Source organism: Hemicordylus capensis, chromosome 4, assembly GCF_027244095.1.
Source record: "Hemicordylus capensis ecotype Gifberg chromosome 4, rHemCap1.1.pri, whole genome shotgun sequence".
Classification (NCBI taxonomy): Eukaryota; Metazoa; Chordata; class Lepidosauria; order Squamata; family Cordylidae; genus Hemicordylus; species Hemicordylus capensis.
This window is the reverse complement of record NC_069660.1, coordinates 258,657,956-258,730,044: the sequence shown is the minus strand read 5'-3', so window position 1 is coordinate 258,730,044 and position 72,089 is coordinate 258,657,956. Positions and strand designations below refer to the sequence as shown.

Below are 72,089 nucleotides of genomic sequence, written 5' to 3'. Positions count from 1 at the left end.
TTCACTGTTGTACTGCCTGGGGGAGAAGATCTTAAGATCAATTATTTATAGATAATTCCTTTTTTAAAAAAAAGCTTCTACCTTAACTTTGGATATGTTGCCAATTAGGCCTGTGCAAAGATTTGGCTTTGAAGCCAAATTATTTGCATCTCACTCTTGGCAGTGGGCAACTGTTGTGCTTATTCCATGAAGAGTGGCCCTGTGTGCACACTGGGGAGGACCGTTAATGTGGAGCTGCAGGAAGTGATGTCATGGAAGCCACTCTGGACAGCATGCAAGAAATGCTGGGCAATGTATTCCTTCCCAGCATTTCCCCCATTCTGTTCTATGGCAAAAATGCTGGAAAGGACTACATTGACCACTGTCTCTCATGCACCATCCTATGTGGCTTCCATAACATTTCTGGGTTTCCCATAGTTTTGCAGCCCTTTAACAGCCCTCCCTAGCACTGTACATAGTACAGCTCTATGCAGGGCCGGTGCCAGACTATTTTGCACCCTAGGCAAGGCTAAATACTTGCACACACACCCCAAATAAAATGTCAACTTCAATTTTCAAAAACAGATGTTTTGTAGAAAAAATGAAAAGCACAAAACTTGAAACTGCTAAATTTATTTTAAATAGCAAGAATAGATAATACATCAATTTTTGATTATCTTTCTCAAATACAAAAGAAAATATTTTGGCACACAAATCATCTTGATTGATTTGATACACTCTGCACCCCATCAGAGGTTTGTGCCCTAGGCACCTGCCTAATTGGCCTAATGGTAGCACCGGCCCTGGCTCTATGTGGAGGTAATTGCTACAAACAGCCCCCACTACTGTGGGGCCAGAAGTGAAATGCAAATAATTTGAAGCCAAATCTTTGCACAGACCCACTGCCAACGTGTCGCCTGTGGTAACTGTGGCAAACTGCTTCTGTAATTGATATGCATTCTGGCCCATTCATGCCTTTTCCATGTAATGATATGCTATGATATTTCTGCAGGTTCATACATGTATCAAGTTTGTGGAATGCTCTCCCCAGGAAAACTTGCCTTGCACATACTCTGATGTCATTTTGGTGCCAGGCAAAGACTTTTTTATTTTTTCTTTCCCCAGGCCTTTTAATTTCAGAATGGTTGTTATGGGCTGAAATGGTAGTCTTATCTGCTGGTGATTTATTTTGTATATATGTTATTGTTTTTGTTCTTACTGCTTTTTAAAAATTGCTATACTTTTTTAGTATTGAAGAACAATAGGGTTTGGGCTGGTTGCTTTTCTTTTCTTTTTTGCCAGACAAACAAAACAAAGTAGTGATAAAGTAGTGATAAATAAAAATAAATAAAGGAACACACTTGCAGATCCCAACAGAAGAATAACGCAAGGAGGCACACTGTGGTTGCAAGATGCAGAAGCACAATTTATTGGTAATGGTACTGTGAAGAATACTCACCACCAGTATGGCCACCCTTAGATCAACTCCCCCACCAACTCAGCTTACTAGAGGATTCCTCATGAAAAGGTTATAACAGAAGAGCCACTTGTTACTACCTCATCAACCTGAAGATCAGCTCCTGCTTAGAGCCTTAGTGCTGCCATTCATCTAATACCAGTTGCAGCAAATTCGGATCCACCTAGAAGGCTCCTCTGATGCACCTTGTCCATTGGAAGCCCCTACCAGCCTTACCGGCTCTGATATTCCCTTGGCGGCTGAGGCCAGAGAGACCCCAGTCAGGGAGGCCAGCTGGGCAAAGCAGCCCAATGAGCAGCCAACTGAGACACTGTGGGACCAAGGATCTGGGCTAGAGGGGGTGGGGTGAGGGCAGGGGTGAGGGAGGGAGGAGGCAGCAGCAGACAGAGGCACAGCTGAGGGGGATAAGGGTGAGAGCAGCCTGATATGGCAGGGCAGAGGTCCAATTAGCGGGGGCGTGGGATGCATATGTTGTCAGGAGGGATTTAAGGCAGGCTCAGCCAGTGATGAAGGGCAGTTGGTGGAGGCCTCCGGAGAGAGACTGCTACAGTGACCCTAAGAAGCCTGGAGGAAAACGACTCGGGTGAACCAAACTCTAGGCCCTGCCTGGGGGAGGTAAGAAGGAGAAGTAAAAAAGAGAATGGCCGTGGAGAGACCAGTGTCGTGACAACCTATTTGTCTTGATTCACTCTTTGGAAATGATCTGGTTCTTTAGATCAATCAAGTTCATAGCAAGGTATGATTGTTCTATGAATGTGTGCATAATGTGAATATAAATATGACTGTGTGCAGAGTCAACAGAATGCTAATAATTCCCTATATTTAGAATAGACTGCATTTCTCTATATTATAGTCACCAGAGAAGTATGGAAGAGAAGTCTTCAAGGAGCTGCTGAAAACACTCCGGCATCAGATCGGGCCTGGCCCAAGCCTGGCATAGCACTATGGATATACTTTCTTTCCAACAATTTACCTTTGGACTCAGTTATAACTGAGTCTCTAGTTCAGTTTACATCACATCATGAAAACTGAAGACTTCTCAGCCAAGCTCCATAAAGCTAAAATATAATTGCTGTGTTACTTTTGCTTGAACAAATCTACCCTAAATATATGTGCTGTTGTGAACTTCAGGAGCTGATCTTTTCACAGTGTCCTTGGAAGCTGGGAGACCAATTGTCCCGATTTGCGAGTGACCTTTCCCAATAAAGACATTTATTAATTTCCACAAATTGTTGTCAGCTTAAGGAGCTCTGCAGTCACCAGACAGAAATTGACAGCCTGCCAAAAGAGACGCCCGAGGACAGATTTTGATTGTAAAGCCTCAGTCCTGCTTGCCTGTGGCTGTGACTACAGTCTTATTACTTACTTGAGAGTAAGCCCCACTCAATTCAATGAGACTTACAGTACTTCTGAATAAGCATGCTTGGGGTACTTTATCTGTATAACAATGCACATAACTGGAATTTTTATTTGTATACAGATTGCACTTATAATCATAGAACTGAAGGAGGATTGATGGATTATCAAAGTCTTTTCACTAGACCTAAGATAGTGGTTTCTGAGACCTAGAATTTAGTTTTATGTTTCTTTCTAAGATAGCCAGGGCTTGAATCATTATGCTTAAGATGGCTGACATACCTTGCAGCCTCCTGAGCATGTTTAGTATACCATGGTGCTGCTGCATCTTCCTAATGGCAGTTGTGGAAGTGCACAAATGCTGAAACTGTACAAGGGAGTTGCATGGCCAATGGCCATTATTTCCAATGGCCATGTGATTGTGCAACTCCCTTGTAGAGATGTGCCCAGCGGGGCGGCAGAGTACCTCCTTGCCGCCCCGTTGATCCCCCAACCGGAAGTGACCAAAAATGCCCAGCGCATGTGCACATGCATGCCGGGCACTTCCAATCATTTCCAACTGGGGGATCAATGGGGTGGCAAGGAGGTAAGCTGCAGTCCCACCAGACTATTTTTACACAGAGTGCCAGAGGGGGAAGCATGGCCGGGGGAGTGAATCCTCCTCCATCTTTAAATCCATCCCCCCTACCTTCAAACCGGCAGAACCTCCGGTCTATCAAACCATTTCGGAGGCCCATAAAAGGGCCTCCAAACTGGTTTGTGCACATCCCTACTCCCTTGTGCAATTTCAGCATTTCTGCAAGTGCACTTTCACAAACACTATTGGGAAGACACAGCAGCACCCATGGTGTGCTAAACATATGCGGGAGGCTGTGCAGTATGTCAGCTAGTATCTTTCAGATAGGCTTACAGAAGCAAGGAATAAACGAGAGAGAGAGAGAGAGAGAGCGCACTCCACCTTTGCATCTGTAGCTGGCCACAGTCATTATAACAAATTCTTTGCCTGACATAGGACAGTTCTATCTTGTGTGTTACAATGGAAGGATATAAACCACAAGAGCTCCATTCACCCTTCAATTTGGCATTCATATGGCTTATGAGTTTTCTCTAACAAAAGCAAAAAAGATACATTTCACATCATTCCCACATGGATGTGAATAGCTGCATGCATGCAAATAGCTGTGCCTTCCCAGTGCAGGTACACAATAAACATGTAATACATATTGCAAGTACACAGGTATGTGGGACTGGTATGTGTTGGATCATCACACACAGCAATCTGCACCAGGGATTCCCATTCCTACATAGATGTACCTTCTGTGTAGGGAATTTGTCATGTGCAAAACAATCACCAGTTGCACACTCTGCTGAACATAGCTGAAGTGGAGGATCTTTCAGTATTGCTCTGAATGTGAAGATAGTCAGCTCCTCTCCTGCAGTACCTCAGCAGATAGTCTATCTCCCATCCAGGAACGGGTTTCCCAGGAAACTACTGCTTTATGTTAAAGACAGGTTGTTGTTACCGTGTTTTGCTGTACAGCTTTTACAATGTGAGCTGGTTTTTGTTTTGTTTTTGCTTTTGTTAGAGTCATTGTATAAGGTGCCTTGGGATGTTTGCATCCTGTACATTGTGTGGCATTGTGTTGGGTAGATTTTTTTTTTTAAATGAAAACCTTCTCTGTCCAAACTACTCGAGAGAAGTAGCTGTATTCGTTTCTAGCAGCAAAAACAACAGAGAGGCCTCTGTGGTACTTTAAAGACACCCAGATTTGTTATGGCATAAGCGTAGGAGCGTGTGATAAAGGGGCCCATAGTCCTTGAAAGTGTTTACCACAATAGAGCAATTTCTTCCTTTTGCCAGCTAAACAGACTTTTTCTTACAGGTTTTCCTTAGGCTGTGCATGGGAGTGGAAGGAAAGATGCATATTGTCCATGCCCAAGCCTGCTGAAAACTAGCACTCTTTGCTACCTGACAGTAGGGATGTACATGAGCTGTTTGTGCATCCTTGCAGGGTGGGGAGGGGTACCTTTAAGATGCAGGTAAGGAGCTCCTTACCTGCTTGACCCGCCCTGCCACTTTGCCCCCCCCCAGTGCTCATTTTAGAAACAGCTGTGGCGAGGCTGCAGCACCCACGCAGCATTGGCATGCACACATGGCCAGGGTGCACACATGCCAGCCATGTGTGTGCCAACGCTGTACTGGGCTTCAGGAAGTAGCCCTGCAGCTCTACCCTGCTATTTCTAAAATAAGTGCCAGCAGGGGGAAAGCAGCGGTGTGGGAGCAAGCAGGTAAGGAGCTCCTTATCTCCATCTTAAAGGCACCCCTCCCTGCCCGTCAAGCTGGCGTTCGAGCCTCTTCCGCCCTTGGACGTGCCAAACAGGCTCATGCTCATCCCTGTCTCAAATCAGGGAATATGTATTTCTAGCACAGAATCTTGTGTTCCCTCATCTGCCTTTTTCAAAGTGGGCTGGGGTTTGTAGGCTTCACTAGCCCAATATAGATGGGATGACCAGTGTACCAACAAGTGCTACATATATAAGAAGAAATAAAATGGGGTTGTACACACACACACACACACACACACACACACACACACGTTTTCTACCTTGATTTTGTCTGGCCAGCTGTAGTAATGAAAACATGTGATTCTACTCTGTTTTAAAGGCTGGTGGCCTTATCAAGGTAAAGCATCTCCATGTCAACCACTTTGTACATGCATCGTCTGTATTAGCAATCCATGATGGCAGGGAACATAGAGTGGAGAATAGCATTGCCATGCCCCCCAAAATTCCAGGTATCACCCAGATTTTAAGCATCTCACCCAGATTGCTTAGCCCACCTGGATTCGCCCGGATTCCAGTTTTCTTTTTCTTTTTTTTCTTTTATCTTTAAAGCTAAGCTCTAACCCTTGTAGAAGCAGAGTTATGGAGCAAAACATACAGTCACTATTCTGCTCAATGGCTGAACTTGGATTAAGAGAGGAAGAGCACAAGAGGCTAGCTGGGAGGGTTTCACTTTGACACGTACAGAAATCCCCTGAGGAATGTTGCCTTGTTTGTTATCAGCAGGGGAATCTCTATTGGGCAGTTGAGAGGATAGCTTGCTTTTGATGTGAATCACTACCTGCCTACCAGGTTGTGTATTGTAATGTTTAAGGACTTTCTTGGCTTTACATTCAATGTGTGCCTACTTAGAAGTAAGCACTGTTGGTTTCAATCAGATCTTCTCTCAAATAAGTCTGTACAGAATTGCAGCCTTAATGCTGTGTATTTTTTTGTTCTATTGCTGCTGTTAATATGTCAAGGCAAATGGCCAGGCAGATATCTTCCCCAACTATTGTTGGTAGATATCCAGAACAAATACAAGTCAACTAGAAAGTGCAGCCACTAATTTGCATATGTAAATTACTTGCAAGCCAATTTACATAATATGCAAATTAGGCACGGATTGGACAGCCAGAATATGGCAACCCTAGTGGAGAAGGTATTCTCCACCCCAAGCTATAGAGTCTCACAGCTGGCTGGCTGGCTGCCTAAGGAGTCAATCAACCTAGTCCCTCCCTGAATGGTTTATAGGGTGGTCATTGGACAGCCCACTTTGCAGAAACAAAAGCGAGCATGCTTATTGGCTCCTGCCTTATCAATATTAATATTTTGAAAGATCTGCTGGGGCTTTTCATTTGTTATTTGAGGTTGTTGCAACTCTTAAAGCAGCAGCAGGCTGCAGGCAAGAGCAGCAGGGAACCACAGAAGGAGGCAATAGGCACACAAAATGGAGGCAAAGACAACATGGCTGACTGAGAAATTTAAGGTAGCATCACCCACTTTGCCCATAGATAAGATTTGCCCCTGTTGCAGGGGGACACATGCGCATGCACATGCACGTTTGCACACACAAACAGACATGGAGATCTTGTAAGCCTTTGTCCCTTTGGAAAGCAAGCTACCAATATCCAGGGGCGTAACAAGGCTGGAGTGGGCCCAGAGACAAATTTTTTTAATGGGCCCCTCACACACACACACACACACACACACACACACACACACACACACACTTCACAATATATAGTCATGTGACTTGCCTCTGGGGGGCCCCTCGAGGCGTGGGGGCCCCCAGGCAGCCGTCTCCCCTTGCCTAATAGTAGTTACTCCCCTGCAATATCAAACACATATAATGTGATATATTTTCCAACTGGCTGTTGAAATGAATTGGAGTGTTTCTTCAAGGCATTTTCTTTTGCATTCCAGAAATGTTTGTGCACTTGGACCTGGGAAACCCATGTTAAACACTGCTCAGCCATGTGGCCCTTGTGTGCCCTCAAGCAAATGGCCATTCCTTAGACCAAATTCCCTAGACCAAATTCCCTGCATTCAAATCAGAATTATTATGAACCTACTTAACAGGATGTACAAAATAAATACCATAAACTGCAGAAGTGCTGTATAGACTATTATGAACAAGACCCTCTGTAAACCATGATGTGTCATCCCCTAATTTTTCCTGTTCTGGTTCCATTGATTTATAACTTCCTCCTGAGCATCAAGAATGGCAATTATATAGTTGAGCAACCATGTTCTTCAAAGACACAAAGCCTAAATATAATCCTATAGTACCTTGTAGGAGACAAAGCACATCCTCTAATACGTTTCTTTCTCTCTCTTTTTCAATGAAGTCCAGCACAATAAAGACTCACTTGACCTTTGTCCCTTCCATAGTTCATTTTAACATTGTTTGAGAAAAAGATCTCCTTTGGATTTTGCAAGGCACAGGTGCTCTGCCCTCACTACGGACATAGATCCTCCGCCATCGTGACTTTAGCACAGCCCTTTTCTCTCAAGCAGCTGCACTCAGGGGACATCTTTTGTGGGCCACCAGGAATTTCCTGTGATAGAATCTCAGAAATCGACTGGTGACTAGGAGGAGGTGACTTCACAGGGCAAAAGTTCCCCCTCTACAATAAACATTCCTACTGTTGCTGTGTAGATTTCCAACCAACCCTGAAAGCAAAAGACGACTTACAGAAGGAAAAAGAGATGTTAATAAGATACCCTCTCTTCAGAAGCTCTGTTTGCCAACTGTACCATGCACATAGGAAATTAGAGGATTTTTAGTACAGTAACAATATAATTTTAAGTGGAAAGGCAATGCGTGCAAGATTTTTTCCCCCTATATTCTCTTCTTCTGCTACATGTTCAAAGGAAACTAAGTATTTAAATATTTTGATTTTAAAAAAGAAAAAGAAATCAAATTTGTTCCTTTCAGCAGCAAGACTGACTATGCATGCACAGGGGCACCATACCTTTGCATTCCTTTTGAATAAAAACACTACCAGAGGGTGGTAATTGACAACTGCTCTCAGTTTTTTCATTGCCTATTGGAGATGGAGATGGAGCGGTTGTGTTCAGAGAGCAGCTGCCCCACAAATAAAACTTGCCAAAGGTTGAAATCCTGCCCCATAGCAAACTGTTCTTGGCATAGATGCAGGGTGAATTTGGAGCAGGCAGTCTATACTCAGAGACCTAGGCTATGTAGATTGCAGAGGTGCCATATGTAATATAAGGCAGCATATAATAGGAGGAGGAGGAGGTGCACTGCAGAAAAGAGTCCATACTGCAACAGCTCCTCGGGAGCCCTGGAGCAACTTAAAATCTTATTTAAAGTTTGTCTCTGGGAAGAGCAGATTCAGTAGCAGCAGACAAGCTTCCTAGAAAGACAGCTTGCCTACCCATACAAATTTTCCCCCTTGTAATACAGTGCCACTGAAGAATGTGTTGTTAGGGGTCTAGGTTGAACTCCCAAAGCATAATGAGTAATGGTGATGGCCAACGGTGATGGCCAGTCAGTGCACTGTATCAACTGATTATTTTCTCTGGAACAGAGAAAACCTGGAACAGAGAAAACCTGGGGTTCCCAACCTGGGGTACTCCAGATGTTACAACTCCCATCACCCCCAGCTACCAATGATTGGGAAGGAACCCCTGCCCTAGAACATGCCCCAGAATGCAATATAAAGCTGTCAGATGTGAGGGACTGGACAGCAGACCAGCTGATGTGGAAAGGATTCCCTCAAGGTAGAAAGTTTGAAAACCATGGGCATAGAGGAAAACAACACAGCTTCACATTCTCTCATTACACTCAGTCAGTGTAATGGAAAAGGAGTCTACAGCATGGGTCACATCTGAAGAAAGCCAGGTTAAAAGTGTGTTCCAACTTCCTGCCTGTCCTTTAAGGTCATCTTTGGAAGCTCTTCTCTGGGTGTTGCCATCTACAGTGGTACAACAAGTGGCTACCAGGAAGCAAGCCTAAGTAGTAGCCCTGTGCTTGTGGGATGTCCTCTCTAAGGAGACCAAGCTGGTGACCTCTGTATATATATTTAGGCACCAGGCTTTAGCCTTCTTGTTCTGTCAAGCATGTAATTTGTTGTGTATATTGGTTCCTGCTGACTCTTAACTGGCTTTACTGGCTGTTTTATTATGTTAGGATTTTTGAGTGTTTGTTTTGAATTGTATTATTGTTTTAGATTTTATTCTGATGATGAATGTTTCTCCTTTTGATTGTAAACTGCCCTAAGTAAACATCAATTTGAAAAGGTCATGTCTGATCCAGATCCATTCCTTGGTCTAAAACAGTATTAAGGAATATTATCAGTTAACTATGGGCTAACTCCACCCCAGGAATTTATTCTGAACCAGCAGAAGAGATGGCACTCTGGAAGAGAGAACTGGAATGTGTCTTGCTATTAAAGTTGATATTAAAGTTGAGATCTGTTTCATTTCCTGATCACCAAACCCCTTATTTCTAAGCACATACCCACCCACCCAAAGACTTCAGGATACAACACTGGTGAATTATCATTTCACCAACACACAGAAGAAATAAAAACAAATGGGAAAGGAGAAAAAACAGAAACCAAGAGAGAAGATTTCAATATGTACATATGTGAATGTGCTGGGTGCAGAGGGGGATTGTGTCTGCTGACTCTGCCCCCAAACTCCATGTTTAGGGTTCCCAATAAAGGGTTCTCCATGAAGAGTTCCCAACACCTCTCTCCATCTCCACTGCTATCCTGACCCAAATCGGAGCTCCCTCACAGCTGAGATCATCCCATAAGGGTCAAACTATACATGTGCCATTATGTGCAGTTTGGCTCTAATATGGCTATCTTCTAGAAATCACAGAGTCAGTGGCAATGTTTGAGGATGTGTGTTTTAGTAAAAGCCATTGTCACATCTTTCTCTACAATCTGCTCTTTTTCTCCAGGCTTGTGTGGTGGCAGCAGGCCTCAATGGTCACTCAGGTTTCTCAGTTGAGCATTGCTGTCTGTTCTGGAAGGAATGAGCATGACCTTTATTCTGTGTCTTCCAGAAAGTGGCACAATCTGCATTCTATTTCTGTGACCTGTGACATCTCAATGCCTTTGAAACCCTTACTAATTCTGTAAGTGAGCCATATTTTATACGCAGCAGGAGATTCTAAGAAGTGTGAGGCCCAGGTTATTCTGACTCATTGACAGATCAATTTGGGTGAACAGAGATTAGGACATTGTCTGCCAGCTCAGGGGTTCTTAAAATATGTGGAAAATAAATTGTGTTAATGCGGTCTCTCCTCTCCCTGCTTTCACAAAGAATTACATCAACAGCATTCGGAAATGCACAGCAGCATTCTTAGATACCTGTTTTTAATCTGTTCTCAGACGTGGCTACTGTATATGACATTGTTGCATTATCTGATACAGTAAAGCCAATGTGATGCTGGCACACATATCTGGCTCTGATTCAGAAGTACTTGCATGCAGGAGGTTCTGCCTATGTACTGTTGTTCTTACATATTCCCTTGGCACCTGAACACAGGTGTTGTTCTTACATATTCCCTTGGCACCAACAGGATGATTGGTGCTTAGCGTTCCCAGTCCTGCAGGAGCAAGAACAGCTGGTCTTCTGGGAGCAAGCATGAATTGTCACCTTTGCTAAGCAGGATCTGCCCTGTTTGCATTTGAATGGGAGACAACATGTGTGAGCAGAGCACTGTAAGATATTCCCCCTTAGGGGATAGGGCCACTCTTGGAAGAGCACCTGCATGTTTGCATGTAAAAGGCCCCAAGTTCCTTCCCTGGCATCTCCACATAGGGCTGGGAGAGACTCCTGCCTGTAACCTTGGAGAAGCCGCTACCAGTCGGTGTAGACCAGGGATTCTCAACCTTGGGTTTCCAGATGTTACTGGACTTCAGCTCCCATAATTCCAAGCCCCAATAGCCTTGGTTGGGGATTATGGGAGTTGAAGTCCAGCAACATCTGGGGACCCAAGGTTGAGAACCCATGGTTGTAGACAATATTGAGCTAGATGGACCAAGGGTCTGACTCAGTACATGGCAGCTTCCTGTGTTCCTATTGGCCTGAGGTCTCCAGGAGTCAGCATCAATTTCCAGCATGGAAATCAATCTTGGAGATTTTCATGGTTTGCTAAATTGCTACCATGAAAAGCATTGGGATGGGGGGGGCATTGAAGGGAGGAAGAATATCCAGAAATAGCTTCACTTAGAGTTGCCAGACCTCTCAGCTCTGACAGAACCAGTCACTCATTGGGAGGGACAGAGTACCTGACTCCAAGTCCCATCTCCTCCTCAATGGGAAAAGGGCTAATTAAGAATCCAGACCACCAAACTCATCATTGGTAGGGTCAACATGGGCTTCTATAGCACCAGCCACCTCTTGGGTAAATCTGTGGCCTTCCTAATCCATTGCTAGCAATCCACATGAACACCAAATATTACATATTTATATCTAAATACTTGTGTCCTCAAAATCATCTAGACATGAGGACACAGCGATGTAGGTCCATGGAATAAGATGTAGGCTCCCTGGCAGGGATGCATATTCTGCTGGTGATGTGACTGGCTGCAACCCGAGTTGGAATCAAATCTTCTCTTGTAGCAGGGAAGATCAGAAGAGGAGAAAAGTAGAGGCACAGTCATCTAGGGCTTGCCATTTACTTCCATGGAAATGTTTTAATCTCTACCATTTCTTTGCAGGTCAAACATTATGCCAGTATCTGTGGTGGGACCAACCGCTGAGTGAATTTAGGATCTGGAGTAAGTCCCACCCCTCCCTCCACCAAGCCTGAAACGTAGCCTCTTTTTACCTGTGTGCGATACTGTTACAATGGCATAGCTGCTACAGTGGAGTAACATAATGCTAGCACAATGGTATCAGCATGCTGGTGCAGGTACACTACATCTGTGGGGCAGCGGATGCATGGGTGGAAGAAGGCTGGTTTTAAACTTCCACTACTACGAATATTTATATACCGCTCTTCAACCAAAGTTCTCAAAGCAGTTTACATAGAAAATTATGTATGTATGTATGTATGTATGCATGTATGTATTTATTTGATTTATATACCACCCTTCCAAAGTGGCTCAGGGCAGTTTACAATTAAAACAAACCACTAAAACAGTAAAGAGCTAAAACAAATTAAAACAATATAACAACAATTAACAATTTAAAAACATTTTAAAACAACAATTAAACAATTACAGTGATTAAAAACCCCGAAATTGGGTTAGAATATTAAAACCAATTTAAAAACCCTGGAAAACCAGGCCAAACAAATATGTTTTAAAGGCTCTCCTGAAGGCTAATAGAGAATTCAAATTGTGGATTTCTGCAGGGAGTGCATTCCAGAGCCCCGGAGCAGCTATAGAGAAGGCCCGCCTCTGAGTCACCACCAGACGAGCTGGTGGTAACTGGAGATGAACCTCCTCAGATGACCTTAATCAGAGGCGTAACTGGGGAAAACGGTGCCCAGGGCAAGCTCTGCCCCTGAAATTGCGCCCCCCCACCCCCCCATACCTGCGCCCTGGCCAGAGTGAGCACAGCGGTGGGGGGGGGGGGTGGCAGATCGCGTGGTGGTGGCGGGCAGCGGCGGATCGTGTGCCCCTGGGATGGTTTGTGGCGGCATGGGAGTGAGCGCAGCGGTGGTGGGTGGCGGTAGATCGCATGGTGGCAGATCGTGTGCCCCTGGGATGGCTTGTGGCGGCGTGGGAGTGAGCGCGGCAGTGGCAGGTGGCGGATCGCGCGGCGGTGGCGGGCGGCTACGGCGGCGGGAGTGAGTGCGGCGGTGGCGGCGGATCGCGCGGCGGTGGCGGGCGGCGGCAGATCGTGTGCCCCTGGGATGGCTTGTGGCGGTGGATCACGCGGCGGCAGTGGGCGGCAGCAGGAGTGAGAGCGGTGGTGGCAGGCGGCGGCGGATCGCCGAGTGCAGAGCGATGCCGAGGCCTGCCATCTGGCCCGGCGTCACTGACGCTGGTCCAGACGGCAGGCCTCGGCGTCGCTCTGCACTCGGCGATCCACCGCCACCCGCCACCACCACGCTCACTCCTGCCGCCACCGCTGCGCGATCCGCCGCCGCCCGCCACCGCCATGCTCACTCCCACACCGCCACAAGCCATGGGGCACACGATCCGCCACCGCCCGCCACCGCCGTGTGATCCAGGGGGGATCGGGGGGGTCATGGCACTTTTTGGCACCCCCCCCACATGAACCACCAAAGTGGCGCCCAGGGCACATGCCCTGCCTGCCCCCCTATAGTTATGCGCCTGACCTTAATGTGCGGTGGGGATCATGCAGAAGAAGGCGCTCTCTAAGGTAACCCGGGCCTAAGCCATTCAGGGCTTTAAAGGTAATAACCAGAACTTTGTATTTTGCCCGGAAACATATCGGCAGCCAGTGCAATTGTTTCAAAATATCATAATATGGTCTCTCTGGGTTACCCCAGAGACCAATCTGGCTGCCGCATTCTGAACTAATTGAAGTTTCCAAACTATGTACAAAGGCAGCCTCACATAGAGCACATTGCAATAGTCAAGTCGGGAAATTACCAGCTGGTGCACCACTGTTTGGGTGCACCAGAACAAATAATACATAAATAAGATGGCGCCTTGTCCCGAAAGGGCTCACAATCTAAAATGAAACAAAGTTGAACATCAGCCACTGGAGGAATGCTTTGCTGGGGCTGGATAGGGCCAGTTGCTGTCCCCCTGCTAAATAAAAAGAATCGCCACTTTGATGCCTCTTTGCTCAGTTAGCAGGGGTTAAACTCACCTTCTCCTCAGTTGAGAGACTGATTGTTGAGATCACGTTCCCAGACGAGCACCTCCAGAGACCAGGACAACGTCTCTGGATATCCCACAATGCACCATATGACATGTGTGATGCATTGGGAGTTCCCCCAGGAGATGGGTGCTCTAGGTGCCTGTCTCTGTGTGCGGCTGGGCTGGAAGAAGCCAGAGCTTGCACATGAGCAGGAAGCCCCGCTTAAAGGAGCTCTTGCTCCCTTAACCTTGACTAAAAAGCCAGGCTAGGCGGTGCTGCCCTGCCATTATCAGGCCAGATATTGGCGGCTTTCACACGCAGCCTAACCCAGGCTGGGCTTCCCCAGCTGCATGTGAGAACAGCCTCTTTGTATTCTATCAGTGCAAAGGAACTTAGTAGCAACAAGTATGGACCTGCAAAAAAATGTTGCAGTATATCTGTGCACATGCGTGTGCAACCCGTGGCTGAGCATAGTGGAAAAACAAATGTTAGCAACAAAGACGGCAGCCCCTGATGTAACCTGAGTCTTACTTCATATGCAAATGTTGTAGTTTTTTCTGTTCTTTGTGGGGGGGGGGCACGAATGCTCAGTCCCAGCTTTTTTATATCCTGCTGTGACTGCCTAGAGGGAATATTCTTCAAGCTGAGTAACTGTCCACTCTTTTTGTGTCTCTCTCCTTCCCCCCTTCCTTGCCTCTGAGTTCCATTAGCTCCACCCACTTGGCTGGGTCTTAAATGCCCTCTGGATTGGCCAACATTCTGCTCCATTGCGTTCCATGGGAAATGTTTGGGCAGGGTTGACCCCCTTAGGCTTTTTCTTCTCTAGATCTTTGTGAAATTGACATATGTGCAGATCACTGTGAGGCTTCCAGTACTTTTCCTCTCACCTACTGCTTCAGTTTGTGTTTTTTTAACATTTCCAGCCATTTCAGAAATAAATATAAATATAAGATCCTCTCATCATCTAGTAGGTGTAACCTGAAGAAAGGATTGAATGGTCTTGTTTTGGTACCTCTCATTTTAGAAATAGGACACAACAGCTGAGCAGGATCCCCTTTTTACCCAGGAGAATGGTAGCCTGCTTTGGGCTTGGCAACAAAGACGTAGTAGTGAGTACACACCTTTGCTACCAGAGCTCTAGTTGAGGATTGTGATCAGTCATCCAGTTTTGAGCAGTTAGTTATCCTTACTCTCCCACAAGAACACCTTGACAGCCTGCAGAATCTAACTTTGTTGTAGCATTACTTACTAAACTGGTCTCTTGCTGATAGAGTCATATAAACCATCACAAGCAATTACGTCTAATGTCACATAAATCAGGCAAAGCATTGTTATTTGTTTCATACTTGGGCTTTGTAGATCCCTAAAGCTAGAACGGCCCTCGTCTTGATTCATTCAGTCCATTTGATTTAATGTCTACAGAATATATTTGTGCCTTGGATAGTTCAATGCCATATCAAAATTTGAACAGCCAAGTATGTCTCAGTCTGGAAATCATTTCTGTCCAGTGTCTTTGAAAAAAGGAAAAGGAAAAACACACTTAAAATAACGCCTAAATAAACAAACCCTTGTATTTTTTAAAATGAAAATAAATAAATAAATAAATAAATATAATATAATATAATATAATATAATATAATATAATATAATATAATATAATAAAACAATAAAACAAATGATAAAACAATAAAATGATAAAATAAAATAGTAAAATAGTAGAAGTAGTAATTGGAGCCCTAGGTGCAATTCCAAAACATGTTGAAGAACACCTCAACACCATAGGGACCACAGAAATCACCATCAGCCAGTTACAAAAAACAAGTAGTAATTGGTGCCCTAGGTGAAATAAATAAATAAATAAATAAATAAATAAATAAATAAATAAATAAATAAATAATAGATTCTAAAATGTTTAGAAACAACTGGTATCAGCAAAAACATTCAGATATTTATTTTTAAAAGCAATGAGCATGTGGAGTACACAATTAACAATTAATGGCAAGACACTTGGACAGGTTAGCATTAGAAGAGGTATTTTCCAAGGGGACTCACTATCCCCTCTGTTGTTTGTAATCTCCATGACTCCACTTTCACACAAACTAAACAAAACAGGCCTCGGATACCAAACATCTAAAACATCAAGTCAAATAAACCATCTGCTGTACATGGACGATCTGAAGTTGTATGGAAAGTCCCAGTCAGAAATTGAATCACTGCTAAACACTGTCCGTATATTCAGTAGCAATATAGCAGTGGAGTTTGGACTAGACAAGTGTGCTGCATTAATAATGAACAGAGGGAAAATAAGAAAAACAGAAGGAATAGAACTGCCCAATGGAAGCAACATCAAGAGAAAGAACCTTACAAATACTTGGGCATTCTCCAGGCTGATAACATTGCACATACTGAAGTTAAAAGAAAAATTGGAAGTGAATACATCAGGAGAGTTGGAAAAATCCTCAAGTCCAAACTCAATGGTGGGAACACCATACAAGCCATAAACACCTGGGCTATACCTATTATCAGATACAGTGCAGGAACAATAGACTGGACCCAGGCAGAGCTAGAGACGCTAGATCGTAAGACCAGGAAAATCATGACCATCAATCATGCTCTGCACCCCCGCAGTGATGTAGATAGGCTATACCTCCCTGGCAGCTCAGGTGGAAGAGGAATGCTGCAAGTCCATCAAACAGTAGAGGAGGAGAAAAGAGGCCTTGAAGAATGTATCAAGGACAGTGAAGAAGATGCACTTAAGATGGTCAATAACGCGAAACTATTCAACACCAATCAATCAAAGCAGGCCTACAAGAAAGAACAAGTCAAGAAAGGAGGAGAAAAATGGAAAAATAAGCCCCTGCATGGTCAATATTTGCACAATATAATAGCAATAGCACTTACATTTATATACCGCTCTATAGCTGGAAGCTCTCTAAGCGGTTTACAATGATTTAGCATATTGCCCCCCAACAATCTGGGTACTCATTTTACTGACCTCGGAAGGATGGAAGGCTGAGTCAACCTTGAGCCCCTGGTCAGGATTGAACTTGTAACCTTCTGGTTACAGGGCGGCAGTTTTACCACTGCGCCACCAGGGGCTCTGGTGGCGCAGATAATATAAGTGGAAAATCACAATATAACCACAATACCATAATATAAGTGGAAAATCAGACATCATCAAGACCTGGCAATGGCTTAAGAACGGCAACTTGAAGAAAGAAACAGAGGGTTTAATACTGGCTGCACAAGAACAGGCTCTAAGAACAAATGCAATAAGAGCAAAAGTAGAAAAGTCAACAACAAACATCAAGTGCTGCCTTTGTAAAGAAGCAGATGAAACAGTGGACCATCTAATCAGCTGTTGTAAAAATATCTCACAGACTGACTACAAACAAAGGCATGACAAGGTAGCAGGGATGATACACTGGAACATCTGCAAAAAATACAAGCTACCTGTAGCCAAACAGTGGTGGGACCATAAAATTGAAAAAGTGATAGAAAATGAAGATGCCAAAATATTATGGGACTTCCGACTACAAACATATAACTGTAGTCGAGAAGAAAGAAAAACTAGTGAAAATAATCGACATAGCAATACCAGGGGATAGCAGAATAGAAGAAAAAGACATAGAAAAAATCACCAAATACAAAGATCTACAAATTGAAATTGAAAGGCTATGGCAGAAAAAGACCAAAATCATCCCAGTGGTCATTGGCGCCCTGGGTGCAGTTCCAAAAGACCTTGAAGAGCACCTCAACACCATAGGGGCCACAGAAATCACCATCAGCCAATTACAAAAAGCAACTTTACTGGGAACAGCCTATATTCTGCAACGATATCTATAACAACAGCAACAACACTGACAATAACATTCAGCCATCCCAGGTCCTTGGGAAGGACTAGATGTCTGGATAAAACAAATCAGTCAATAACACCTGTCTGACTGTGTAAATAAATAATAATATAATACAACTTTATTTGTTAGCCACCCTATAACTAATTGTTCTCTGGGTGGCTCACAACACAACTTTAAAATATGCAATAATAACAAATAACACATTCAATCATAACAGACCAAAAGGGGGAGGTATATGATATATAGCAATTTAAACACTCTTTTAAAATCAGTTAAAAATCAGATTTGAAAATTAAACCTTTTAAAAGGCCTGAGTAAACAAAAACGTCTTTACTTGGCATCTAAAAGAACAAAGTGATGGAGTCACGCGAAACTCACTGGGGAGACTATCAGGGGTTTCGCTATAATTGAGCAAACGGGTTCAAAGAACACGGGCCCCCTCTCTCCAAGCTATGCCCCTGGGGGCTATATCATAAACAGGGTGCCACTACTGAAAAGGCCCTCTCCCTAATAACCACCCACCCTACCTCATTAGGCAGGGGGACTCCGAGGTTAATATATAAATGAACAGGTATGGATAACTATGAAATTTAGGCTGGTGATGGACATTTAAAAATTAATTTGAAAGAAACTTTGTCTACAGTTAGTGTAGATGCATAATTTTTTTTTGTCCCACAACTGCATCTGTTCAAACAAGTTTTGCATGTTTCTGAAACAAGCCAAAAACCTGCAGAACCTGTTTGCTACAGGTGAAAGTGGGATGAATGAACACATCAAAGCAGCAAAACCTCCCTCACCTCTAATAATACAAGTTTACAGTGTAGGGTTTCTTCTTGTCTCAGCCTTTCTAGCTCCACTGTAGCTCAGTGGTAGAGCATCTGTGCATGCAAAAGTCCCCAGGTTAAACTCCTGGCATGTTCAAGTAGAGCTGGGAAAAGCTCTTGCCTGAAACCTTGGAGAGCTGCTGCCAGTCAGTGTAGGCAATACTGAGTTAGCTGGACTAAGGGTCTGACTCAGTATAAGGCAGCTTCCTACATTCCTACGTTGCAGCAGAGGCATCAGTAGTAGTGGACTGATTTATTAGCATAATGTGCTATATGTAGAGAAGCCCTACGGATGGTTTGAGGGGTTGGAGAAGAGATGAGCAGGGATTGCATCCAAAATACTATAATGGTGCACTGATGTAATATTGTGTTATCATACAACAAAACGCACATGCGCACATATGCATGCACACATACTCACACAAAGGTAGCTTTGAAACTGCAGCTAGTATTGAATAGAGCTGCACATCACTTAACTGGGGAGCTAGGCATATATCTCCAGTGCTGTGGCAACAGTATTAGTTGGCAGTTTCTGAGCTGAAATCAAGATGCTTGTTTTTACCTATAAATTCCAACAATTTCCGGGCTGGGCCTAATTTAGAGCAAGGATGGGCAGAAGATAGATCAGGATCTGTTGGTTAGTTCCAGGATGATTTGCAGTGGATCAGCAAGGATTTTTGGTTCTCAGTTTTTAAATAATAGTAATTTAAAAAGGACTACCACTACCACCCTGCATACTGTAAACCCAACTGTTAGAATCCCTTTCCCAGTGTATAGTGTGCAACAGATGATTGGCAGCACCACCCTCTTAGCCACCATTTGCAACCAACTTGGGTTGGTGGACTTCAAGGATCTAGCAAAAACCCTTAGTAGATCCTGCAATCCTGAAGTTCATCCATGCCAGCTTAATGGAACATCTTTCTCCATACAAGCTCTTCCAGCCATTAAAAATGGCGGCTTGACCGGCTTACCATTCCTCTGACACAAGGTCAGATTGATGGGGCTCAGTACAGATCCTTTTTCTGGGTCAGAGATGGAAAATTTCACCCACGGTTTTCTTTTTAAAGAAGAAAAAAAGTAAAGCTTTTTACTCACCTGGGTTTGTAATGTGTATGTATTTGAAGTATCTCAACAGTCATCTAGTCTAATTTTATTTATTTATTTATTTATTTATTTAGATGAATACGTCAAATATTTATATACCACTTTTCAACAAAAAGCTCCAAAAGTGGTTTGCATAGATATAAATAAATAAAGTGGCTCCCTGTCCCCAAAGGGCTCACAATCTTAAAAAAGAAACATAAGATATACACCAGCGACAGCCACTGGAGGGATGCTGTGCTGGGGATGGATAGGGCCAGTTGCTCTCCACTGCTCAATAAAGACAATCACCACTTTGAAATGGTGCCTTTTTGCTCAGTTAGCAAGGGCCATATCATATTTATATACCATCTGATGTGTGTATCATTAGGCAGTACACATAATTTAAAATACAACACATGTAAAACAGAATAAAAAAACAATTTCACAGAATAAAACAATTAAACAGTTTAAAATTAACTAACACTAATCCAGGTGAATCCAACTTTGAGTCCCCAGATGTTGCTGGACTACAACTCCCATCAGGCCCTTTGGACATTGTGTCTAGGGATGATGGGAATTCTAGTCCAACAGCAGCTGTGGACCCAAGGTTTGGAGCCCCTGAATTAGAACATGAGAAGAACCCTTCTTAAGCCAGATCAGACCAAAGGATTAGTTCATCTAGCATCCTGTTCTGAATAGTTGCTAATCAGATGCTGGCTTATCAAGCCCCAGTCATCAAGTGTTTGCAGAACACAGCCGTATTTTCCCAGTCAAGGGCTGCCCTCTGCCTATTATGGTATCTAAAGCCATCAAAACAGATATCACTTGAACTCCTTTTTCAGAGTTAACAAACTCTGTTATCATCTGATCATTTCTTGTATGCTGCTGTGTCCTACAAGGACACTATTAAGTGCTTAGATGCCAGATGCCCCCACATTTCCACACAAGCTCTCAACCTCAGTTTAGGTACAGTACAGAGATCCTCAGCATATAGACAGGGGCGGATTAAGCTTTTTGCTACCCAAAGCCAAAAAGGCTTTTGCTGCCCTTTTACCTTAAACAAAAAAGGTTTAACTTTTTAAAAATAAGGTAAAATGAGGGGACTTTCTCCTCACCCATTCCACCCTTGCTGCTGCAGCGACTGCCCACAGAGCGAGGTGACAAAATTTGAGGAAGGGCAAAATTTGCTGCTCCTCAAATTTTGCTGCTGTAGGCAAATGCCTACTCTGCCTCTCCATTAATCCACCACTGCATATAGACAAAACAGTGATGAGCAGTTGTTCTCCAAGCAAAAATTTCTAGAAGGGGTCACATGCCATTTCATTATAAATAGGGGAACACTTCCCTTTTCCCCTTCCATCACATTGTCTGTGGTTGCCAGAGAGGCAGTCAAACTAAGCAGAGTTGATAACTAACCACAAACTAAAAACCAGCGGCTGTCATCCAGATGAACAAAGTGCTGCTGCAGCTAATGCTGCTATGAAAATAATCTATTTTTATCTATCTTCCCTTCCCTTTGAAGCCAACGGTGACTCCCAAAAAATGTCCCTGAGGGTTATGTAGCCCTCAGGGACATATTTTGGGGGTTCACCATTGGCTTCAGAGAGAATATAAATGAAAACTAGCCTTTTAGGATGCTTTTCACCCCGTGTAGCATGCACAGCATTAGCAGCAGCAGTGCTTCACTAGTTTGGCCACTCTTTTTCTTCAGTGACTGCAGGAATTTTTAGATCACCAACTCAAAGCAGAACCTCAGTGTTGAACTTCATATTCACAAATAGTTGTCTCCCAGATATGTGATTAAGATCCTATTTTTATAATGACTGGGCTTTGATGACATATTTTAGTAAAAGCTGCATGATACTTTCTCCTTGCATATGTCTAGATCTCCAAAAATAAATGTGAGGGAATACTAATGTGCCAAATCTGGACAGATACATGCTTACTTCTCACCAGAGATTCTTTTACAGTACATAAAACTGTGGTGATGACGGTGACAGAAGTGACATGCCACTGTCATACTTGATGCTACGTAAATAGTCTTGTGCAACGTATTGGGAACAGGAGGTGTTTGCCTCTCCTATAGTACTAATGAGTACTGCTGCTGTGAGCAGTCACTGGTTTAATACCAACAGATGAGATGTATCATCAGAGGAAAGACTCTCTTCGCTCATTAGATGCTTCTATGCCCAAATTAGTTGGATGTCTCTCCTAGGATAGTAAAGTAAGAAGGAAAATACATGTAGTCCAGATCAGTATTCTTCTTCATAATGCCAAACTTCATGTGGCAACAGCAATATGCTCTCATAAGCAGGTATTTCCCAATCACATGCAAAAGGATATAATCTGACGCACCAAAATGGTGCTTTGGGGCTTTGAATCTTCCACTGCCTTCCTTTCCTCCCTGCAACCTCAGTTGGACTCACTTCTGCTATTGGAGCCCACCTGGGAGAAAGGTGGATGCGGGGAAATAGCTGTGGAGATGGGATGCAGCATTTTTGTCATTAAATAGCAACTCAACCCACTATATGAAATGCAATCATGAAATTAGAATCTGCAGTTTGCTACATGATTTTTACCAGAGCTATCAACCAACTGAAGATTTTTTTTAAAAAACCAATTAGTTCAGGCATTAGAAAACCGGTGTGGTGGATAGCAAAAAGGGGAAAAAGGGGAAAGAAAGAAAGAAAAGGTGAGGAGGGGGAGATTTGAGCATGGTGGGAAAGTCCCAAGGCCTGCAGTTTGCAGTAGTCTGAAGAGGGGGTGCAGGAGATTATACACAGACTTAATTACCTAATTAATTACCAGATAGTTTATCCTTTAAAAAAACACACACAACCTTAAAAATGATGATGATATTCTGCCACCTGAAGATGGGATATTACTTTTGTGTGAGGAACATGCTCTCTAATCACTATATAATAGTACACAATCTGGCTTCTATTGACTCTTTACCTATTTCTCCACCTAAAATTAATCTCCAGCTTTACTAAATATAAATAACCATGTTCCATGACTTCTGTTCTCTGCTTTGCAAACTTCCCTTGTGTTCCAGTTGGTGCTGGAGATAGATCTAAGTAATTAATAGACTTATATAGAAAAAAGACAAAATTTAAATTATGTATATATTTTATACAATATAAAAAAAAGATGGAGAACAACAATTTTTGTTTATTTGTTGTTTATAACTCACAGTGTAAATTAAAATCTGCATCATACCTTGCAGAGGTTATTCAAATTAAATCTGTGTAGACTTCCGACACACCCTTTTAAGATTGTTAAAAACTGTAGATCTTAAGGATTTTCCACCATGCCCAAATTTAATGAACAATTCTGAGAACTTGAATGCTTGCTCACTATTTTGTTATATTAGTCCTAATAAAAGTATTCCCTGCTTTTAAGTTTTGATATAAAACTGCCACATACACAAAAACCCTACCATAAACTAAGTGTAATATCTCCCCCTAGTGGTCTGAAGAAACAAGAGTTGATCAGGCGATGTGACTATTAATTGTCTATAAAGTAAAGTAAAGTAAAGTAAAGTAAAGTGTGCTGTCCAGTCGGTGTCGACTTCTGGTACCCACAGAGCCCTGTGGTTGTCTTTGGTAGAATACAGGAGGGATTTACCATTGCCTCCTCCCACGCAGTATGGGATGATGCCTTTCAGCATCTTCCTCTATCGCTGCTGCCTGATATAGGTACCAGCGGGGATTCGAACCGGCAACCTGTGGCTTGGTAATCAAGCTATTTCCCCGCTGTGTCTATAGCTGACAGCTATTGAGATACAGGATATTAAAGATGTCTGCTGAAAGACAACAAAATAAAATTTCAGAGTGAAAGACAGGGAGTTGTACTGTACTGCTCAAACACCTAAAGACCTTTGGAGTGGAGTTGGAACATGATTGGGGGAAATGGGGTCCATTGGACTAAAAAACACAATAGCCTTGCCTCCCTGCATTATATGTATGGGGGCATTTCAGAATCCAGAAAAGGAAGGCATCTTTTGCCCTTTTTCACTCTCCAGATTCTATCCCCCTGGAGGCTGGTTGCGATAACATATATATAATTCCTTTGGGATACAACTTTGTAATTATGAGTATCTCAATTTAATATAGCTGGAGTTAATGAATGCTGTATCCATTATGGGATTCTTTGTTATTATCGTTTTATTTTATTTTATTTTTAAAAAGTTTATTATGGTCTATGACCAGCACAAGGGAAAAAACCCAATTAAAAATATATATATAAACAACAGATTTTAATTGTTATTTATATTTTTATTTTATTTCCCCCCTTGTGCTGGTCATAGACCATAATAAACTTTTAATAAAATAAAATAAAATGAATGTTTGTTATTATCTATCTGAATGTAGAACGTTGTTTGTTATATGCAATTTTTAAAAAAACAGTGGTAAATTTCAGGTAGTCAAAGGGAAGAGGGTAGCCAAGCTGTGGCAATTTGTGTGACAGACATTAGCTACGATCAGATGTCCACCTTTATTTTTCTCCATGATCACTTGATACAACTGTTCTCTCCTGCACACAGGAACATGTCTTATTTAGATGACTTCCTTGAGATTTAACAGTGGTTGTAGAGATCATGAAACAAAAGTATGTACTATCCTCTAGTAAAGGGGTAGGCGACCTTGGCTCTCCCGCTGTGGTTAAAATACAACTGCCATCATCCCCAGCCACAATAAATTGCAGGGAGTTTTAGTTCAGCAACAGTTGGAGAACCAAGGTTGCCCACCCGTGCTTTAGAAGGTATTAAGCAGCATCGATACACAAAACTAAATGGGAATGCCAGAATGTGCCCTCCAAAGACCAAAAAGGTATGCACTACTTACTAGGGAAATGAATTGATTGAAAGTTTTGTTGTTGTTTAATCAAGGAGAATCCCTCTGACATGGTCAATTCAATTCAAATAAGGTTATACATTAGAGAATTCAGTGAAGCTTCATTTGAGAGGATCCTGAAGGAGTTTCTTTTTCTACATCTAACAATTCAGTAAGCAAAAGCAGCAGCACCCATTACTCAATGAAAAGGCCATGTAATGTTTGCAGCCTCAGATTTGGGAAACCATAGGAACCATGATAGATTCACAGCAAAATGGCTCCCATTTGGCAGCTAAACTAGCCTCCCCGCGTCTGATGTCAGACACGGGGGGCGTGTCGGGGCTGCAAGATTGGTCGGCAGCCTGGGTTCTTTGAACCCGTTGGCCCAATGGTGGCTCTGCCCCTGGTCCCGAGGGCCATAATCTTAGCTTGTCAGTCCCACTGCATAGTCAGGGATAAATAGTCTGCCATTAATGGTTTCGTTGAATAATCATAATGGTCATATCAAAGCCTGTGGCTATAGCACCAATTACATAACTCTTACCTTGAGACATTTTAAAAAGCCTTCCTATGCAATTTCGCCAGAAGTCTTCATTTTGAGTTTAGCTTTTGATCTGAGCTCCTGCGCCCCACCCCCACCTTATTAGGAGCCCCTGGTGGCGCAGTGGTAAAACTGCCGCCCTGTAACCAGAAGGTTACAAGTTCGATCCTGACCAGGGGCTCAAGGTTGACTCAGCCTTCCATCCTTCCGAGGTCGGTAAAATGAGTACCCAGAATGTTGGGGGCAATATGCTAAATCATTGTAAACCGCTTAGAGAGCTCCGGCTATAAAGCGGTATATAAATGTAAGTGCTACTGATTAAAAGAGACCAAAATGCCCATATTCTTGAAAAGTATGAGGTTCTTACAAGATCAATTAAATCTCTACTAACTAAAGATCATCATGCCAAATCTAAAAAGAAAACTGGCCATACCAAAAAGTGGTTTGACCAAGATTGCATAAGGACAAAAAAGCATCTTGTCATGCTCTCAAAATATGCTATTCTCTGCCCGTCTACACATACACATTTAGAACTGTCTAAAAAGAAAAAGGAGTATAAAGCTCTTCTTAGAACTAAGAAGATGATTGCAACTCAAAAGGAATGGTTATCTCTGATAGAAGCAGCCAGGAAAAACGATTTAACACATTTTTGGAGGCTGATTTCATTATCCCAAAAGAAGGTAAACTCAGAACAGGCCTGTCCAATTGCCCCTGAATTATGGGAATCACACTTTCGGGAACTCTATAGCAACCACACATTTAAACCCCGGACTGACCTACATATAGATACTTTACCTTCCTGGCCTACGGTCTCCACCTATGAGGTGGAACAACTAATTATGCAGCTGAAGGGTGGAAAAGCACCCGGGTACGATTACATCCCTCCAGAACTATTAAAGGCTCATATAGACTGGTGGGCCCCAGCATTGGCTCTTTTGTTCACCTATATAGATCAAACTGCACAATTCCCTCAGCAGTGGGGCTCAGCCATGGTGGTCCCGATCTATAAAAGAGGCAATAGGGAGGATCCCTTTAATTACAGGCCAATTAGCCTTTTGAATATAATAAGTAAATTGTACGCCAAACATCTGTGTGTAAAACTTTGCTCTTGGATGGAGCAGGAGCATATAATCCATGATGAGCAAGCAGGTTTTAGACCGAATAGATCGGTTATGGACCATTGCTTAATTTTACAACAACTTGTGGACAAACAAGTTAGGGTCCATAAAAGACCACTGTTCGCCGCTTTCGTGGATCTTAAAATGGCCTTTGACTCAATTTCAAGGAGTTTACTATGGACTAAATTGGCTAGTACATCTATAGATCAAAGGCTTTTATTATTGCTCATCAAGCTCCATGAGAACTCCTCTTTAAGAGTACGTTTAGACACTGCCGGCAATTTCACCAATTCAATTCCAACAGAGAAAGGTGTGCGGCAAGGGTGTGTGTTGGCCCCTTATTTATTCAATCTTTACATTAACAATCTGATTAAACGGCTGCAAAATGTTGATATCCATGCACCTAAATTAGCCAACAAAAAGATCCCGATCCTGATGTACGCGGATGACGCGGTTATTTTATCTCAAACCAGGGTCGGGCTCAAAAGAGCTTTAGACGTTCTAACATCATACTGCCAAGAGGAATACTTGAAGATCAATTATAACAAATCTAAAATTATGTGCTTTAAAAATAAACCAAGGAAATTTACATGGACCTTGGATAGACATAAATTAGAACAGGTCAATCAAATAAAATATCTTGGGGTGGTTTTTCAACAAAATGCTGGGAAAGCGGCACATATGAGAATGGTAGCTGACTCAGCAAAACGCAGTGTGGTGGCAATTAACAGATTTTTCAGAACGCAGGGAGCAGGTTATATTCCTGCGGCTTTAAAACTATATTTAGCAAAGGTTATCCCTCAGCTGTTGTACGGGATCCAATTGGGACCTTATGCGAACTTTGATATGCTTGAAAGAATTCAATCCGGTTTCTTGAGAGCTATCTTTGGGACTACAAGATGCACCGCAAACGTAATACTGCGTATGGAGGCTGGCCTCATAAAGATCGAATCTCGTGCCTGGCTATTAATCATTTACTTTTGGTTGAGAGTCCACCTACGCCCGGTGGGCCTAATTCCTCAGTTTCTATCGTTAAACCCACAACCGCAGTGGTGCACTGTAGTTAGTAAAAAGCTTGCTGCTCTAGGAATAGACCCTGAACAACTGCTGGAGTTAGACTTGGGAAATGCTAAAAGAATAGTAAAACAGCGTTTGACAGATATTGAATTGCAAAATAACTGGGCCTCTTTGACAGAATTCTATAAAGGAGTGAGAACTAGATGGGATCTTTCACCAGCAAATTATTTGTCCCATATTACACTCAGCAAATTCCGGTGGGCATTTACAAGGGCAAGAACAAATTCTTTTCCCTCTGCACTATTAGCCGGGAGATACAGTGGTGTTCCCCTGGAAGAACGCTTCTGCAGATGCGGCAGTGGGGAAATAGAATCTATTGAGCATATTCTATTATCCTGTAAAATACATAGGCAATCAAGGGAGCACTTAATTCTACCTCTGGTCTGTAAACAGACAGACCGATCTGCTGAACAAATTGTTAAATTTTTACTCTCTGATGAAAATGTTTTTAATTTTAACTCTGTAGCTAAATTTTGTTATATTGCTTTTAAGATGTATAATGAGAACCTATAGAGTTTTTATAAATTGTTCTGCTATTTGTATGCATGGATTGTTTGGTCTAGGACCGTAAATAAAACTTGACTTGAATGTAAGTGCTATTGCTATTACAGTGCAAGTATTACTCCATACACAGGCAGAAATGAAATTGTTTCTCCTGTGGCAAGTTAGCAAATGCTTTTCCTGTTATGGTGTTACTTGGTTTCTGCATATGCAACAAACAGGAAAGCCAAAACATCTATTCATCCTGAAAGTGTGAATAATGCACTTAGTGTTAGACACAACATTTCAGGGCTCTCATCAAAACAATAAGAAGTCCACTCTGGGCATGTGCAAGAGCAGCATTCCAGGGAAAGCTGCTTTTAAAAGAAGCACAAGGAGCAATTGAGAACTCCCTTGTACCTTTGATCATTCTCAATTATGCTGCTTGTCTGATGAGATAAAGCTATGGGGTAGGCAAACCTCTAGACTTATTAAATTTAATTTAATCTAGTAAATAAAACAATAGCTATCTACTATTATATGATATTGAGAAGTGTCAAAGGGGGAAATGGGGGAGGTGGAAAAGACAGAATGTGCATGTATGTTTTTAAGGTGGCATGGCACTGTTGCTGCTTCCTCAAAACGTACATTGATTTTAGGATTACCTTTATAAAAGAAAATGACCGGATTTTGTGGAACGTGGCTGTTTTGGCTCTATGGTATTGATAGCATTATAATATTGGTGTCAGGATACAGCTGCCTTGTGACTAAGCTGGTGCTTGATAAAGAATGGCTATCCAATCAGTACACATCATTAGACATCTGTTTCCTGTTTTCATTCTTTCTCCATTATCCATTTGCCTGAGTTTCCCTTTCACCTGAGGTTTATTTAGAATGCAACACTAACTCAAGTATGCTGTTTTGTTCAAGAATACAGTAAGTGGTGTGCACACACACTCTCCACACATACAAACACCCTATTTAAAAGAATTGAGTGGAAATTCATATTTTGCTAGAATATACATAACATTTTTTTCTTCTACTCTTCATTAAGATGACTAGCTTCTTTTGCTGACAGTTAAGAGGATTTCCTGTTGAATGTCTCAAATTCCAGAGTACAACTGTGAATTGATTTTTTTTTTTAAAAAAAAAATCAGAAATAATGTAGCACAAATAAAGGAAAGCAATAAATGTTTTCCCTCCTCACATCCTACAAATTCAACGAGCAGGATAACAGGTATCATTTGTTCACTCAGTAATCCTCAGGATACATAACAGGATGCTACAAAATGAAACGTTTATTTATGTGCAGTTAAAATTGAGGGTTTTTAAAAATCTTTAGCAAAAGGTAGTGCTCTAAAGATTTGCCCAAATTGGCACTAAGGTTACAATAACTGCAGTGTCAAGCATACAAAAAAGTAAGTGCAATTCAAAAAGAGCACCGTGATTGATCAGGCAATTTTTTTAAAAGTATTTTTATTTAATACAATTACTTATAAAAACTTAAACTTGAGACACATCCTTCCTCCTTTCACATGCGAGGAAGCTAGAGAATGAATGCTTTTACTCATACGTGAATTTAGTTGACTGATAAATTTATTAAATCTCTGGCACTCAATCATCTAAGATTTTTTTAAATCAAGCTACAGCCCTACTAATTCAGCTATGAAGTCCAGTAAGAAGTCATAAATGTATTAAACCCAGAGGTGTCACTGAATTTTTGAGTTCAGCACCAACACAGAATGCTGATGGCTTGAAAAGCTGACTCTCAGAGGATCTGTGCTCATTTACTAACTGGTCAGCAACTGAGAACTGCAACAGTTTCTCTTATAGCAAAAAGACACTGCAGCCTCCCCCACTTTTTTCTTCTTCCCCCATTTCAGTTTTCACTTCCTGCAAGGCATGCTGGCTCTTGGGACTAGTTCTCGTAAAATCTGCAGGCTCTTGGGAAGACTGCTACCCTTTATTACACATGGTATTTACCTATAAATGCATATGATGTAATCTGGTATGATTCATCAGCTTAACTACAAGTTCTGTTGATCCTAAATACATTCAATGTTTCAGTACAAAACTTTGTCTTCTCATATTTTATGGTGGAATTATGTCACTTCTATATTTTAATATACTAATTTAAGAACTTGTATACTATGGGTTTTCTGCTAAGAAAGTAAATCACAAGTAAGCACTGTGACAAAAATAAATGGGACAAGTTAATTGTGACTAACTTAGGTCCCATTAATTTCAAAGGAGCTTAATATTCCTTATATAGCCATTAAATGTATTCATCTGTTAATATAAGTTCTGCTAATTCAGCAAACCAAAAAAGTGTCAAGTCCCAGATTCCAACGCCACACTGAAAAGCATCAGGATAAAATTTATGTTAACTGTGGGAGAGAGAAAAAGACAGAGTAGTGATTTTGTTAAGGGGGAGAAATATCTACTTAATACTTAACTTTAATTAGACACAGGTACCATAGTTCAACATGAACAAACGAGTTGTTCCAAGAACTAATTTGCCTACTTTCCTTTCATTATCCCTACAACTCAACCAAATTTGGTCCAAATCAGTTAGGCAGTTCACAAGTTAGCCCAGTTGTGCCTCAAATGTTCATGTGTTCGGCATCTTGAATTAGGATGGATGACAATCAAAAACTATACCCCTGAGACGTCCCTATGTGCCCCTACAGCTGTAGCAAATTTGGTTCCATGTTAGGCAGTCCACAGATTAGCTCACTTGCACCTCAAACATTTATGCATCTGCCATCTTGAATTGGGGTCTAATAGACAGACGGATGGACATGTGCATGCACACACACACACACACACACACACACACACACACAGAGCCAGGTGATCTCTACTTTTCTTTAAGGAAAGTAGGCTAATAAAATAGTGTAAGTTGCACTCATGTACTATTAAGTGCACCTCTTCATTAGAATACACAGGGGTGGGGTGGGGTGGGGGAGGCAAAGAGTTGATCCATTTCCAGCCATCAATTCAGAGTATTTTTTAAGGTATTATCCATGGATACAGTATAGCTGTTTGTTAGAATTAAGGATACTATTTAGTTCAGAAAAGTAAAATGATAACACATTGTACAGTCAGTATTTTATTTGTACTGTCACTTTATCTGGAAACAAAAACACGTTTTTATTTAATACACTGAGTTATTGTAAATCTTAGCAGTCATCTCCAATTTGACCATTTATGAGCTATAATATTTTAACAAGTTCTCATCAGTTGGTTTTAGAATTTTCTTTTCAGACATGTTTACTATCCAACCTGGAGCAAGGCCAAAGAAAATCTGTCTAGGGTCCTTCCGTTTGCTCAGCATTTGAAAGAGTTCATCTTTTGAAATATCTGGTAAGACATAACCATATTTTCTAGCAAGTTCCAACCTGGCTTCTGGAATCTTTGATGGATCTGCTAGATACCCACGGTTTCTAGGATCTGTATAGTAACGAACAAGATCTTCAGGAGGAAGCATCCGCTTTGGAATTGGTTTGCCTCGTAGGAAAAAAGGTACTGGCTTGCAAAGAACATCTGTGTAGACAACGGAGGACATAAAACAGAATGAGATATTCTGGGATTAGTGATCTTATCCCTGAGAAATGGGCACAGTGTGAAACTACAATGTTTATAGTGTGCACAATGTGAACAAAAGTCCCCCCCCCAGATTTTCTATTTATTCTAATAATATCCCTAATGGGATGTACAGAAAATGATTCAAAATAAACCCCCCAAAGCCGCTTAACTTATTTAGGCCCATCATGTTTGCAAATCTTTTGATCTAAATTATGATGGATTTGCACATTCAATTGGTATTTGCCAAAAGCAACTGGTCAGTGTCCTTTATTTTGTTAAAAGTAAAACTGGCCAAGCTGCACAAAATCAATAATGAAAGTCTAGGAGAGCATGAATAGTCCCCTTTTCTAAGCAGGGCCTGCCCTGGTTTGAATTTGAATGGGAGACAGCATATGTGGGCACTGTAAGATATTCCTCTTCGGGGATGTAGCTGCTCTGGGAACAGCATCTGCATGCTTGCATCTCCAAGATGGGCCTGAGAGAGACTGCTGCCTGCAACCATGGAGAAGCTGCTCACAGTCTGTGTAAGACAATACTGAACTACATGGACCAATGGTCTGATTTGGTATACAGCAGCTTCCTATGTTCCTAAGTTTAATACTAGAAAACATTTGTACCTTATGGGAGGACAAGAGGATAAAGTAATTACATAAAATAATGGCACAAATCTACAGAATTCAAAAGATTAAAAGCTCCGTTTTCTTAAAACAAATGTCTGATTGTCAATATTCCATCTCCATGCATTACACTACTATTTGTCACTAGTAAATAACTTTCTTCTTTACATATTTATATCATTATGAGGGATTTAAAACACTAAAACAAGAGGAGCATTTCTGTCATTAAAGCCCCTCCTCAAAATAGGGTCCAGTAGAGTTCATACAAGTCAGAAATGGTTTATTTGCACAGTCAAGCTGCATTAAGTGAAATGTGGATGTAAGAAGGGGAGCAACACAACCTCCAATTTCACTGACTATCACACAACATTTTTAAGAGTATTCTTGAAATCTGTTCATAGCTTTATTTCTTCCTGCTATATATATCTGTTAGTTGAGAAAGTGGTCATGTAACTGCTTGGTTGTCTTTGTGAAAAACTTTATAATCTTAATAGTGAATGCATTCATGATACAAGGAGGAATAAGTTTGGGCAGGGGGTGAGACAGGGAGCTTTCCCCAGACACTTAAATAACAGCTTTAAATGCTCATAAGAAGGCTGGGGCACAAATGTAAGTTCAAAAAGAAAATATCAATCTCCTGGATACAAAGCAGTAAAAATTCTTACCCAAACTCCTTGGGTCATAAAAAGCTGTAGTAATAACACCACCATTTTTTTCAACAGCAGCAATGGCTAGCTCAGATGCCATCTGCACTTCAATATTTAGTTTTGCTGCGAAGATATCAGCACCCTGCAAGTTCACATGAGCAGTGGTTAGATCACAAAATAAACTGATGTTTCTAGCTATTATATTTTGTAACATTAGCATTAAATGCAAGTCTATTACAAGTCCAAAACATATGGGTGCATACTGTATGAATAATATATTAGTTTACCATTCACCAAGAAGAGATATTACATTGTCCTAAAAAACAGAGATTTGAGAAGGGTCCATCTGCTTAAAGGCACATGCAGAAGCTTCTGCTAGTAAGTTCTATGGGAAACACCTATATCGAGCAGCAGAGATATAGGAAGATGCTGAAAGGCATTATACTGCGTGGGAGATGGCAATGGCAAACCCCTCCTGTATTCTATCAAAAGACAACTACAGGGCTCTGTGGTCACCAGGAGTACCAACTCGACGGCACACTTTACCTTTACTTTACAAAATTGAGCAGAAGGCTGCAGCTGAAGCCTAGTTAGATAAAGGTCAAGTTGTACCGTCGAGTCAGTGTCAATTCTTGGTGACCACAGAACCATGTGGTTTCTTTGGCAGAATACAGGAGGGATTTACCACTGCCATTTCCCACACAGTATGAGATGCCTTTCAGCAACTTCTTGTATCGCTGCTTCCTGAAAGTGTGAAATATTTTTTGTTAAGAATTGGCAGTGACCACTGATCCTGCCCTTTGCTGGTGCAAGATGGGGCCTCCATGCTTGATGAAGCAATGAAACTTTCTACTTCTAAGAGCCTTCAAAACACAGGAGAAATTCAGAGACAAACTCCTGTTCCATCTCCCACTTTAGGTGGAGCAGACACTACAAATGCACATTCAACAGAATAAAAACACATTTGTCACTGGCAAGTATGCTTGTGGACTCCTATTGAAATACTCAGCAGATACACCTTTGTAAAGTGTTTGTGTGCACCCAGTGGGACACAAGACTCTTTTCAGGATCAGATGAATGTTTACCAGTACAACGGTTCTTAGAAGTTAATCAACATCTACAAAATATCAAAGCAGTTTATGTTTAACCACACACATCAATGTTAATCACTTCAAACTGACAGAAAACAACATTTGCTGTCATAAGAAGCCGCTGTAAGATTAGGAACAGGTCTTTTTTTCTTTTTATAGTAGGCTCCTTTGCCATACAACATATTGCTTTTGAAATAACCCAGAGTATCAAAAGCAGCCTGCTACATGGCACAGAGGGCTGTTTCCAAAATGCAGGCCCAAAGCTTCATCTGGCACATGAAAAACTTAAATGCACTCTTTTAGATCATGCATTATGAAATAGTTTCTAAAATGTCTACCTACTTAATCTCTCTAGCATTCACCTTTATTACTACTATTTATTTACCACTTTTCAACAGAAGTGCTCAAAGTTATTTACACAGAAAAATATTTTTTTAGATTCCGAGTGTTACTTCAACACATGACATTCTATCCCCAATCCAACTGGATTCAAGACTTCCTCTGCCTTTCCATCCTTTCCTCTCTCCACTTCAGTCCATGTTTACAAATAATTTGAATATTTCTTATATTTTAATTCCCTTTCCTTCAGGAAAGGATTATGTAATGAAACTAATCATATCCACAGTGTACAGTGCCCTCTAGTGGAGTCAATTATTTGAATTCAGCTGAAAAATAAATTGTATTTTTCACATGGCGATGGCCCTGAAAAGAGTCAAAATTAAAGCACACACTGGCCATTAAAAAAAACACAAAACGAAACAGCTCAGAGAAAATGAATCTAAGACCTACCTCCTCCACCAACTGAACACCATAATCTCTTTTTCGTGGTTGTATTGTTATACCTCTTGCATTTACTAGCTGTGTTAGATCTATTGGTTGTGTAGGATCAACTCTACCTAAGTCAATCAAGTACTGCAGTCTTTTGAGACTGAGGGGTGGATACTGATACCGGAGGCTGGAAAAATAACGAAAGCAGGAAAAACACATTTAGATTTTCAGAACAAGTGAAGAATGTTAATGGCACAATTTTATGGAGTTCCCATACGCAAACCCCACTGCAATGAATAGGAGTTTCCCTACTGCTAGACTGTGTGAATCAAGACCATAAACTCAAGTATTCATCCCACTGAAATAACTCCTAAGTAAACAAATTTAGGACCAGGCAGCAAGGTTTATTCCCAACCAAGCAAAATACCACAACTTAGCAGTTCACAAGGCTGCTCTATATGAAAATATATCTATTTCTACTCTTCTGCAACAGTTCCAAGCAATTTTCCTGAACAGCCTAGCATAAGTAAATTACAAATCTAAAGGCCAAGGAAACGAAAATAGAAAACCAGTCATGGCATTATATTTAGGTGGCCTTCGTTATCCATAGTCCAGGTACCCATTGTTTTGTGTATCTTCAGTCAGGTAATATAGACCCAGCCTCATTATTCACAGTTTTTAAAAATAGGCAAAATCCACCTATCCACGGTTCCTGGTGGCCAAAAATAACTTCCCATGTCATTTCCAGCCACTATTTTGCATCACAGAGCCATTTTGTGGCTCTTTTAAAAAATTTCCAAGAATTTGAAAAAAAAAAATCTCAAAAATTTGGAGGATTTGCAGGGTTGTTCTTGGGTTTTTTTGGCCGGGGGGCGGGGTTCTGGAGAGCAAGGTACTTTGCTTTATTCCCTTCTCCTCTGCTTTTTTGGAACTTCTTTAAGTTCAAGCAACCTAACCCCAAAATTTCCCATAGACTCAAGGTCTTGTTATTCATGGTTTCATTATCTGTGGTTGTAGGCTGGAATGGAACCCCTGCAAACAACAAGGGCCACCTGTAAACATATAAACTACTGTGTGTCCATTGCCTAATTACACAGATATTTCATCCTATTACTTTGCCACGTTATTAAGAATATGCATGGAAAACAGTTCCATGCATTGAATCTAGATTTCTGAGAATTGCAACTTACAGTATCGTGGGGGTGTGGAGAACCAGAACACAAGTTCAAAACACTTATTGATACAAAGACATTATTTAAAATGAGCAGGCAAAGACTACAACCTCAAAGGAGTGTACACATTGTATATGCAGTAGAAGCGTCATCTTTTTCAGCACAGAAGTCTGCCCTGGATAGTTTCAAACCATGTTTGTAATTGAGAGCAAGGGAGAAGACAGTCCAGCTCCACATACACACACAATCTACTGCTTGCATGGAAACAGCCTGGCACTTGGCCATTGCCTGAATATGCAAAACATTCTCATCTTCAAGGAGCAGAGATTTTGTTCTCTAATAATAAGGCACACTCCTGGTTTTCTCCTTTTGTTGACAGTACAATCAGTGCTCCTGCATTCCATCAGTACAGAACTAAACTATACCCTTACTTCTATAATTAAAAGAGAATTCCTTGGCCTTTAGATTTGAAATTTACTTACGGCTAGGCTGTTCAGGAAAATTGCTTGGAACAGACCAACACTGCATTGTCCAGCCCCATCCTTCAATTTGTTAATGGAGAAAATGCAACTTCCATTTATTTGCGTACTTTTCTAGACAGTACAAGCTTACTTTATACTTTGGGGACACTGGATTAATCGGACTAACGAGTGTCTGAAGCACAGAAGTACTCTACTGCTAGCTTCCATTCCTGCAACAACAACAGGCTGGAAAAACAAGAAGGAAGACAAATGAATTTCCTGGATTTCAATCCAGGGCCCCGACTGAGGAAAAGCCTCCCCTCCCCCAAGACTTAAATATTTGCTTCTGTGTGTTCAGCATTTTCCTTAAGTATTCGCATACAACATGTAAAATCATAGCTGTATTTTACCTCACACAAAACCCAAAGTGTAGAATATATTGCTCTAAGCACAAACAAGAGCTTTCATTTCTGCCCATTTAAAACCACGCCACTTTGTGTCTGCATGCCTGTGCATGAAGGTTTTTGATTGCAAGTGAATACACTTCTGTGCAGTGCTGCATGCCTATGCAAAAATAATGCAAGCATATAAGCAAGTCATTATCCAGTCTGAAACTGGTATGTGGCCCATGGATTAAAAGAGAGCAACTTAATACAACCATGAGATGAATATTGTCCACAAATGCAAAATAATCATAGAAAAAAGCTTACCTGTGTCCGTCATTGTAGCTGTATTTTGGAATAACCAGATAAAATGGAGTTTGGCCTCCCTCAAAGCCTAAACGAGGGCGGGTCCCTCTTTGCCTTTGACCTTTGTGACCTCGGCCACATTTCCCACCTCCATGCAACCCACGTCGTCTCCGTTCCTAAAATAAATAGCCTTACATCAATGTGTTACATAAGGGATATTCAATTTATCCAGAGCTCCATGTCAAGGGTATTCTTGCTTCTAATATAAAATATATCAATATATTTATATATTGAGTTTAATGCTCTTTAACACACAAAGATTCACATCACTCTTGTGAGCACCAGTAAGACCATATTAAGAAACTGTTTGCCTTGCTTATATAGCACTTTCCCCATCCACATCAGGGGATTTTATCATGCAAGTTTCTTGAAGGATAGAATTACCTTCTTAAAAAAAGGGGGGGGGGGGAGAGCATTTAAGGCCACAAAACTGTCTACACTTATTTGGGAATAAGCCCTATTGAATACAGCAGGACTTGCTCCTATACAGAGATAAAGAGGATTGAGATGCACTATAATGTACTTTCACCCTAAAATTTGGGAATATGACACAAAAACTTTATCACCTGGCATAAACCACAGCAAGGTATGAGGAAACTGAGCAAGAGGGAAGATGGGAGAGAAAGAAAAGTGGGAATAAGAAGTATTTTCATGCCAAAAGCAAGTCATCTACTATAAAGAAGAGTTCCAGCTCTTGCGCGGGGGGGGGGGAGGCAAAGAGTCCTTTAGCACTTTTAACAAGTTGTTTTATTTTAAGACAGTACATGAAACATTGTTTCTGTATCATAGATGTCAGCACTCAGAATGTGGTTGTTTTATTACTACTACTACTACTACTGTTATCATCTGCTCTTATCTTAGATTTTATATTTATGCCCCCCCAGCCCATGCATACAGGCTACCTCATTTCAACTTTACTACTTTTATTTATATATACATTTCAGACATGCACAATGTTGTATTCACACATCATGAATTGAGCATTTGCCCTCCACTTCCAGTATTCCTTAAAAATATATATTTGCTATAATAACACCTCACATAAACATCCAAGCCATATATGGGAAGGGGGAAAAAGGTATATGGGATCACTGAGGGAGAAGAGGAATATAGAAGAAATCTGCATTAAGTTGCTAAGAGTATGGGAATCGAGGCAAGGGCAGTGATATTACAAAAGAAAAAACAAGACAGGTAGGGGCTTGCTAGCCAGCCATTGGTCTCACTTAGTTTTGTTTGTTGTACAGTATGCATATGCACACACCACTTCTGTCCACACATGCATCAGAAAAAGTACATTATCGTTACAATAAACTGGTTAACCTTCAAGATTTCATGCGATTCTTTGCAGCAGCACCCTGGGTACAAGGGTGTTTACCCAATATATGGTAGTCACAAATTCACTCATTAAAGCCAAGGGAGGAGCAGGGGCAGTCGCTGGCACTTTTGTTTGACATATTAACAGAACATGAATTAAAGCCAGGGAAAGTATTTGAACCCCACGGAGTTAACCGCGGCAAATAAGCCAGAATTGACAGCTTTTCTTCTGTGCCTTCAACAGCTGCGTGGCAGGCAGAAACCAAGCCATTCACGGCATCGTCAAACTAGAAAACAAGTATGAGTTGAACTCCTACCGGTTATGCAGTCTCTAAAGGCACGAAAGCCCTACAAGAACAAGAACAAAACAAAAACAAAAAAAACACCCTTGACAACCCTAAACAAGAGTGAACGGAGAGAGACTGAGCAAGGAGAGCTGAAAGGAAAAGCCCATTTCAAAGCACAGGGTTGGAGGAGGCGACATGTGGGGTGAGGCAGCTCTCCTTTCCTCAAGATTATAATGCAGAAACTGCCTAAGTTACAAGCGACTCTGCGGGACCCGCCGGCCTGAAGGAAGCAAGGCCTGCAAATCAGGATTTCCCCCGACTTACCGGGTGCCTGGCACCATCGTTCGGCCGTAGGTTGGCGAGGCTGACCCTGGGCAAGGCCCGCAGCAGCTCTAAGGCCTTGCTCCTGTCCCCAGACCCAGAGGAGGCCGCCATGAACCTCTCAGGACGAGCTGAAGGCAAGGAGGACGCGCGGGGGAAAACGGGGACTCGAACTAGCAGCACGCAGGCGCAGAGCGGCAAGCGAGCTCGAACCATAGAGAGAAATGCTAGAGTGACTCATACCCTTTGCCTTCCGTTTTTAGAGGCATCTCCATTTTACAATGTGGTTACGATCCTCCTTGGGAGTAAGTCTCATAGAATACAGTGGGACTAGTTCTGAGTGACGATGTACTGGGTTCCATTGTTAGGATACAGCCTGTTTGTATTTGAGAAATACGTCGTCTCAGATACAGGTCTCCAGGACTAGACAGTGCACAGCAGTGTGTGTATTAATGTGCAGCACCGGAGCCCAGTATCTGAGACAATGCATTTCTCTAATAAAGTACGAGTAGATGACAACTCTCAAAAGTATTCATTGGACAGTTGTTACAAACCGTTATCTATCAACCCCGTTTGGACTCTAGAGGTAATATAGGGCTGGTTGTAACCCTCACAATCTGCAGTGTGGATGTTTTATTAACAGTGTACTATATGACAGGAGTGTGATAAGCCTCCACCCTTCAAGCGACCCCCTTTCAGTCTACAATATGGGGGCAATAACTGGTCTACATTTTTAGTTGGGGCGCTTTTTGAAAAACCTTATTAAAAACCACATTTTCCACACATAATAAGGACTGAGTTTGAAAGAGGCCTTTGTTTCTATTTGGGGGAAGAGGGGTGAAGAAGGCAGGGTTACCAACGGATAATTGAGATCCCCCCCACCCCATAATTTCCCCACACTTCATATCCCCATAATATCAAGCCATTAAAATATCCAGGACTGCCGATTCCTGGAGACCGCAGGTCAGGAGAATGATGCGCTACTTCCAAATCAGACCGTTCTGGATTTCTCCATTATCTCCTGTGACGGGCAGCTGCCACTTGTGCCATTCTAAAGAGAAAACAACAACATGGCGCCAAAAGAAAACAAGAAGTCCGGTACGACGACAAGGCATAATCTCCCCCTTAGTACCGGATCCAGCCAATGGGGAAGCAGGAGAAGCTCGCGCGCTCACGGAGGCGTTGCGCCCGCGCCTGTTTCAACGGCTGTGCTCTCCCTTTCTGACGCTGGACGTGAGCGCGCGCAGGGAGAGGGGCGGGCGGATGGAGCGGAGTCGCTGAGCTTCCTCCCTGCTCTCTTGCGCTTCCCCTCCAATCCGTTTCCTGCCACGCCCGTTTCTCCACCCTCGCTCCCTCCCTCCCTCCTCCCTCCCTGTCTGTCAGCTTCTCTACTGGCTGCTGTGGGGGGAGAGTCCGGTGTATGTGCGGCAACAACATGTCCGCCCCGCTCCCTGCCATTGTCCCGGCTGCCAGAAAGGCCTCCGCCGCGGTGAGTGAGTGAGGGGAGAGAGAGCTAGCCAAGGAACGAGGGTGCCTGCCCTTCGGCCGAAGGGGATCGGGGTGGGGGTGACTTTGGCTGCGCGGCTTTGGCTGCGCGGCGCGCTTATCTGACAGTAACTCGCATTTTCCTTCGGAGTCCTCCTGGGAAGTCGCTGCGCACCCTCCTCGCTCTCCTGGGCCTGCCAGGGAAGGTCTCCTGTTCCTGTCACTGATCTGGCTCTGGAGGCCTTTGCTGCAGCGCCGGGCATGGCCTCTAAGTGGGCGGTGACGATGCCCTTGTGGTCTTGTTCCCCCTGATAGGCAAAAGTCCTGTTGCTGGGCGATTTATGTTTTCCTTTCTGGCCGGCCTTTATCTTTTCTTTAAATACTAGACGATCAGCACTGCCAGTGCCAGCCAGACAACCAAACCAAATCGCCTTGAGAAGCCAAATAAAGTCCCGCGTCTGCCTTCCTCGGTGGACCCCGCCCCCACCTGTTAGAAATATTTGGCAAAACTTAGGATAAGATCTCGCCAGTCTTTTGGTTTACAGTTGAACTGAGCAAAGCCTGTCTTCCTTTTATGCCTGGCTTGGGCTAGAAGTATCATACACTTGCAGCATAATCCTGTGCGGGTTAACTTAGAAGTTAATCCGACTGTGTTCAGTGGAATTTACTCTCAGATAATTGCAGTTTAGGTAGGACCATGTAGTTACTTGACTGATTCCTTGCTGCTCTTTCAGACGTGATCCTGTAGCGCCAACCAGGCATTCTTTTCTCCCTTATAGTGTGTGAGGAATTGCAGCCTATGTTTCACACAACAGTAGGCATATTGTGTTTCGGTGATGCAATAGACTGACCCTCTCGTTGCTACCTATTCTGTTTCTGTTGTATTTGGACCTGTACCTATAAAAAGAAAAAGAAGAAACAGTATCTCTAGCAACAGTCTGTGCATGTGATCACTGTGCTTCTGAATCACTGTCTTAAAAAGTTGGATTTTTTGTGATGATTTAAGCATAGATAAAAATGCAAGTGGACAATAGGATGGATGGATGATGATGTATGAACCTTCTCCTTAGTAAAGAGTGAATGAATAAAATGTTACAATTTCAAGCTAAATGTCCCCATCTGGAAGTCCTAAAATATGAGCTAGACCTAACTAGTAACTTCAGTTTCTAAATGTGTTTCACTCTTTTGATGCAAACTTGACTGTGGCATAGGTGGTATTTTAGAAAAAACAGAATTATGAATGAAAGTCACTGGAGTCAAGAGAAATTGTTAAAAGGACTTTCAGTAATGAGACAATGTTCCTGTTTTCTCTGTGGCAACAGAATCTACCACCTTTTTAGTTTGTCTCTTTTGTAAGTGTTTGAATGTGAACACTTGCATCAAAATAACCAAAAGTGTTATAACAGCTAAGCAAGTTATTTTAGTGTCAGACAGTTGCCATGCGGAAATGTCCCAAATAAGTGGTGTTAAGAACTTCACCTCCTTAGTTGATGAAAATATTTTTAAATGAATGAGGTTAGAAATGAGATTATGAATGTGGTTCTACTGATGATAGATAACTGAATTTTCTGACTTTAAAAAGTTGATGAGCAACACAGACTATTTATTAGGCTCGTGTTGCTTTGGGCCTTTGTAGGCTCATCACAAGAAAATGAAGGAACTAATTCATTCATTCTTTTCAATGGCATATGAAGCCAAATCATGATCAGTTTGATCCTATAGTTGTGTTTTAGCTGCAGGGATATGAACACTGGTTTGTACCAAGGCATTGAAAATAGCATCTGTCTTTATATTGCATTGGTGAAGTCATGGATGGTCCCTGCTATATAAGCACATTTCTAGGAACTAAAAGGGTATTAGGATCAAGGCTACTGGCTAATCATGGCTACTCAAGGCTACTGAGCGTGCTCCTTGCTGGGAAAGGCTCTTTGCTTCCAACCCTTGCTGTAGGATAAAACCAGAGCAAGATCTTATTAGCCAGATATATATATATATATATATATATATATATATATATATATATATATATATATATATGGATAGTGGGCAGGGGTCTACAAAGAGAGGGAGGAAAGAGCCCCTTCAGGAGACGGTGGCTGCCACTGTGTGAATTAGATGAGGAAAAGATGAACAAGGTCTGTTAACTCAGGAAGGAAGGAGGGAGAGAGGGGCAGAAAGACAGAGGGAAGAGCAGTGGAGGAGAAAGAAAAAGAAGGGAGGAGAAGAGAGAAAGAAGGAAGGGCAAGGGATGGGCCTGGGCTTGTCAGTGGCCTGAGAGGAATGAGTGGCCATGGCGGCAGCAGCGGCAGTGAGAAAGGGCCCGGTCAACCATCGCTGCTGCTTGGAGCTACAGAGGCTATTAGCGGAGGGAGGGAGGCTGTCAAGGGACAGGCCTGAACCTGTCATTGTCCTGAGGGGGAATGAGTAGCAATGGCAGTGGTGGTGGTGAGGAAGGGCCGGGTCAACTGCTGCTGCTACTCCTGCGGGCAGGAGCAGGGCTCGGGTGAGGATGGAGAGATCTCTGGGGTTAGGGGGCTGCAGCTTGGCCAATCGGCACCTGCAACGCTGCAGCCACAACCAAGAGGGGTGAAGGGAATGGAGCAATGGAATGGAGGAGTAACCAAGAGGAATGAGGGGGATGGAAGCAATGGGATGGAAGAGGAGGAGCAGGAGCACAGCTCAGGTGAGGGTGAGAGAACTCTGTGGTGAGGGGGCTGTGTGAGGGGGAGCAAGGAAGTACTAGCATGCAGATGCTCTGTGCGGGTTAAGCTAGTTCAATAATACTTTAATAACACATAAGAAAAACATTGATATACACAATATGAAATTAGAAACTAGTATGTTAAGATGTTATATGGGATCCTTTTTGAGGAAACTATTATTAGCAGATTCATGCAATGATAAGTAATTGTCCACACAACTTTCAAATTTTTGTCCAAATGCAAATATATGCAAGGCAGCTGTGCTCTTGTGTAACACAGGCATGGAAGGATGCAATAGTTGATGCAGTAATATTAGTGGCAGAGCTATGGATGGGTTGTGGTATTCCTGTGAAAACACAATTATGCCTTTCATCTGCCCCTAAGATTTTTAAGGCTAATCATGTGAGCTGCTATACAGAGGCTTGGGCTTCAATTGTATGTTTACATATAGAGTGGGAATTTGTGGGTTTTGTGGGTGGTCAAAAACAAATTATGCTGCTGAAGAGCTAGATACAGATGCAAAATGATGTTAAAATGTGTAATCTTGTAAAGAAATGCTCTAATTCATTTTCTCTTTACTTTTAGGTCATATTTCTTCATGGATTAGGAGATACTGGGTAAGATACTGTGTTCATTTGTGATCTTAGCTTTTGAAAATGAATCTTGCTAGCTGTGACATGCAAGGAAAAAAATTAGTAACTTAATTGAGGCTCTGCTGTGCTAGGTGTTGAGCAGTTCCCACCTCATCCTGAAGATGTTTTTAACAGTTAATTATATCCACATCTGAATAACTGACTGAGGGAGTTTGCTGTGGGAAGAAATCTTGGCTTGATTCTCAAAGGTTCCCAGTCAAAGTGTTTCAGATGTGTGAGCAGTCCAGGGCTTGACAAATTTTCTTTGGCTCTAGGAACCAGCTCAAAAATGTAGGAGCTGGACAAAGAACACTTGACAAAGTTACCAGACTTGGTGACGGACACTGTGGAGTGGGAGGGTAAATTATTTATCCTCTCTCTATTCCCTTTACAAGTAACATATTTAAAACAAACAGTGTTGCCTGGGACAAATAAGGATTTTATTAAATAATTCTACCTCTGAATAATCTGGTTTAGCTGCCATGGCTCCTTGGTGCCTGGGATTTCTTAAGCCCCGGAATAGTCTCATTTAATATATTATTTTAAAGTTGTGTGCAGGTGGTTATTTCTAACTACTTTGAACTTAATCAAATAAGTCATGAAAAGAGCAAATGAGGATCTGTAAGATTTTTTTTTTTAAAATCACAAAGATCTTTCTGACAGCTTCTCCTATGTAGTTGGCTAAGTGTAGTTTGAATTACTGACATCTAGTTTTTCATGCCAAACATGGAAAAATCTCCCACCATATTCAGATATACCTTGCAAATAGCAAGTGTGTACCCTGACTACTCAGAGACCTTTCCTATCCATCCTTTCTGAGATCCTTTTGCATATGTCAAAGACTGAACATGGGACTTTTTAACATGCAAAGTGTGTGTGTGTGTATCTGTGTTTAATGGTGGGCTTTTAAAAATTAAAACAACTAAGCTATTACACATGTGTATTAGTGAGCTGCCTTGAGGCAACTGGGTGAAAGGTGGTTTGTAAATAAAACAGTTAAAATCTTATGCTCACCCCGTTTTCACTCACATACTTTCTAGGGATGTGCATGGAACCAGGCAGGGCTGGCTTGAGGGGGTGGGGGGTGTCACTTTAAGGGTGAGGGAGGGTGCACTTACCTCTTCCCCCGCTTTCCCCTCGCCGGCGCTAGGTGTCCGTAAAAGCTTTCGGGGCGGCAGTGTACCTCCCTGCCGCACCTTCCCCCTCTTCAGCTGGAAGTGGCCAGAAGTACCGGGTGTGCGTGCGCATGTCACACACAACGTGCGCGCACCTATACTTATGGCCACTTCCGGCTGAAGAGGGGGAATGGGCGGCAGGGAGGCACACTGCCGCCCCGAAGGCTTTTATGGACACCTAGCGCTGGTGGGGGGAAAGTGGGGTAAGGGGTAAGTGGTAGGGGGTAAGTGGTAAGTGGGGTAAGTGCACCCTCCCTCGCTCTTAAAGTGACACACACACACCCCGGCTTTGAACTTCAAACCCCCCACCCCTGTGTCTGAACTTTTTCGGAGGCCTGTAAAAGGGCCTCTGAACAGGTTTGTGTACATCCCTAATACATTCCTCCCTCCCCTTGCCAGCTTCTTTTTTTCTGTGGCTGTCTCACTTGCAGCTGTTATCTGGCCTTTCAACAATTTCATGTCAATTTAGGGATTTCAACCCCGCATGTTTACTTGGAATCAGAAAATGGAGATCAAAGGGCACAAAAGTGTTCCATAGAAGAGAATTGGGGGGAAATGTCCTAATTGAGTAGCTTGATATCATCATGGGTCTTTCAGACTCTCCTGTGTAGATAGAAGTCAACAGCAATTGTTGGATGAGGCTTCTTTCTCTCTCATAGATGGATGCACCACCTTGTGTATAGCAAGGGTGGGTTATCATGAGTTGATTCTATTAGGTTGCATTTACTCAAAATATGAAAATTCTGCCACCTTAGAATATGCATTATGAATGCAGTTGACAATATTTAAGCAGTTTATTGATCCATACTTAAGTGAAAGCATTTCACCTTACAGGAAATGTTATTGAATCTGATTTGAAAATTTTACTTATTTCTGCACTTAGATAATTGTCTGACCAGCTCATTGATCATGGGAACAAATTGTATTAATATATTTTCTATGCTGAAATGCTATATGCAGTGTCCTGCTTGGAAAAACATTGCTCTGTTCCTTTATCAAAACTCTTTATCTCTTTATTAAGTTTTCTCAAGTGTTGAATTTCCTCCCTGACACCTTTTAGGAATAGTTTGGCTGGCCTTATTTTAAATCATAAGAACAGACCTGCTGCATCAGGCCCAAGGCCTATTTAGTCCAGCATCCTGTTTCATACAGTGGCCCACCAGATGCCTCTGAGAATTCCACAGGCAAGAGCTGGGGGCATGCCCTCTCTCTTGCTGTTGCTCCCCTGCAACTGGTATTTAGAGGCATCTTGCCTCTAAGGCTGGAGGTGGCCTATAGCTACCACAGTAGTAGCCATTGATGGACCTGTCCTCCATGAATTTGTATAAGTCCCCTTTAAAGCCATCCAAGCTAGTGGCCATCACCACATTCTGTGGCAGAGAATTCCATAGATTAATTGTGTGCTGTGTGAAAAAGTACTTCCTTTTTTTGGTCCTAAATATCCTGGCCTTGAGTTTCATGGGATGATCCCTGATTCTAGTGTTGTGAGAGAGGGAGAAAAATTTATCTCTGTCCACTTTCTCTACTCCGTGCATAATTTTATACACCTCTGTCGTGTCTCCCCGTAGTTGCCTCTTTTTCAAACTAAAATCCCCAGATATTGTAGCCTTGCCTCATAAGGAAGGTGCTCCAGGCCCCTGATCATCTTGGTTGCCCTCTTCTGCACCTTTTCCAGCTCTACAAAGTCCCTTTTGAAATATAGGGACCAGAACTGTACGCAGTACTGCAAATGTGATCACACCATAGATTTGTATAAGGGCATCATAATATTAGTATTTTTATTTTAAATCCCCTTTCTAATGATTCCTGTAATGGAATTTGCCTTTTTCACAGCTGCCATGCACTGAGTCGATACTTTCAATGAGCTGTCCACCACAACCCCAAGATCTCTCTCCTGGTCAGTCACCGACAGCTCAGACCCTATCAGTGTATATGTGAAATTGGGTTGGTTTTTTTGCCCAAATGTTCATCACTTTACACTTGCTTACACTGAACTGCATTTGCCATTTTATTTCATTTATTTATCCTTACATTAATAACTAATTGTCCCACTCTGTCCATGCTGTCCCTAAATTTTATGAAAGAGTGATGGAAATTAAACTACCTTAATTTGGTCATCTGTAGTGTTGGAATATTTTTCATGACAGTTTGTTCTGTGTGTTCCAATAGGCATGGGTGGGCAGAAGCATTTTCTGGTATCCGAAGCCCACATGTAAAGTATATTTGTCCACATGCGTAAGTATGTTGATTTTTGGTTGACTGACTTCTTGTTGTTGTTTTTTAATGATTTATTGATTGAGCTGATTATAAGCTGCCTTGGAGTCATCTCAGTGAGTAAGGCAGAATAACGATCCTTTATTTATTGTTATTATTTATTTATTGACTTTTTTATGCTGCCCTACCCAATTCGGCTCAGGGTGGTTCACAAACAAAACAAAAACAATTAAAATCAATCGCCAGTAAAAACAAACATTTTAAAATACCGTAAATCAGTTGAAAACCAATTTTAAAACCCTAAAAAGAAAAGGAAAAAAGTACATTAAAAATGTAATTTACTTTATGTAATTTACTTTAAAAGTAAATAATAATTTGAAGTTAGAGGTAAGAGTTTTTATGGAGACAAGGCCATGCATTGCAAACTCTTGGCCCTCCTGCTTCAGAATTGTGATTTGTGTTTCTTTTTCTGCCTGTTTGCCTGCCTGTGGCAAGTTGCAGTTTCTTTGACAAGCCAATAGGAATTGCTCTGTGCATCACAAAGCAAGACACCCACCAGGTGTCATTTTACTTGTCAATGGTGCTCCTGAACCTAAATCTTTCTCACACCACATACTGGACAAGAGAGGACAAAGGATTCACGTCCCTAAGCACCAGCTCCTAGAACTTCTGGTTCTGCAGAAATCTACTTGCTGGGCTGCATACATCCAAGAGATGCTGCCACTGTAGCCAGAATTACATACAGTGGTCCCTCTACTTACGAAATTAATCCGTTCCGAATGCACATTTGTAAGTCGAAAAATTCGTAAGTCGAAAAGCGGTTTCCCATAGGAATGCATTGGGAACGGATTAATGCGTTCCGGAGCCTAGAAAAAAGACCCAGACCCCCAGTAAGGCTTGCAAACTGCACAGGAACATTTCTTTTCAAGAATAAACAGGCAGTAAACAGGCAGGCAAGTCAAGGAAACCCCATCTAAAAATTTGTAAGTCGAGGAAACCCCATCTAAAAATTTGTAAGTCGAAAAAACCGCATCTAAAACCAGATCTAAAACTGCCGTTTGTAACTCGAAAAATACTTATGTCGAGTAGTTTGTAAGTCGAGGGACCACTGTACATACAAGAATTCACTTCTTGTCAAAAACTTGTGGCTGGGTAGTACTTTTGTGGCTTGATTTGAAGAAGACAGCAATATCCCATGAAAAAATCTGAACCCAGAAAAAGGCAGCAGGGCAATGCAGGATCCTGGACATTTCCTGCTGAAACAGATTTACCTTCCACCATTGCTAGAGACTTTTCCCTGTTGCCTCCAACCTCTCTGATTGGAGTTCTAATGTAAGAGCTGCTGTTTTGTGAAGGTTGAGCACATGTCTCCCATCTACTCCGTGTCTGAATCAGATAGCTCTCCAGCTGCAAGAAGACTGATGAGGATTGCCAACTCTAGAAATAAAAACTTTCTTACCTGAGTGGGGCCTGGAGAGAGGAGCCCTCTGAGTTGAGTGAGGGGTGGAGCCCGAAGGATGCAGAGCCCTGTGCAAAAATTGTGTATTCATTTAAGGAGTATAGATTTAAAAGGTGTACAGATGACAACAGCAACAACATATACCATGGCAGAGGAGAGCCGGTCTTGTGGTAGCAAGCATGACTTGTCCCCATAGCTAAGCAGGGTCTGCCCTGGTTGCATCTGAATGGGAGACTTGATGTGTGAGCACTGCAAGATATTCCCCTCAGGGGATGGAGCCGCTCTGTGAAGAGCAGAAGGTTCCAAGTTCCCTCCCTGGCTTCTCCAAGATAGGGCTGAGAGAGATTCCTGCCTGCAACCTTGGAGAAGCCACTGCCAGTCTGTGAAGACAATACTGAGCTAGGTGGGCCAATGGTCTGACTCAGTATATGGCAGTTTCCTATGTTCCTAAAACCAGTCAGAAAGCTAACAGAAGCCCTAGTAATGCTGTTTTTCTGTTTAGCTGGCAATCTTGAGAGCAACTGGACAGGGAGCCTGGGTTCCATAATTACCACCTCTGCTGTGAAACACATTAAAAAATTTCAGAGGTTGCAGAATAACATGTGGTGCTTTTGTCAGAGTAAGGTAAGGCATTTCAGTCAGATGGGTAATAGTTATGTGGCAGCTTGAAGCAACCTTGCTTAGATAATTCCTTAGCCAAGTAAATGATTTTAAAAGCATGAATGAAATATAAAATAATTTGCTTCACTTATAACTTAATGTGATAATATCCTTAATATCTTATTAAGTTCATGGTTTGCCGTGTATCTTTATATGAGTGTATATGGTTTGTATTATAGGCACTTATTCCCAAATGGTGGTTTGAGGCCACCAGGGGGAGTACTACTTGGGAGAACTACAATACATGGAACAGAGTGTGGCTTCAGTGAAGGGATGGGCATGAAAGGTTGTTCCCAAATGCATAATCAGCCATGGAAACTAAAATACAAATAAAAAAGAGTGCCCATTTTAGTTGTCTGAATAGGGAACTTTCACATTTACGTTGGAACTCATTTTCATATCTCTCCTATGGTGGAGATGAGAGCTGTAGAGATCCGGGATTTTAGTGTAGTTGTGATTGTGCAGCAGCATGTTCACCCTTCACAAAGGCAGCAGTAAAAACAGCAGTTCATATTCTTTCCTACTTGGATCTTATTCTGTGTGAAAAATTGAATTTTTTTTTCATGTTTAAACATTTTAAACATAGTGTGTGGTACAATCAATGCAAATCCAGTCTATTGAGGGTTGGTGGGATTGAGACCAGTGCTCTCTCTAACTTTTTAAATCTGTGTGCAGAATGAGTTTTGTTCTGGGTGGCAATATCAAGGCAGTGTGTGCACACAGGCATTCAGAGTGGGGTCTTCCTGATTAAACCTGAGCGGGAGCTAAAATTAACTGAGCAGACATTTAAAAAAACCAAAAAAACCCAAACCAGAAACATGTGAACACTTGCAAATGCCTTAGTGGGAACACTGATTGAGACAGTGACTTATGACTAGGGATGTGCACAAATTGATTTTTGTGATCAAAAAGGTTGAATAGAATCAGCCAGATTCTATTAGGACTCAAATCTGCAAACTTAAATCTGATCAGATTTGATTTGAATTGATTCAACCCACTTTTAAAGGTCCAGGGAACACCGAATTGGATTGGTAGGTAGATCCACATGGGTGCCACCTACCACCCAAATTTCAAGGCGGTGAGGCATTCGGTTGATATTTTTTAATTTTTTTTTTTAGTTTTTATTGATTTTGTATGTTTCTGCCATAGATATTAATGGGGATTTGATGCAGCCGTAACCATAACCCAGATCCCCAACTTCTACTTATTTTTTTAAAAAAGCTAAACTCTAGCCCTTGTAGAAGTGGAGTTATGGAATAAAATGTGCAGTCAATAAATGTTTAGACTCTTTGGTGTGTAATGACTTCTCCTGATAATGAATCCCTATGAGGATTCATTACACACCAGAGAGTCTAAACACTTCAAAATGCCTAAACTGAGTACCCCACTGCCTTGTGAGTGGGTGGGGAATTAGTGGCACCTCATGTGCCAACTACCATCCCACCTGCAAGTCAGTGGGGTACTCAAATATAAACTGAATACCACACATTTTGCTCCATAACTCCTACAAGGGTTAGAGCTTTTTTTTTTTTTTTTAATGAAAGCTGGGAATCAGGGGGAAGTGAAACAAGAGTAAGGGAAGTGAAACAAGAGTAAGGGAAGTGAAACAAGAAACTCAAATCCTGAATCAATTCAACTTGAATCTGCAGAGATCTGATTCGAGCTCAAATTTGGCCAGGGATGACTGGGCAGATTTGTTTTGAGGTTGAATCACTCAAATTGACCAGATTTGAGTCAAATTGATTTCAACATCCCTACTTATAACAGCCCTAAAATGTAGTCTTTGATTAATATTGCAGGTTAGAGGTCAGGGTGAGATGGATTCGTATGTTAGTCAAAAATTTCTTATTTAAAGTATCCGTTAGATTGCAGAAAAGTTCCATCTGATAAGTTGCCATTGCACACCCAAATTCAGTGCTTAGTTGCGTGCAGAAACCTTGCGCTTGATTGTCTTGCATAGAGACATGTGGCACTTTTTGATGTATAAAATAACACCTGATTTGGTGGATGCACCAGTCTTTGCCGCTGTCTTTTTGGTGTGTGGGGTAGACACTCTGCCCAGTCACAACTATGGGCATACAGGTTTGTTCATTGGAACTATGAACAAAAAATACAGGTTTTTTCGTTGGAACTATGGGCAGTTCTTGCTTTGTCCCAAAGGAGAATAGGAGAAGTCTAGGGCAGTTGGAAGTTGAGCATCACTCTAGTATCTTTTTGTTTTCGTCCTTATGGTGATTCCTGAGTTAGGAATTATCACCCCTTGTCCTAGTAAACATGTCCATGCCAAGAAGAAATCTTTTGGAAATGAAAAAAACTGTATTTGTCTTCCAAAATAGAAGTGCTCAGCATTTGTCTGATTTAGGGCCTGGCACACTAAAGGCCCATGGCACCTCTCTTATGTTCCATGAGAGGGAATGGAGGAGTGCAAAACTCATTAAAAATCCGGAGATTGTTTATTGGTTCCTAGTGGCTCAATGAACCAAAGTAGAACAGGACATATGAATCATACACTAATTGAAAAGGTGTGGGAAGGTCAGCATTCAGTCTTGTTAGGCAGTTAAGTAACAGGCAGATATTTGGGTGAAGGAAGCAAGGTAAGGGAATATTTCTCTCCATTTCTGACTGCTACCCAGTTTTTCTCAAAGAGAAGATAAATATGTTGTCGTCATAATCATGGTTAATCTGTAAAATCAGTGATCATACTGCTACTGTTTACATAATGCAGATTTAATTTTTAAAATGCAGATATGATATTTCATATATTCTTATTAAATGCCTTTTAAATTTTCTCAATTTCCAGGCCAGTTATGCCTGTTTCTCTAAATATGAACATGGCGATGCCTTCTTGGTAAGTAATAGATTGGAAATAGTCAATTAAATTTTGGTTTATAGCCTTTTGTCCAAGCAGAGAACAGTATGTAAGTGTTATATTTTTGTATTGAGGTAAATGGGGGAAGAGAAGGAGAAAAAGTTGTTGTTGGCTACTACTTGGTAAAATAATGGACTTGTATGGCCATTATAGATGTTGGACTTACTGAGGTAGTTTAATTTCACATAGCAAGTTACATAAAGTACCAGTAAAAATGGGAAGGAGGAGGAATGGTGCAACAGTTTATTACACAGAAAACTCCCATCGTGTTTCGAGGCAGAATCCTCCTCCCGCTCAGAGGACATTGTGCACAAATCAAAAAAGAAGACTTATTTCCAACAAGTAATCTGTTGGAAAGTTTATCTTTATTTGTGCACAATTTCCAATGAGGAAGAAGTTCCTACCTCAAAACACATTGGGACTTTTCTAAGCAAACTATGGTTGCTCTGTTCCTCCTTCTCCCCCCGCCCGCCCCAGTTCTTTTTGTTATGGTGTCATCCCTGTTGTCTACTTCCATACAATACCAGTAGCTTAGGACAACAATTTTGTGTCCTGTCCATGAATTGTCACCCATAAAGAGGCGGAGAGTGATGTGAGGCCAACACTAGTCCTATGTCAATTTTCCCCAGCAGCAACACCTGCTTTTTTTTTTTTTGCAAAGGACAGAGCTGCTGCCATAGATGAAGGGAAGAAAGTCAAGCCTGTACTGTCTAGTACACCAGCCTCTCTCACAGCACACTCAGGGAGCCTGGATGGAGTACTCTGGCATGGCCTTGCCTAGGGTTTGCTTTACCTCTTTCTCCATGGCAGACATTGCCATTTAGTTCAAATCGAGATTCTCTAAATCTCTTAAGGATACAGGAAGCTCCAGAGGTTTGAATCTGACAACTTATGCCTCTTTGGCACCCTAGCCCATTGTCCTGTGGCTCTTTTGCTTACAGAGTTGCCACCTCCCCCAGCCCTGTTCATGTGCCTCTAATAGCTGCTGACATGCAGGAATTGAGCAGGTGAACCCTTTTCTAACACTATGTTACTGCTAAGAAAAGCCTTACATTTTTATGAGGTTGCTGTTAAAAGCATGGGATCAGAACAAAGAAAATTAGGTGGCAGCCCTATTTGTCAGTCATAACCCTGCTGTTTTCCTACGTCCTTTTGGGTTGTCATTCTGAGTGCTTCTTTTAAAAGCTGCATGACTGCAGGTATGTAATAGCTGCAGCCTTTCCTAGCACAAAGATACAGAAGTGGGAAAAGTTATATTTGTTAAACTTCTACCAATCATGAAGCACTTAAATGCACAGCAGGCTTACCAGAAAAAGTGGCAACTGCAGCCATATATGTAAAGTTACCCTGTAGCCTTACCTCTTGCTTGAGCCCTCCTTTTTTTCAACTCCATCACTCAAATTGAGTAAGTGATGTTTATATCAGGCAGTATAGAAATACGATAGATAGATGACTGTTGTTGCCTCATGCCCCTGATTTCCTTTCTGCTCTCATGTTGTACTTCTCACAGCATCTGTGTTGACCAGTCACAGTCCTTTGGTATCTGAACTGTTGTTTATCTGCCCACCCCACACAACTCCCTTCCTGCCAAGATCATGGTTTTTCATCCTAAGGCCCTGTGAGAGGTTTTTCTGTGCTTCACCCTATTTACTGATTCCCTTCCTTTCCTGGATTCCTTATCTTCTCTTTGTGTTTTCCTTCAGGTTTCTTATCTTAGCTCTCTCCTCTGAGATTCCTGCTCCTTAGCCTCCTGGGACTTTTTCTTACTCAGTTTGCCTGCCATGCTAACACAGCTCTACCTATTTCAACAGTCCATGTGAGGTTTTAGTTCCAGTTAAACTGCAATCTTTCTTCCCTTTGAAGAGGTTGCCTCTGTTTCCCATGTAGCAAATAATTCTCCCGCACTTAGAATATTTTTGAAGCTTCTAAGACATCACAGCAGTACAGCCAGTTGGTGCCAAAAGTTTCACAGCTACTACAACTGCCAGCAAATCCCTTAGTGATTAACATATAGATACATAGAAGGTTTCATTCTGCTCATTTTTACTCAACACTTTCTGCATCTGCTTTAGTCCTAATAGTCAGATAGCTTCAAAGAAGTTTCAGCTAAATGTGTGTACATGAGCTTGTAGGTCCAGCTCTACACTGTCATACTCTTTAAATGATTGATATTTGAGAGAACACGGTTCCTTTTTCTATGAATTATATGATCAAGACTTAAAAATATGTTTTCTTAAGTTCTGTCTGTTCTAATGTACACACCACTTACAACTTTATATTCTCAGTCTGTGCTTGATACATGATTGAAGCTATACATGCTTAATTTAAAACCTGTTTTGAACATTGCCACTGTGTAGAGACATATGTAATATAGCTTAATAATTGTTTTTTAAGGTTTGATATTATTGGGCTTGCTCCAGATTCGCAGGAAGATGAAGAAGGGATCAAGCAAGCAGCAGAGAATGGTATGTTCAGTAGCAATATTGTTAGCTCAAATACAGAAATATAGTTGCTAGGGACTTTTAGCCTGATCTGTAATTGCAATATTAGTTCATATTCTGTAAAACTGGATGCAACAATTATAGAACAGTAATATTGTTAGACTTGGCAGAGACTTAAGGTTGTCTGTTGCCCAGTATTCCCTGGAAGTGTGTGGGTGTGCCTGTTTTCTTGAAGCAAAATTAACCTACATTGGTATTTTAAAAGCAGAGTGTTTCATGTGGGTTTCTACACTGATATAAGTAAATATACCTGCACAGGTATATTTAAGTAAAATATACTGTCAATATCATCTTCTATATTATTCTTTCGCCAAGACGGGCCATGCGTGGCGACGTGGTGGGAATGAGGCGATTGGCTGAGTTTGCAAGCAGAAGCACCTGATTGGGCAGTGGGGATTCCATATGCAGATAGGGAGAAGGAGCCTGTGAGAGCAGAAGCACCATGGTGATTAGGCAGTGGGGATCTCCTATGCAGATAAGGAGGAGGGGCCTGTGATGGTTAAGGTCAGTTGGAATGCAGTTACTGGTTGGAAGATGTTCTGGCTATAAAAGGATAGCAGGCAGGGGTCTGCAAAGACAGGTTGTGAGGGAGGAAAGAGCCCCTTCAGGAGAAGGAGGATGCTGTTGTGTAAATGAACAAAATCTTTTAACTCAGGGAGGGAGGGAGAAAAAACATGAAGGGAGGAGGAAGAAAGAGTGGAGAAGAGCAAGTGGAGGAGAGAGAAAGAGAAAAAGAAGGGAGGGGGAAGAGAGACAGAAGGAAGGGCAAGGGACGGGCCTGAGCCTGTCAGCAGCTTGAGGGGAATGAATGGCCATGGCGGCACTGGCAGCAAGGAAGGGTCCAGGCAACCACTGCTGCTGTTTGGAGCTACCGAGGCCATTGTCAAAGGGAGGCAGACAGGCAAGGGATGGGCCTGGACCTGGGTCTGTCAGCAGCCTGAGGGGAACGAGCGGCCGTGGTGGCAGCAGTGAGGAACTACCCGATCAACCACTGCTGCTGCTCCTGAGGGGAGGAGCAGGAGCAGGGCTTGGGTGAGGTCTCTGGGGCTGCAGCTTGGCTAACAGGCAGCAGCAATGCTTCAGCCATGACCAAGAAGGGTGAGGAGGATGGAAGCAACAGGATGGAGGAGGAGCAGGAGTGCAGACCAGGTGAGGGTGGGAAGATCTCTGAGGTGAGGGAAGCAATCAAGTACTAACGCGAAGATGCTCTAGAGTGTTGAAGAGTTCCAGCATTGAAGCGGAGAAAAATAATGCAGAGGATGCAGAGGTAGAGGGCTGGCAGGCGAAGCGCCTCTGGCCAAAAGAGGTGGGTGGATGGCGGGTGAAGCCCCGCCAGCCAGAAAGAGGAGTCGGTGGTGGGGAGAAATGATGGCGGTGGTGAGGAGGTGGGCAGACTGCGGGCAAAGCCCTACCTGCCGGGAGGAGAAGGTGGGAGGCGGTGGAGGGATGGCCTGGCCCTGGCCGGCCCAATGGGAGAGTTGCGGGGGGGGAGGGCGGGCGGGCGAGCGAGTTGCGGGGGGGAGGGCGGGCGGGCGGGCGAGCGAGTTGCGGGGGGGAGGGCGGGCGGGCGAGCTGCGGGGGGGAGGGCGGGCGAGTGAGCTGCGGGGGGGGAGGGCGGGCGAGCGAGCTGCTGGGGATGTCACAGGCTCAGTACACAACTGCACAGATGCTCTGTGCGGGGTCAGCTAGTTATAATTAATTCTCTTAGCCAGCCATGTGTGGGGATGTGGCAAGGCTGTGCATGCTGGCAAAGGAGTCACCTGATTGGCTGGGCGCTGGTTGGCAACTGTTTGGATGTGGAAGCGCAAGGAGAGGCAGGAGAGGTGGCGGGGGAGGGGAGGCAGCGGTGGCAGGCCCGGCCGCAGCGGGGAGGCAAAGGTGGCAGCGGGCCTGGCCGCGGTGTGGAGATGGTGCTATAATAGGTGCACATATCTCCAGATGTTGTTCATTCAGACAACCGGGCCTTGCATTTCTTTGTTGCACTGATTGCATTTTGCACACATGCCTGTTTTATCCACAAGCACAGGAATTTCATTAAAACATTTCCAAATGGGGTCTCTCATGGCTTGCTGCCATGATAGGTGTTCCCCTTCTAACTGGAGGATGCACTCGGCAGGGGTGGGGAGAGGAATTCCTCCGGACTGCATGAATATGTTCTGTTCACATTTGGTTTCACTTTCTGTCCCCCCCCCACCCCCACTATCCCTTGCATTTATATCCAGAGTCGTCCTTGCTCAGATCTACTCGATCCGCCACAAATCCTCCATTTATTCACCTTCTTTAGCCTGATTCAGACATGATGCTCTATGAGTGTACAGATGTCTGTACACTTGTACACAAGTTTGTGTGAATGACTGTACTTGTGTTGATTTTAAAAGTGTTCTTCAAATGCATGGGATGATGATGATGATCACTTTATTGCAGTCAGTAACCATCTTGATGCAGAATACAGAATATCATATTTAAAACAAGAGTACATTACATGAGCTAATACACATAAGATAAAACTACTGAAATATTGCCCATTATGGTTAGTTATCAGATGTGTCCATAACTAACCGCTTTTATGACTTATGTCCATCCTGCCTCCTTTCCTGATGTATCCTCTTCTTCAAGAGAGGTACACTATAAGGGCTCTTTCTGCCTCCCACTACCTTTGAATACATTTTGAAAGTCCCCCCTTTTGTGTTCCCTCCTCTCCCCAGCCAATGGGGATACAGTTGCCCATGACAGCCCTTGATTTGGATGATAAGCCAACAAAGAAGCAAGAAGATCACAAGCCAATCAGAAGCCAGCGCCAGAAAACCAATCGGCCAGGGAAAAACAGGCCACCAATTTAGTGCGCAAAATGTCAAACATTTCAGTTGAAATGGGGTGGTTCTGCTCTGAGCTTGAAACAGGCCCTTTATTTAAAGGGTGTTCTGTTTTGAGCTTGAAATGGCCTGTTTCGAGTTAAAACATTCTGTGCATTCCTAGAAGCTAGAGGTGTTGCAGGACTGCCACTTGTACATCATTAACTACTATACTTCCTTTGCAGTGAAAGCACTTGTAGAACAAGAAGTAAGGAATGGAATTCCCTCAAACAGAATAATTTTGGGAGGATTTTCTCAGGTAAAATGGATTTCTTTTTTCCATCTAGCACTATTTCTGTGAAAGTTGAAGACTGATTCTTACAATTTGGAAATATTCCTATTACTAACTTGGGATCCAAACAGTTGCTCTGCTTAATCCATCATTTTTTATTTACCTTAATAGGCCCACAGAACATTTGTGTTGACATTTTCATCATTGACTTGCTGATTATAGCTGTGTGTTTATTAAATTTTATACCACTTTTCTACCTTAAGGATACACAAATATCTTTATCTGGTGCACAATAACACAGATAAAATACATTTTGAAACATCATTTAAGAACACACTATCATGACATGAGAGCAGCCAATGGGAAGTATAGAATAAACACTAAAATCGCACCACAGGGTTAAAATTGCAGTTAAGTTATAGCAGCTTAACATCTGGCAACCATTTGCCTAAAGGCAAACATTTGTACTGCTCAACAAAAGGCTACTAGAGAGAACACCTGTTGAATTTCATGGGGGAGGGAGTTCCATAACCTATGCACCATCACTAAGAAGCTCCTGTCCTGGGTCACTACCAGCTGAACCTCCTGAGGGCGGCAGGACCTGAAGCAGTTATCCCTGTTGATCACAATTTATTTCTGTTTACAATGTTTACAAACCTTTATACATTTGGAAAGACTCATATTGGAGAAGGTGATGGTGCTTATGGGGAGCCCCACATTGTAGCACAGCAGCGGGCTCTTCTAGTTCTGCAGGGCTGGAACAATATTTGATTCATTGGGGGTGGGGCTCCACAAAAGCTAGTATTGAGCTCCTGAGGACTAGTAGAATGAGAGATCCCTACGTGTTGTATTTCTGTTTAAATCCACCTCTCACTGTTCCTCAAGAATCAGGATGAGTAACAACTTTCAAGTCAATGAAATATGCCCAAAATAGAAGGTAGCCCAATATGTAGTTGGCTCTGATAGTTCAGTGTTATCCAAAATAAATATTTTATTTATCTTACATTGCTTCCAGATAATGTTCTAGTTTGATGGGAGTTGTACAACTTGTGGAGCAGCTCTTACAATAGCTGTCCACACACCTTTATAATTTTTACTTATATACAGTATCATTAACAGGTTCACAGATAACCATAGACTGCCATGGTGCATAAAGGTGCACTGTCTTGGAGCCCAGCTATCATTGGGCTTATGCGGATGAGTATTTTGTATATGAGTTTGTAGAGAAAACTCAAAGCATACTGGCTGACATTGAGACTAGTGTTGCCCTGGTGCAACAAGAGCAGTGGCATGCACTTCCTCAGTTTATTGGAGCTGTGCAGAGTTTCAGTGCTCCGTGATCTTGTGCAATGTATTGACATTTGCTAGTGGTTTTGATATGGCTGGCTGACTAATCAATAAACTTATTCATTCATTGATGCTAGTGTGAATTAGTTGGGAAGAAACATTCCTTTGCACTAGTGCAACAGCATTTTTCTGGTGCACCACTGGTCTGAATATATGCTACTGATACTCCCTACAGCAAGATGACAAATGTTTTGAACATCCGCAGATAAATCAGAAAGACAGTGCTCTTTAAAAAAAAAAAAAAAAGTTTTTACTAATGTTGTTAGTGGTGATATTCTGAATAGTTGTTCTTTTACTACGTCCCAACATGTTCAACTGTACTGTTAAAAAATAGCAGCCCACCCCTCCAACAAAACTGTTCTGCTCCCTCTTATCCTAAGGGAGGGCGCAGGCCTACACGGAGCCTCAACATGTTTCAGGGTCTCTGCAGAAGTTCCCCTTGGGAAGCAACTGTTTCACAATGAACACAAAGGGTTGGGCTTTCACTAATTGGGAGGTGAGAGAAAGTTTAAAGAAATCCAAAAAAGGCATGCACTTGGAGGGGGTGGAGGAGGAGGAGGGAACATGCCTCTTTAAGGAAGCATGCCTCAAATTTTGATGCTCCTATATGCCAGCACATCAATATTGTTTGATTAGTTTCTAAATGTCAGTGAAGAAGCCTGAAATTATAGCATTTTGAATGAGTGAACTTTAACATGCCATAGTGTTATTAGTGTTTCAGTCTGTTATTAAGAGTGTAATAACAAGCTTTACTTTTGGTTTTATTAGGGAGGAGCTTTAGCACTGTACACAGCTCTTACAACACATCAGAAACTGGCAGGCGTGGTAGCACTCAGCTGTTGGCTTCCACTGCGGACTTCATTTCCGGAGGTAGTGTTCTGCTTTCCTAAAGTTCAAAATAACTGAATTCACTTGTGCTTAAATACGTTCCTTTGTGTTTCTACGTTCCACATGTGTAACAGAGAAACTAGTTTAGCACAACTTTCCTTTTTTTATAGTCTAAAGGCAGCTTATATCAATTGAAATAATTTTCTCTTTGGCCCATTTCTTCATGTCCCTGCTCCTTCTCAAATTCCAAATATATAAAAATATATCTAGTATTATAGGAATCTGAGATAATTTAAAACAGCTTACTGACTGGACAGGATCCAGTACTGACACTTTATAGTACGTAGTATAGGATCCTGTTAGTAATCTCTAACACTTTAGAAAGAGTGACTATAGTTAAGACATTCCTTGCTTCAGCATATACAATTCAAGGAACTTGAATGAATGAATGAATGAATGAATGAATAGCTTTATTATGATCAATGATCAGTTATATATACAAACAGATGATACTACATTTAGATAAGAAGTAAATCATACAGAATACACCAACATAGAAGCCTTATGTAACAACATCTAAAAAGAAGGGCTGGAGGTTAGCTGTTGATGGATCTTAACAGCAGCTGCACAAAATTTGGCAACCTTGTAGGTGGTAGAAGGTTCCTTATCTGCAAGGAGGAGTGTGGCGTAAAATTTAGCAGTCCAGCCGGGAAAGCGTGATAGCAAGGGAGAAATAAGACTGCACCGGTTATTATAAAAAGGACAAAACAGCAGCACATGGTGGACAGATTCGATCTCACCTGAGCCACAGAGGCATAACCGACTGGCCAGAGGGGTTTTTAAAAACTTTCCAGATAAAACAGCTGATGTTAAGGCGTCATATTTTGCTCTGATGAAAACCCTGTGATGTTTTGTTAAAGAGAGGGACAATAGCTAGCTAGCAGGTTCCCGGTTAAAGTGACCAAGGAACCCTCTTATGGTCTCCGGGATGAAGCTTAAATTGTTCTGATGTTCAATATCCAAGACCCTCTGTTTCAGGATCTCCTTGGCTTGACTATAATCTAAAAATAACAAATGTTCAGCAGAGAGGCCGAATGATGACAATTTGAATTATGACAACCCACCAGTGCTCATGTCTAGGTGGATCGAAACCTATCGGCCAACATAAGAGGGATCAATCCCAGAGAGGAGAAATTTATCCTAAGCCAATAACTGAGGATTAAAATCCATGCTTCCGTTTCCACCCTCTGGAGGCCTGTTTCCATCCTCAGTGCTGTGTTGGAGATACATCGAGGGGCGCTGAATACTGCTCTAATAAACATGGATTGAATTATCTCCAGCGGCCTATAGTTAGGGTTGGAGCCCAGTTGTGTGCCATACAAAAGCTGGGCCAACAATTTAGCAGCAAATAACTTTAATGCTGCAGGGATAACCTCTCCACCTTTGGAGTGAAAGAATCTTAATGTTGCTGAAGCACTTCTGTGTGCCTGTTGGGCAACGTAGTCCACATGGGCCTTCCATAGTGGCATGAAAAACCACACCCAGATATTTAAAACTATTGACCTGCTCTATACGATGACATTCTATATGCCAGTTAAATCTCTTAGGCCTATTGGCAAAGACCATTACTTTGGATTTCTGGAAGTTAATTACCAAGTGCTTGTCCTTGCAATAAGTGGCCAAGAGCCTAAGCGCTCTTCTAAGGCCCACAGGAGTTTGTGAAATGATAAACAGTGTCATCTGCATACAGCAGGATTGGGATAGCTGCTCCTGCAATAGTTGGGGAATGTAGCGCTGGATCGGAGAGAATATTAGCTAAGTTATTTATGTAAAGATTGAACAGGGAGGGTGCCAAAATGCACCCTTGTTTAACTCCTTTACTAGTGGCTATTAAATGTGAATGTGAGCCTTGAGGGTTACATCTCACACTCACACTGTTGTTATCGTAGAGCTTCTGAATAAGAAAGAGTAAGCACCTGTTGATATTAGTGTCTCTGAGTTTTCCCCAGAGGCTTATCCTCGAGATTGAATCAAAGGCTGCTTTGAAATCTACAGAGGCCACATACATGGAGGGCTTAGGTTTGTTGCTATATTTCTCAGTCAGATGGCGTAATACCAGGGGATGGTCCATGGTTGACCACCCTGTTCTAAAACCAGCATCACTCAAAATATGTTCAGTCTCCATCTTGTGTAAAGCTTACTCACAACACTAAGCTGGCTAATTGGGCGGTAGTTGGCAGGATCACATCTCTCTCCCCTTTTAAATATGGGTACTATTATGGCTATGCCCCCGTCTTCAGGTACAAGCCCAGTTCAATCTATGCATGTAAAGTGGGCTGCCAATACAGGGGCCCACCAATTAGCATTAAACTTGATTATTTCAGAAGAGATACAGTCATAGCCTGAGGCCTTGCCAACTTTTAAGGAATCAATAAACTTCTAACTTCAGCAGCCGTAACAGGTGGCCATTCAGGGAGCAGGCAAGGAACTCCTTGAATTTCTTTTACAAAAGTATCTTACGTATCTTTCACTTAAAAGATTTGTACTGAACATATGAAGCTGCGTTAGTATAAATATGACTTTGTATGAGTCAGATCATTGGTCCATCTGGGTCACTATTGTTTCCTCTAACTGGCAGCAACTCTTCAGGATTTCAGACAAGAGGTCTTTCCCATCCTAATATGGACTGAACCTGGGATCTTCTACTAGGGATATGCAAACATGTTCGGGGGTTCGCGGTTTTGGTTAGGGGGGTTGGGGTTTTAAAACTCATTTTTGGTCTGCGAACCCCTTCTCCCCCCCCCGAACCAAACCAAATTGGGGGTGGGGTTTGAGGGGGTGCCAGACCAAACTGGCCCGGTTGAGTTCGAGGCCGTTTCAGCCTCGAACCGAACTGGGCCAGCCAGTTCCGTGAACATCCCTATCTTCTACATGCAAAGCATGTGCTTCACTACTGAGCTATAGACTCATCCCCAAACTGTGCATAAGGAAGAATGCAAGTGATGGTTTTAGTAGGATTATCAAACTTGAATGCATTAATAAGTCCAAAAAATGTTTTCCTTGCTATTCTACCAAACTTCAAAGATGGCCAGCACAGCATACTGGATAGAGTGCTTAGGTCTGAATCCTCACTCCACCACAAAACTGTTTCTACCAAAGTTTACCAGCCTAACCTACCTCACAGTGTGGCTGTGGGAATAAAAAGAGGTAGAAACATATGCCACCTTCAACAGCTTATAAGGAAAACAGAAAGCAGTAACAAAAAGTTTGAGTTATAAAGGGGTCAGAAACAGAAATATGGGTTTTCTGGAAAATTTTGAATAGCAATTTTTTTCCTTGCAAATTTTCTCATTTACTTACTTTTTGCTTACGTTTATCTTAGAAAATCTTACTCTGCAAATTTTCCTGATGTTCTGAATGAGTTATGATCTAGTTGACATGTGGTTTGACTTATATACTTAATAAAACAAATAACAAAACTCACTATAAATTTCTTACACTGCATCTCATTTTTTTTCAAGTAGCCAAGTGGTTCAACTGAAATATTTGATTGCAGGGGGGAGAGGAACCAATAGATGGCTAATGTGGTTTAAATACAATACCAAGACACAGTCAAAGCTTTATGTGAAAGAAATTATTTTTTATTGGAATACTAAAAACATGCATGTTATCACACAAATCCTAGAGATAATCACCTGAAAAAATATTAAACTCTGAAATTGCTGAGCTTGCCTAATATTGCATTGGCATCTATTCATTGTTAAAATGATTGTAATGAAACAATGAATCTGGAAGTGATCGTTGTCGTCATGAGAAATGGGTTACTGCGCCTTCGCAGGGACCTTTCAGATGGATTAACTAGCTCCTATTAGGCGCCCCTGCCTGCCGTGCATGTGCTCCGTGACTTGCTTTTCTTGGCAGTCGGGTGCCATTTTGTCTCAGCTTCTTTGTGACTGCTGATGTGTTGAGACCTCTGGTTCATTGCTCCTCAGTTTATAGAAAAGAAAGCATTACTTCGGACAGATTTCTAGTGTTTGGTTTTTAGACTGTGACTCAACTATTCTTCATCTTTTGCCCTTGGACTTGATTCTTGTGAATACTTTGGACAGATTTCAGTGTTTTGGACTTCTGATTGTGAATTGACTATTCTTGGGATTTGTGGATTGGACTTGGTGACTGTTCTTCCATGGCTTTGCTGTCAGAAATGTTGTGGCTGAGAGAGAGAAAAAGATGACTTTTAAACATTGCTCTCAGAGTCAGGCTAAACTACCCTCAACTGATTAACATGAACTCTGTTTACACTGCTTGGGGGAGCAACACGTTCCAGCTTCTTGTAGGATTTGTAGATTCTTCTTGAAACAAACTTTAAAGAATTGCTCTTTGTGCCTCAGAGCGACTCTCTATGGAGATTCACTGCGTCCACTGACACAGAGGCTGCTGGAATCGACATCGATCTTGGGATTGACATCGACATCGATGGCCTCCTTCTCAATGCCTCAGGGTCTGTGTGCACACAGTCTCAAACTCTGTGGGATAATCTCAAAGAGATTGTCTTCAAGAAGCCCAAGTCCACCGACCCTGGGCATAAGAAGCGTAAAAGACATCGTGTTACATTGGACAGCGATTCACTTCCTCCGAAAAAACACAAGTTGAAGTAGACTCACTCATTGAGATCAGGAACTCCTTTGACATTGACGGTCCAATATCAACCACCGTTGCCATCATCGGATCTGTCGAGGCCGTCACCTGCAATCACACCCTCTGGACTGTTTGTCCCTCAGTTGGTGGCAACACATATGGTGACACCGACCCTTCCTTTGGTACCGACGGCAACTTCCACACCAACATCGATGTTGATGTCGTGTTTTCCAGTGCCATCCACATTGGTTGTGTCCTTGACTTCCTCGATGTTGAACTTCGATACTGAAGCAGGCACTCTTCATCATGCTCAACCATCCTCTCTGATGGCTACTGTTGTTCCACAACTGTATAAGCCATTGTTGCTTTTGCCGGCGAGGATGCCTCTGAAATCACTGCTCTTGCTCTTCGATACCAGAGATGATGCCCTGTTGGGTCAGGGAACTGCCAAGTCCCTCTTGAGTGTCCTGGACTCCTCTACAAGTATCCCTTCAGGTTCAGTGTTTCAGGGGTTCCTGACCAGCGGTTTGGATACTGAAGTCGATGCCGATGAGGATGTACTCTCAAAGACCCTGTCGATGTCTCCTTTCCAAATTGGAGCCAAGTCTTCATCTTTCACGGTGCCAACACTGGTGCCACCTGTTAACCGCTTCACCCTGGAAACCAGCGCCTACCTTTGTTCCTCCTCTACAAACTGTGCCTCCAAAGGACCTCATCCATGCCTGCAGTTTTTGGCATAATATCTCACCCTCAAAACATCTGGATTGGGCAGAGTTCCAATTGTGAAAGACGCAATGCGTGCTTCAGAGCCTGCTTACCTGTCAACCATATACCACTGTTCCGCAATGGGTGCCCCTGGTTCAACCTTTGGTCCCTTTACCTCCTAAACTGCCTGCACTCCTGGTGCTTCTCAGCCAGTGTGTTCAAACGATGCCAGTGGACACACCCGTGGCCCCCATGGAATTACCTCCTCAATTAGCTGTCACACCCCTTGGACTAGTCCCAGATCCACTCCCGCCCTCCTGCCCACCGGAACCACTGACCTCTGGTGCACCCTTGGAATCTTCTGAGGATGATTCATATGATTCCTCAGAGTCTTCGGAAACTGACATGGACTGCGACGGTGACACACCATGAAATCCTTCTGTTCCACCTTCGGATGTTCCGCCAAGGCTCTCCATGTCTCCAAACGAGGAACTGAAATCACATACGAAAATGAGTCAACAAATGGCAGAGATGTTGGGACTTGAGGTCAAGCGCCCTACTACTGACCTCGAAGATCCTGTCTATAAAATGATGGCAGCTATGCAATCTACACAACTGATTGCTCTGCCGATGCTGCCAGTTATTACCAAAGTGGCTAAAACCTCCTGGGACATGTTGCAAACCTCTACTTCCATGTCAAAATGTTTGGAAACCCTGTATCGCATACAGGAGGAAGACAATCTCTATTAAAACATCCCGTCCCAAATTCCTTAGTGATAGACTAAGGAAGAGTGTCTTCTAAACCCAGCCAATGCCATACTAACCCCTCTGACAAAGAGGATAGAAAATTTGATGTACTTGGATGCCGTATCTACTCCACGGCCAGCCTTTCGATTCACATAGCGAACTACATGGCCTGCATGGCCCGCTATAGCTATTGTCCTTGGGACTCGTTCTGCAACAACCTTACCACATTGAATGCAGAGGACCTTGTTAAAAGATTTGACTAAATCCTTAACAAATGTGGTGGCCTCACCAGACAACAATTGAGCACCTATAAACACTTGGCAGAGACAGAGTCTAGAACTAGAACTAGAAAGTAGTTATGCGTACTGACTCAGTCTTCCTACCGAAGGTGGTAACGGACTTCCATTTGAATAAAAACATTGTTCTTTCCTCCTTTTTTCAAGATCCGGAATCTCGATTAGAGAAAGCACTGCACTCTCTTGATGTGAGAAGATGCCTGCTCTACTGTCTAAATGGCACAGAAAGTATTAGACGGACCAAAATGTTCTTCATCTTATTCAAAGGCAAGAATAAGGGCCTGTCCGTTTCTAGACAGAGACTTTCTCACTGGTTGGTGGAGCTCATTTTCTTAACATACAAGTTACAGAATCAGCAACCTCCCAAACTGATAAGAGCACACTCCATGAGGGCGTATGCTACTTCCACTGCTCATTTATCTGGCCTCCGCTTTAAGGACATATGTGCTGCGGGCACACGGTCTACACATTTACCTTTCATTAAGCACTATGCCGTAGACTTATGTATGGCTGCGGAGGCCAACTTTGGCAGAGAGGATCCTCCAAGAGTGGGTGAAATGGCTGCACCCTCCACCAAGGAGATAAAGCTAGCTAGTCACCCATTTCTCATGACAACGGATCACTTCCAGATAGACAGGTTGCTTACCTGTAACTTATGATCTGGAGGTGATCCATTGTCATTCATGAGGCCCGCTGCAGCATTTTCAGAAAAAGACTGACTGACTTACCTGATCAATGAATCCCACATTGGTAGGTTGTCTGTCATCACAGACGGATCTCCAAGAAACTAAGACAAAACGGTGCCTGACTGCCAAGAAAAGCAAGGCATGGAGCACATGCATGGCAGGGAGGGGCGCCAAAGAGGAGCTAGTTAATCCATCCAAGAGATCCCTGCGCAGGCACAGTAACCCATTTCTCATGACTGACAATGGCTCTCCTCCAGATCATAAGTTACAGGTAAGCAACCTGTCTTTTTTAAAGAAATGGAAAACTTCCACAGGAAATAAGTATGGGACATTTTTCTATAAAACTTTATATTTTGGAAAACTTTCAATCCCAAGTTTCTGGTCAGAAAACATGACAGATGCTATCTTTTATTAAGGTATGTGTTACTGGTTATAAAAATCATGCAATTTGTACTTCTGTGCTTGCTTCCTTTTGCTTCTTTCAGCAGTTGACTTCATATCTGTTTGTAAATGGTGCTTTCAATCTAACATTGATGACTGTAGGAACATGTGCAAAACTTTGACAAATATGCATTTCACTCTGCTCTTGTGAATCTCTTTTAATGTAAAATCTGTTACTCTGGATCAGTTTCTTGAGTCACCTGTAAATGCAGTGAAATTGCTGAGATTGTACACAAGTATAGCTAGATTCTTCAAATGAGTTGTTGCTAAGTCTGTTTGCCATACTGATAATTATATGAAATAACTTGCTTTTCACATACGTCCTAATTTTTTGATAGGGTGCCATCAGTTGTGTCAACAAAGATATTCCCATTATACAGTGCCATGGTGACTGTGATCCTCTGGTTCCACTAATGTTTGGTTCTCTCACCTCTGGAAGGCTAAAGACTATGCTACATCCTTCTAACATAACTTTCAAAACGTATTCTGGCATGATGCATAGTTCGTGTATTGAGGTAATAATGTGTTTCAACTAAAATGCTGTATGTGTTTAACTGGTTAGTAGTAGAAAATATTGGTGCTCTCTAAAGTGACAGTTGGACAGCAAGAAAAAACAATGCATCAAATGGTTTCATTGGGATGAATATATGTGCACATGGAAATCAGTGTGATGGTAAGAATGACGACAGGTGGAGAGCAAAGAATACCAGGTATCAAAACTGCCAACTTTTAAAGTTAAACAGCTTATGAAAAAGGCAATTTGTCATTATGCTTAAAACAAAATCGCCAACATTTTATTTAGAAATGTATCTCTTACCATTTTTTTCAGTTGAATCCATATATATATATATATATATATATATATATATATATATATATATATATATATAGTATCTACCTCTGTTATCAATAGATATCTAGAGCATGTTTAAGAATGCTTAAGTTTGCATACTACATTTTGTTTGGGTCCCAAGAAAAATGTCTTGCTCTGTGTGCAATAATTTGTAGACAGTAATTTGGACCTTCTACTTGCCATCTCAAACATTGCAACACAGTAATTTGGAGAAAGCAGTGACAACCTTTTGATGTTTTAATATCTTGGCTATTGCTGGGATTCTGATGAAGCTGTTATGAAATCAAAGTAGGTGCTAATCCTGTGTATCTCATGGGGCTACTAGTATACAATGGCTCATGAAAGCTAAAGCGAGTTACTCTGAGGGATGGGAGCTAGTACACATGAACAAAATAACCCGTTTTAGCTTTGAACTGTTGTTTATCAGAAGTTGTTTAGATTCAGGATACTAGTACTTGGCACTGATTCCACAAAATAATCATTTTGCTAAGTATTATCCTAATGGTCGGTGATCCACTCATCAGGCACATAATATATGTTCAGTATGCCACATTTAGGAATGTAGTTGTGCATTTCTTGCCAAGGAACATGCTACACTATTTAGTTCATACAAGTTAAAAACATAATGGCACGCTGACTGCATGGAAAACTTCTTGATTTTGGTATGGTAAAATAACATTCTAGGACTGAAAGTTTTATCCAGTTATCCCTCTTATTCAACCAAAGTAAGAAATGTTTGCATTGCAAGAAACTAAGCTGTATGTTCTATGTTATTGTATATAGTTCGTACAATATTGGTATTCTTTTGACAGCTACATGAATTTTTGTTTTGTCCTTGAACAGGAAATGATGGATGTGAAGCAGTTTATTGACAAGCAACTACCTTCAGTTGACTGAAACTCTTTGACAGGCCTTCTGTCTAAATGCACCAGCATCATCTGTATGAGATTGTTTCTTTTCATGTAGCCATTTCTAAAGCATTTATGTGCCTACAGTGTTAACTGTATTGCAAAAATGTACCAACATAAAAGAGTAGAAAGCATAACTTTGTGACAAATGATGCTTTTCTCAAACTTCATTGACCCTGGTGTAGGTATAAAGGCAGAGGAAAAGCATGTTGGCAGAGGGAAAACATATTATTAGTCATACTCTTCCATGCTTGATTGCTCCAAATTTAAAGGTGTTTATTGATAACTAAAGACCTCTTGTTTAAAATAGTTTACACAAGACAAAATTGATATGTTCCAGGATCTGCTTTATTACTGCTTGCTAAATTGACATTAGTGTATAGTACATAAAATATGCAGTGTGTAAAGCCCAGTAAGCATGCAATGATAGAATATTCTTAATTTAAAGGTCAAGTTTAACCAATATTATTGCATGTGCAAGAGAAGTCTGTGTTCTCATCTTTTAATTAATTATTCCTAAATATTGATGAGATATAGTATTATCTCCTACCTATGTGCCAGACTACTTTGAAATCTTGGAAGCGGTGTCAGCGCTTGTCAGAAGATTACACTCAACAACCCTTAAGACAGAATTGTAATAGATCACTAAATAATTGTTGTACAATACTTGAATAAGTTGAAATTTGATATCATTAGAACTTGTAAAGGCCTGCAAAATTGTAGCCCTCAGAAGCTCATCTGACTAACTCGGCAACATTCTAAATTGAAGAAAATTATATCAGAGAATATATTTTATAAACCTTTTCTTAAAATTGTTTTCTTCATCGGAGAAATCAGGAATGGGATTGTAGATTAGCAACACTTGTGTAATGGACCAGGAGAAAAGAGAAAACATATTTTTTCAAGACACCAAATAAATTCTGGTAAATTTCTGATAAAAAGAAAATATCCTGTCTCGTGCAACTTGCCAAAACTATCAATTTAGATCTATTCATATACAAATAAGACCAAAACTTGTTTGTGTTATTACTTCCTTTAAGAACTTGCATAACTTGAGCTTAAATTCTTCTGGAAATGAAATGCAGACTAATGTCATATGCACCAAACAATGTTTCATGCACACAGGAGGGGAGGGCAATTTTTACCGATTCTCCCTTCTGCCTCCTGATAATGTCTGTGAGGGTCCTGCAGCTTTCAGGGGCATATTTCTGGGGGAAAGTGAGAAGGTGGGGCAGAATCAAGTAAAATCTTCCTTCTACTATTGCGTGTGTGAAACATTAGTCTGGATATCAGCCAGTATTTCAGATTTGGTGTTGGTTGGTCTTGTAAAATTGGATTCTTCCTCCCTTCCAGGCTATCACCATGGCTCCTATTTATGCTTGAAATTACTGTTCATAGGGCATATGATTCCCCACCACCGTCAACTTAGACATGCAATCTAACTTCAGTCACATCTGCAACTGCCACACATTGCCTGAGTTGCATTTGAGGTTTAGGTACCCCAAGAATGCACATGACTTGATCTTGTCTAGAACTGGTACTTCTCCTGTCTACTATGTAACTTTGCAATGCTTTGTGTATCACATTCCTTGAACTTTGCTGGACCTTTTGTAGTCTCCTAGACTAAGGATCACTTTGGCAGAACCAAGCAGTAAAGTTGTTTCTGGACTGTATCATTTAAGGCTACTAAGGTGGGAAGTGTATGTTTGAGAGCTCCAAGTTCTTACCTAGCCATTTTCCTAACATGCTGTTTTCTTCTGTGCCAAGTATGTGTATGAGAGAAAATGGAGGAGTTGAAACATGTAACCTTCCACCTGTAGCCTGAACTAATACAGTTTAATAACAGCTTTGTTACTTGGTTCTGGTTAATATATAAATGGCTGTCAAGAGAAGCAGTAAATGTTTCTGTGGTTTTATCCTTGCCACTAGAATATTTCAAACCTGGGGTTCCCTGCAAGAGTTGCCACACACTTGATCTGAACATGGAACCAATATGGTTTTCCTCACTACTGTTTTATATTCTATATAAGTATTAGTTCGTGGAATAAGTTAGCAATCTAACATTATTCAACCATGTTTTGGTAATGTGACAAGTTTCCAGAACCTTGCCTTATTCATAGAAGTTGGTATATATTGAAAGTATTTCTTATTGTCACTGCCTAGATTAGTACTGCAAATGTGTTGATTTATGAGAACATATCTGTGTTATCAACCTAAAGAAAGCATGGAAACTATTAATCAAAATGATAGTTCTTATGAAACGTTTGGTTCTTTATTTCTGAATTTGACATCTAGCGTTTTGCCAACAATCAAATGTGATATCCAGTATCATTTTTAATTTGAGTATTTAAATGAAAAACTTACTTGCCAAACTGCTGATAAATATTAATTGTATTGTGTATCATAGCCCAAATGCTGTGATAACACAGGTAAAACTATTGGCTTCATTAGGATTTCTGCCCTAATATGGTGTAGCCTTTAGTTTTTCCTTAAGTATTGTATAATGTCAATGCAGTGAATTGCTGGAAGAGTATTGTACTCTGTAACTTGTATATTAGATCTGTTAATTGTCTGCCTTAATGAAGTGTATTGCACTTCATTAAACTGCAAAATGCATCTTTTTATAAATAGGTGCTATCGACTCTAAATGAATAGTTTTAAGAGTGTATTGTATAGGATGTTAATGAAGCCATATATTTAGGCTGGGGTATTTTATAAAGATTTTAATTTGCATTTCCTTTATCTGAAGTTGTAGAAATACATAACGAAGGTAACAACTTGATTTTTTTATATTACCTGTTCATGGTAACAAATCTGTTGTTGAAATGGCTTTCTTGTAGTTGAAGAATGTACACCTTTCTGTTACTGTGAAATAAATTCTGAACAATCAGTCTAAGTGTGTGTAAAATAACATTTAGCACACTGAAGGCCACAGCTTTCATATTTATAAAATAAAGGGTAGCTTCCACAATAACACTATGCGTGCACCAGTGGAAGGCTTCTTCCCACTGCCACTGAACCTGCCCAGGGCCCCCTGAAAAGCCATGGTTGAGGGACCTTCAAGAAAGGGGTGGTTCCTCACACCAATTCTGGGATATTCTTTCAGGGGATGGGGAAGGTGTCTTC

General features: G+C 41.9%; 2 protein-coding genes across 5 annotated transcripts; one reads left to right on the top strand and one right to left on the bottom strand.

The window, feature by feature from the left end:
* Positions 1–30,812: 30,812 nt before the first annotated feature.
* MRPL15 (mitochondrial ribosomal protein L15) lies at positions 30,813–39,868 on the bottom strand. Of its 2 annotated transcripts, none has more exons than XM_053248726.1 (5): positions 39,731–39,868; positions 36,773–36,927; positions 34,451–34,616; positions 32,589–32,712; positions 30,813–31,264 (listed from the first exon to the last, which is right to left on the bottom strand). In XM_053248726.1, the coding sequence occupies exons 1-5, from the start codon at positions 39,746–39,748 to the stop codon at positions 30,927–30,929; spliced, it is 801 nt and encodes a 266-aa protein (XP_053104701.1). In that variant the 5' UTR covers positions 39,749–39,868; the 3' UTR covers positions 30,813–30,926. The 2 variants fall into 2 exon arrangements, with proteins under 2 accessions (XP_053104701.1, XP_053104700.1); XM_053248725.1 differs by lacking the exon at positions 39,731–39,868 and adding an exon at positions 38,737–38,961.
* A 111-nt stretch (positions 39,869–39,979) lies between these two features.
* On the top strand, positions 39,980–71,853 carry LYPLA1 (lysophospholipase 1). Of its 3 annotated transcripts, none has more exons than XM_053248727.1 (9): positions 39,980–40,222; positions 43,506–43,537; positions 46,897–46,962; positions 51,861–51,908; positions 54,324–54,394; positions 57,468–57,541; positions 59,630–59,731; positions 67,541–67,717; positions 68,899–71,853. In XM_053248727.1, exons 1-9 carry the CDS (start codon positions 40,154–40,156, stop codon positions 68,950–68,952), a joined length of 693 nt encoding a protein of 230 aa, XP_053104702.1. In that variant the 5' UTR covers positions 39,980–40,153; the 3' UTR covers positions 68,953–71,853. The 3 variants fall into 3 exon arrangements, with proteins under 3 accessions (XP_053104702.1, XP_053104703.1, XP_053104705.1); XM_053248730.1 differs by lacking the exon at positions 39,980–40,222 and adding an exon at positions 48,903–49,024 and having other exon boundaries at positions 43,514–43,537; XM_053248728.1 differs by lacking the exon at positions 39,980–40,222 and having other exon boundaries at positions 43,512–43,537; positions 46,897–46,966.
* Positions 71,854–72,089: the final 236 nt, after the last annotated feature.

What these genes read in the sequence shown, in the direction of transcription:
- LYPLA1 (XM_053248727.1), top strand. Translation starts at nt 40,154, where the DNA reads ATGTGCGGCAACAACATGTCCGCCCCGCTCCCTGCCATTGTCCCGGCT. An exon ending in AAGTATATTTGTCCACATGC is followed by an intron (nt 46,963 to 51,860) that starts GTAAGTATGTTG and finishes CTCAATTTCCAG; the next exon opens with GCCAGTTATGCCTGTTTCTC. An exon ending in AACATGGCGATGCCTTCTTG is followed by an intron (nt 51,909 to 54,323) that starts GTAAGTAATAGA and finishes TTGTTTTTTAAG; the next exon opens with GTTTGATATTATTGGGCTTG.
- MRPL15 (XM_053248725.1), bottom strand. Translation starts at nt 38,949, where the DNA reads ATGGTTCGAGCTCGCTTGCCGCTCTGCGCCTGCGTGCTGCTAGTTCGA. An exon ending in AGCTACAATGACGGACACAG is followed by an intron (nt 34,617 to 36,772) that starts GTAAGCTTTTTT and finishes TTATTTTTCCAG; the next exon opens with CCTCCGGTATCAGTATCCAC. An exon ending in GTGTTCAGTTGGTGGAGGAG is followed by an intron (nt 32,713 to 34,450) that starts GTAGGTCTTAGA and finishes GTGAACTTGCAG; the next exon opens with GGTGCTGATATCTTCGCAGC.